The sequence below is a fragment of the Populus nigra genome, chromosome 16 (genome assembly GCF_951802175.1).
Source record: "Populus nigra chromosome 16, ddPopNigr1.1, whole genome shotgun sequence".
Classification (NCBI taxonomy): Eukaryota; Viridiplantae; Streptophyta; class Magnoliopsida; order Malpighiales; family Salicaceae; genus Populus; species Populus nigra.
The window spans coordinates 8,245,346-8,317,434 of NC_084867.1; the positions used below are offsets into that span (position 1 = coordinate 8,245,346).

The window sequence follows — 72,089 nt, forward strand, 5'->3', positions numbered from 1 at the left end:
TCAAATAAATAATGAATTTTCAAAAAGCAAGGACTAGGCTACAACATTCAGAAGAAAGGTTAAAATTGCATGTAATTAAAGGCAATTGAATTATCTCCTATCCAAGGTTGATAAGTAAATTAGAGAAAAAAGTTGAAATTTGTCACAGCTAAAATAATTGAATGATCAAGAATCAAAATGAAAAAGATAACAGGGTTTAGAAGTTCAATTCATTCAATTAGAGATTTAATTAAAGTTGCAATTTAAGGAAAAATTGCATAAATTGGGTGGCTAAGGATAAAAATCAGAGAGGATTAGGGATGGAATTAAAAGAAATTCAAAGTTAAAAGAGAAATTGGAAGCCAATTCGAGAATTTTTAAAACCAAGGATTATAACTAAAAACGCACCGAGAATCAAGGACCCAGATGAAAATTACCTTGGAACAATATCATTCCAATTAAAATAAAAGATCCATAATTTATCTAAAGGGTTGAATGACGTGTAGTTTGGTTTGTTCTTCAAGACCATTTTTCTACAAATGGAATACAAGCCTACATGATGAGGAACTTTAGTGCCTTCTTCCCCCTCTTGTTTGATCTGGTTCAAACAAAAAAAATACTCCTCCTTCATCTTTGATTTTATAATTCTCATTCAACCCATTCCCTACTCATCTTTAGCTTAGAAACTCTCTGTCAAACCATGCCAAAAACCTCAACCTAGCCAATCTCCTTTATCAACTTTATCCTAGTACATTTTAAGTTATCTATGGTGGTTTTTGGAGAATTTAATGGTTCTGAAAAGAGGTTTTAGAATGTTCCAAGGAGCTTATATAAACATCCAACCAAGAAGAAAGATGACAATAACAATTATAAGAACAATCATAAATTAAAAAAAAAAACAAGAAAGGAGAGGTGAAAAGAGAGAACGAGATAGAGTAGAGAAGAAAATAAATGGAATAAAATAGAGAGAAGAAAAAAAAAGGTAAAAGGAGAGAGCAGAGATTTTGAGAAGACGATTAATGAGGAGAGTATATAGAAGAGTCTTTTTTATTTAAAAAAGAGAGAGAGAGAGAGAGACAAAAACTAAAAATAAGGATATAATGGATATATCTTAACAATAATAATAATAATAATAAATAAAAAGAAAATTTTTATGACATGATATGAAAATTCTTAGATTAAATAGTACAAAAACTTAAATGAAAAAAAAATAAATTGTTATAGAAAAAATACCTATGATCAAATATTTAACAAAAATAACTAGTGGGACTTAAACGAGTGGTACATTTGTGAATAAAAAAAAATCCCCCTTTTCCTCTTAAATCCAGACAACGGTAAAGGGAGAGTGAAGTAGGAAATTTTGGTTCTTTCTCTCCTAAAATCCTTCCATTTCCTCTTAATTATGGGAAGGGTGTGGTTAAATGGAATCTTATAAAGAAAATACAAACAAGTAAAGAATTAGAGAGAGAGAGAGAGAGAGAGAGATAGATTTGGGAGTTACGGGATAGAGAGAGAAATTAATTAAATTGGAAGAAAAGGAAGGCATGTTTGGAATTAATTTCAAAAATGTTCCTAGATTGGATTAACTAGTTATGGTAAGGGGTTTTTCTTCATTAAATATAATTTTTCTCTTGATTATTTTGGTCGATTGAAAATCCCTAAATTGTAAAAATTAGATTGTGTTAATTATTAGTTGATTTTAGGTTAAATGACATGAATAACGAACTAATTGAAGAAATTGAAACTATATTGGGGAAAATTTAAGACTTTAGGGATGAACATGATTGGGAATGTTGGAGGTTTTAGAAATTTAATTTAAATTGAGTTTATTGATGATGTTTTAATGATGTTGCGATTGCCATCGCCGTAATAAGATAAAAATAGTTTAGTTTGAAGTGAAAAAGTGGGTGTGTGTCCACATTTCTACTTAAAGGGATTGAATTGATCACCAACCATTAGATTACAGGAAAAAAAGGGATGGTTAACTTTATACCTTATCATGGGATCCAAGCTCATAGTATATGCAAAACTAAAGGGAGAAAATCAATATCTTGCCCCAAAATAGCATAATCAATGGTTGTAAGTTAACACTTTTTGGCCTATCTATTTGGAAAAAAAAACATGCGACTTACTTATAAGATGCATATTGCAAAACATGCTTTCTGTGAAAGATTTAAGACTTGTTAAAAATACCGTAATGTGTACTGCTAAAGGGTAGTTATTGATTTACATATGGAAATAAAGAAAATGAGAAATTGGATTGAATTGCATTGATTGTTGATGTTGTGAATGTTTGAGATGTATTAGAACATTACAATGTGAAATGTTTTGCTTGACTGGTGGTAAAATAGAAATTGTGAAAAATATCTAGGCTAGACACATAATGATAATTAGAAATGTGAAGTTTTATTCTGAACACAAAGTGGACATATGGGAAAAGGTGAAATTGTAATTGAAATACAATAAGTGGTATGAAAAGAATAATGTTACATTTTATTAAGTGTGATAAATAGCTTAAAATGATTTGGGGTACTAATAGGGATGTTTTCCTTAAAAATCAAGAGGGGCATCCGAGGTTAGACTCGCAATTGACGGAGCACAAACGACTGAAGTGTTAGATAGGTGTTTGTCACCTCACTTGTTTATTTAAAAATACATTTTTTAGGATTTTATATCCTTGTGAAATGTTTTTGTAGAGGATTACAAAAATAAAGAATTTGATAAAAGAAAGTCGGTCATTTGGACAGAGACTAATTATTTATGAGCTAAAGTCGGTTGTTTGGATGAAGATTAAATTATTATGTATTAAAGTCAGCTGTTTAGAAGAAAACTAATTATTCATATATATATATATAAATTAGATGTTTGGACAGATACTAATCATTTAGATATATAAAATTCAATTGTATGGATGGATCCTAGATATAAATGTGTATCTAAGGAGCTCGCACCAGTGAAGACTAATGGTGAAATTGGTCAAAATGATAAAGTTTATAGTAAAGAGAAACAAAAGAAAAGCAATTTGTATAAATTGAACTATTATAGTTGTGTTTGTAACTGAGGTTTAATATACGACATTGTGTTTAAGGTATATTACATGCTTATATTTATTATTTAAATTATTATGTATTCCAGGTCCATCATATCTACCACCATAGTAGTGATTTCATTGTTGAGACTCTATCAATTTTGTATTAGGTAGAATTTAGTAGATTATTATCTTATAATATGTATATAAACTAATATGTATGTAAATCTTTTATTTTGAGATTGTAAACAATCAATAAGATAGGTTATTAATCATTTTGGATTCATTGCATATACATATATTTGTAAGATTGCATACTTTTCACAAAATAAAACAAACTTTATTTGTGTATTCAAGTGGTGAATAATTATAATTGATAAATTGTTGGGTGGCTTGCTTAAGGATGCCTATAAGCATTGATTGTGTGACCAAATATGGTTTTGATTGCATTCATGTTCGAGCATGTATAAATTGCAAAATAAAATTTTATATGGGGCTCTTTATAGAGGAGACTTTGCTGTGATTTTGTCAAATTATATAAAATCCTTGATTTAAAGGGAAAACCCTTAGCATGTTTAATATTTATATATATAATAAAACACATGTTCTGATATGTCAATTGGGATGGCCTTTATATAGGAAGACTTCATCTTTATAAAAAGAAAAAAAAATGACTCCATTTTTCATGTACATGATTATCTTAAAAAACTAATTTATATTAAAAAGGCTTAGTATTAGAGCTTATGGTTATGATTCAATAGACTTTATAAACTTGAATGGTATTACTAATGAACAATGTGTATTAGATGATGGTTTAAATAAGAAAAGGAACTAAAAAAAATCCAACTATAAATTTGAGGAGGGATAAGTTCATTGATGATAGAGAGCACTAAACAGAAGACCTCTTAAAAGACATTATCTATTATTCACCAGTTTCGAATGATAAAACGAACTCAGATAAATCCACCTCCTAATTTGAGGAGGGGATAAGTTTGTTGATATTAGAGAGGAACATATAAAAACCCTTTAAAGAACATTTCTTCTCATTAACCAACTATGCCATCATAGTCAGCCTAGAAGAAGGTATCACAATTTAAAGGTGTTTCCTCATTAATTTTTGTGGCAATGCCTTCATCAATTTTATTTTATATGGTAAGACAATCTAGTAGACCCTGTCTATGGTGCCACCAATAGCATCGATTCCATAACAGAATCCAACATTCCTAGCACAAATTTTAAAGGTGGTGGTGTCCTATTTAATAAGGATAGAGTGGTGTAGACAGAGATAACACCCTCACTTTAGTGCATTGGGCGAATAATGTGAGGGAGATGAGGTGCTCTCCATCTCTAGGGGAAGAATATGTTGAAGTAGTCAAACATTGGCTCTGGAAGGTGGAAGAGTCATTCATTCAGGTTCCTATGCCAAAATTGTACAAGTAAATTATATGGCACAATTACTTTCATATAGCGCACACTCTTGGTGGGTGACTATTAGGCAGAGAAAAGCTATAAAAATACTATCCTAGATTAGTTTCTGAATAGAATTTGAGAATAAATATCACTCCTGATAGTAGATGAGGAGTAAGGAGTAGGAATTCCTTACTTTTAAGTTAAAAAATTTGATGGTACTAGAGTACGAGTACTACCTTTAGGATCTTTTTATCTTTCCCTTTATTTTAATACCTACAAAACAACATTTGATAAAAAGGATAAGGGATGGTTTTAGATCAGAAATGGATTGGACACTTTCATACCAGTAACAGTTATAAAGCTACTACAGGTTGCTTAGTATGTAGAAGCAGTGTTGGAAAAGGAATAACAAGAAGTAGTGGACCACGAACAATAAATGGTGTGGAAAAAAAAGAGAGTTAGCATTACATGTGGGTAAATTGGTTCAATCTAGGGGTAAGTCAAATAGTGAGTTCAGCAGGGACTGTATCCCAAATCACAAGAAAAAATGATAGCCAAAATAAACTGAATATGCCCTAGCCAAAATAATAAAAAAAGGCAAATCAAAGAATAGTGGCAAAAAAAGAAACATGAAAAACACAAAGAAACAAACTACTGATAGTGATCTTTAGTCTTTAAAACCTTGAAACAATTTTTTAGCCTTATGAATCCTTTTCTTTCATAGCTAAAAACCATAGTCAACATTACATACTTGTAGAAGAGTACTTTTTCATAAGAGTCATGACATTGAGAACAAACTACTCCTTATTATTCATATTGATAAAATGAGTGTTTAAAAAGAGACAAATTCTTATCAAACAAAACTCAAGCTTTTTCTCAAGCCCTTCACTTTGAAACCCATAAAAATAGAAGGTCACCTCATTATGTATTTTCACCAATGACAATATTGTTAAATACAAGAGCAAACAATCTCTTTTCCAATAAAAAAATAACCAGGGAGTTACAAGATTTCGAAAGCAAATTATTTTTAACTCACATCGAAACAATTTTTGTTTTCAAAATACAAGATCAAGATTTCAAGATTCATTTTAGACACATATTCCTTTACCAAACTAAAAATGAGAGAAATGAGAGAATGATTACTCGAACTATTATTTGTCTGAGTCACTAACAAATCACACTTAGAGTGATTGACCAGTACAATAGGGCAATATTATGTTTAGAAGGAGAATTGATCCCTTCTAGATAACCATAAAAAATGGAACATTTCCTACAATGAGACAAGAGAGCATTTTGGTTTACAAAAGGTAGCCTGGTCCTTTCAACAAGTGACATCAAATGTTTTTAGCAGTAAGACAAGGGAGTAATGAATGATATTCAATGAGACAGAAAATCTCTAGCAAGCAAATAGATCACAATAGGCACCATGAAGGCTGAGTTGTGTAAACAAATATGGGAAAAGACTTACATTGGCCAACTTAAGTGGGCTAAAAGCCAAACAATGAAGATGACCCAAATCAAAGATAATAAGTTCTCATCAATCAAGCAACAAGAAGATTAAGAAGAAATGAGGGCCTATATTTCAAACCAGGTAAAAGATGCATGTATATCATCTAAATTTTGAGACATTGAATAATGAGTTTTGCAAATTTCACAAGAGAAATCTCTAATGGAATCCATCAAAGGAAAGCCACCTCGAAATGGCCAAAAAATGAAAATGCTTTTGAAAATTTCTCACTTTTGAGAATTTTGTGACCTGGGCAGGCCGCCCATGAGAATTAGGTCACCCGAAAAAAATCCTTGTATTTTTCTACATGAGTATGTCACCCATTATAATGAGACATTTTTAAAAAAAAATCTCTATATTTTTTCCACTTAATGAGACCCTTTCTGAAAAATCTCTGCATTTTTCCCCTTACGCGGGTCACCCATTAGTATTTTTTACTTGGATAAGTCACCCATTACAATGAGACTCTTTCTTTGTATTTTTCACCCGTGAGCAGGTCACCCATTACAATGAGACTCCTTCTTTATATTTTTCCCCCGTGAGTAGGTCACCTATTAAATTAAGACCTTTTTCTAAAAAATCTCTGTATTTTTTCCGCTGGTTAGGTCACCCATTACAATGAGACTCCTCCTAAAAAATCTTCGTATTTTTCCACTTGAGTAGGTCACCCATTACAATGAGACCCTTTCTTTGTATTTTTTCTTCTTGGGCAGGTCACCTATTACAATGAGATCCCTTCTGAAAAATCACTTGAAACAATTTGACTATTTTTTTCAAAAAAAAATCAAAAGAAAAGAAAAGGAAGGACTTTTACGCTTATTTATTTACAAACTGACTATGCAAAGCCAAAAGAAAATAAATTTTTCAATATCTTTGCACCGTAAGTATTATAAAGAAGGGACAACTGTTATAACCCAATTTTGACCCACTTGTTTTTAATTTAATTTTAAGGGGGTTAAGTCTTGAAATTAAAAGATCAAGGGCTTGAATTCAAAGTTTTGAAACTTCAAGGACCAAATTGAAAATGGGCATTTCAAGGACCAAAACGACGTCATTTTCACAACACGCTGTTTCTTCTTCTTCTTCTTCTTCCTCTTCCTCTGAAGCTGGAAGCACCATCTGCAACAAAAAGGAAAAAGGGGGAAATGAGGGAGTCCCCATCCTACCCAACAACACAGTCAAGCTACTTCACGTTTTTAGTTTTCTTTCGTCCCACAAAACTCCATTAAAGCCCTAAGGATACCGCCACCAACAGTCCGGCATGGACGAGACTGTTGTTGTCCCGATCCAACACGCACACAAAGACCCAAAGTCCTTATCTCCACACAAGGATCAGTATCCTGGGGAGATAAGGATAAAATCCACAGCAGAAACACCTATAAAAGGCTAAAAAGGATTAAAAAGGGGGGGTGAAAAACAGAAAACAAAAGAGAAGAAAAGGAGGAAAACAGAGGAAAAACCAGAGAGGGTGACAGAGACAGAGAGACATAAAAGAACAACAACAAACAGAGAAGCGAGATAGAAGGAGAGAAAGGTCATCGCAGGGGCGCCACCCGCCAGCCTCCATCGCCATCCGCTTTGTTCCCAGCAGCAGCTCGCCAGGTAAGTTTATTTTCCCACTCCCTACATTTTAATTACCATGTTCTTGTAGTAGGCGTGCATGAACAGTTCACGCACGCCTGCTGGTAAAAAAATAAGAAATAAAAAGAAAAGGAGGGAAATCGGGTTACTAGCTGAGGCCAGTAACCGCGTTTGAGCCTGCGGAGTCTAGCCCTACTTGTATGACTGGGCTGGACTGAGCCTAGTAAACAGAAAAAGAGTAAATTGGATCTGAACCTCAAGCCCAACCAACCCAAGCTACTTTTGGTTAAGGATATTTTTTTAGCAAAACACCTCCTTATATTTTTCTCATGTATTTTATTCTTGTTTTGTTTTGATATTTAGCAAAACGAGCTCTTTTTTTATATCAAAAAAATTCAAAAATATTCGGAGATCTTTGTTGGTTTATTTATGGTCTTCTCGCGTGTTGTTTTATTTTATTTTTCTTTGCGTATTGTTTTTCTGTGTTGCATGTTCAATCTACATACCATTACTGTTAAATGTAAATCTTTTATGCAATGTATTTTTTTCCTTCTTGTCTAAAAAAAGTAAATAAAAGAAGGTAAAGAAAAAGAAAAAGCCATAAAAAAATTGTTTCTTCTTAATTAAAAATCCAAATCTTGCAAACTTATTCATTAACGTCAGAGTCAGAAACATCGCACTTTTTGAGTTTGTACAATATTTATCAACAGCGGAGTTGAAAATATTCATAAGTAAATGTTCATTAATGCTATAGTGAGGAATATTATAGGAATAACAAAAAAAAAAGAAAAACAAACTTTTAGTAATTTAAGATAAGACCAGCAATGCAGTCTGTCTTAGGTAAAACGCTTAAGGGATGATATTACTTTTCCTTTCACGTAACCAATCTCGTACCATAGAATTTTTGTTGACTAGTTAGGGTTACTAGTGACTATAACATTAGGTAGCGACTCCTTGAATATAAATTTTTTTTTTCAAAGAACAAAATGTCAAATATTCATTCTTTGTCCAATAATTTAAAAGATTATATCGATCACTGTGGTATTCACCTGTGACATGTCTTTACATTTTTAATTGTATATATGATGTCATTGTATAGTATTTAATTCTCAAATTACCCCTTAATTATGTTTTCCACCAAATTGATAAAATTATATTTTTTATTCCAAAAAGTTTCTTGATATACATAAGTATATAATATAAAATCATTGTTTTTAATAAATGACACAATCTATACTTATATAATTGATAATATTTTCAATATATCTCATATGTTTTTAATTATGTATGTTATGTTAGTATATAATATTAAATTCTCTATTATTATCATTTAATCAAGTTTTTATATTCAAAATGACACAATGATAATTTTTATTTTGAAAATACCCCTAAGTTATACATGTATATAATTTTATTTTATTTCTTATCAAAAAAACTTATTTCAGGTTAACATGCCATTGGATATAATTGACAATTTGTAAATTTTTTCATTCAAATTAAAGTAATACATTACTTAATATTATATAAAGAATGACAATATCAATAAAGAAGTAGATCACAGACAGAAAAGGAAAGAAGAGAAGAGGAGATTCTATGAGAGAAACGTCTTGTCTTGTATGCATTCTTTTATTTGTCATAATGACATATCTATGGAGTTGATAATTATTTTTAATATAATATTAAAAATATGATTGGAAGTCTAATAGTATTTTTTAAAAAAATATTTTTTGTATTTAGAAATATATTAAAATAATATTTTTATTATTTTTAACATTATCATAAAAAAATATATTTTAAAATAAAAATAAATAATTTTTTAGAAACAGTGTTCAAACAATTTTAAATCATGTACATGATTCATTCAATTCATTTGGAAAAAAATAAGGATAAAATTAGTTTAATTAATAATATAATAGCATATTGAAAACTAATGTACAAACTGAGCTATATTTTCGCAAAGATATTAGTAGCACTTGATGCGAGGGTGATTAATTGGAATATATTCAGCCAACTGTTTCTTGAAGCCATGTTTAACCCAACTGAACTTCAAAAAATCAACTTCACACACACAGAGAGATTTGAATAACGCTAAAAGTAATATTGTTGGGAAATCTTTAAACCTCCATTTCTTATCTTCACCATAGACAGAGATATGAATGGCAGCTGGTTAATTTTTGAAACGTGTCTGTTGGCCATCTTTTGAAAGGATTCTTGTTGGATATCTTGAAAACACGATGAGATCTACCTAGTTGGCCATGTATATACTGACAAGATTGCAAAGAATAAGCTGGCTGATACGTGTTGATGATGCAAAAGGGGGGAAAAAGAAAGATTCATGACGATCGTTCAGGTAATTAATTAACAAAAGAAATGACAGTGAGATCAGTACTGATATATATAGATATCTGGGCATGAGGATTCAAATAAAGAACACAAGGAGTGCTCGGCGTGCATCTCGCAGCATATGAGCTTGATCGAACAGACAGCCAGGACTGTGTTCGATGTCACGAGGTTCTCCCATTTCTTTAAATTCTTTCACATCCAGAGGGCTGTTTTTCTTCCTCTTTTTAAAGGCAAGTCCAAGTTGACAGTGTCCAATAAAGATATATATCTCGAGATCTAATTGTATCAGATATATTTCCCTCTCAAGCTGTAAGTTGAGAGATTCTTGGCTTTGTTATTGAGATATTTTAATCACCTGTGATGAAATTTAACACCGACCATGTTTGATCTTATGCTTTGTTAAATCAAAGGTACGTGCGAAGTAGTAATGCAGACAGACTCGCTCAACTTGATATATGATTTTGGTCAATGGACACCACCAACTCTCTGCTATATGTCGTCACTTGAGAATTTTGTAACGCAGGAATATGCATCCGCGAAGCTCTGACTTTCTGTCCAGGAGCCGATATAAATTTTTAACTAGTTTATATGACTTTTGGGACCAAAATTGTTTTGAATATATAAAAAAAATCACCATCTGGGAGAATTCTTTGTCTTTATTGTTATTAAATCATTGAAGAATAAGATTAATTCAACAAAATAAATCAAGATTTATATGTGTTAATAAATTATAATAAATCTATTGATTTAAACAAAAAATTAAATCAGAAAGCTGAAATAAAAATACATATTAAGATATCTAATATCATGTCGAATGTAGCTTTAAAAAAAAATTATCTAATTATAAAACAATTAGTAGTTGTTTTAAAAAAATATAAATCATTTTAAATAATCACAAAATGTATATTTTTCAAGTATAAAATCAATTTTCTTATTAACATCTTTCTTGTTTATAACGTAAGGCTTTAAACAAAAATCATTGTTTCTTTTAAACAAATATAATTATTAAAACAAGTTAAAAGAATATTATATTAATATTTCATATGTGATTGAAAGCTACAAGAAATCATAAATATTCGTGTTCAAAATCAATTTAAATTTGCTTTTAAAAAAGATTTGAATCAATTTTTCCTAAACAATTTATTATTGGTATTATTATTTTCATACTAGATACATAATAATTGAAAAAAAAATTAATAAAATTCAAATAAGAATTTATAATACTATTTAAGAACCAAGTTAAAATAAAAAGTAAGTGACTAAGTATGATAATTTTATTTTTTTTAAGTGTCCAAAAAAACACAAAAAAAACGAAATAGAAGAGTCAAGCCCATTTCCTAGCCCTTAGTAGCAGGTTAGGTGCATGCAAGCCTAGAGGTTAGGCCCACGCATTTGGCCTTGCTTTTTATTTTTTTTAATTAAAAGAATAGATGACATGTCATCTACCTATTATTTTAAAAAGATAAATAACTAAATTGAACGACTTGTTGTCCTCTTACCTAGTTTCCAGCAGTCTAACTTAGAACATGTTTGGGAACGCGGTGCACCGCGTTCCTAAAAAATTTAATTTTTTTTGCTAAAATTTAATATAGTTTGTACGTTTTGGATTGTTTTGATGTGCTGATGTCAAAAGTAATTTTTAAAAAATAAAAAAACATCATTGGCATGCATTTTGGCACAAAAAGTTATTTGAAAAGCAACCGCTACCACACTGCCAAACACCCTCTTAATAGAATATGGGTAGAAATTGTTGTGTCATTTTAAGGACTAGATAACATGCTTTTCCACCAGTTTTTGACATGAAAAAAAACATAATAACTCAATAAACCCAATTGTTCTTGTAAAGTTTTCAAAAATCGATCAAAAAATGAAAAATCAACTCGAGATTCAAAATCTTCTCAAGCTCTGATCTACTTTTTCGGTCAATTTGAATGTCACCTAAATTGGTCGATGACAATTGTTAATTTAATCCAAGGATATTTAAATTACATTTCAAAATAGAGTGTCTAAAATTATAATCCACAAGTTTGATAATACAACTTAATAATCCATAATTTCCTAAATCAATATAAAAATAACAATTAGTGATCACTCCTGGCGAACCTATGAGTTACCTGTAACAAAATCAATAATATTTATTAAGTCACGAGTTAATATTTCATGTAACACTTAAAGAAATTATCAATTTTTCATATAGATAATATTTAATTCATTCTTTATAATCATCCAATTTCTCTGTACATAATTTCATTCAAACCTAAACAAATCTCATAATATTTATAACTTGAATAATCATTCCAACATTCCTATAACTAAGCCAGCATTTCAATACTTTATCTTAAATACTTATTATCTCAGCATACTCATCTTATTTACCAATCAATTCAGCATTCACATTTAAAAAATCAATAATCTGGTATTCTTTCACGAATATCAATTAACCTGATCAACCATCTTGGTTGCCAATCAATCTGGCATTCCCATTTAGAAGCCAATATTATAGTATTCCTTAATGAATACCAATCAATTTGGCCAACTCATCTCAGTTGTCAATCAATCTGGCATTTCCATTCAGAAGTCCTTAACAAAATATCCATCATCAATCTAGTCAACCCATTTTAATTGCCAATCAATATGGCATTCCCTATTCAAAAGCCAATATTCTAGTATTTTTTAATGAATACTCATCAATTTGATCAACCCATCTTGGTTGTTAATCAATCCTCTTAACTTACATATCTTTCTTTCCATATAAACTATTAATATCACTATTCGTATTTTCATGGATTAACTAATTCACAAGTAAAATTTGTGGAAAATTATAAAAAACATTACAATAAGGTACAAAGTACCTACCTACTTTATGATTATGAGCGGCTTCACTAGCTCGCGGAATCACCCTAACGATCTCCCCTGTATCAATAGGTTTTTAAATCAATTATTATTGTATCAAAAAATATTCCTTATTCATCGTAACATATATTATAACTCCACTCAGTTACTCGTCCACAACTAAATTCCTTTTTTTTCAACTTATTTGATACAATTCTGATTTTCATATAATTATTCAATATCTAACTCTTTCTTATAAAGTTAATTATATCATTCTTTGAAAAATGGTATATGTCCCTTTCTAATCATCATCAATACATCCTAAATCATTAATTAAATCAATTTAATTACAAGCTAATTCACATTTTATTCAATTCTCCATTCACTTTCTACAATATCCTCATTTAATTCACATAAAAGTTTTTATTACATCTAATAAACATGAACTCCATTTCATCTTGCCTTAATCTCAAACACAACCAAAACTAATTATTAATTCAACAATTCCTTAAAGGCATTAAATTCATAAAACATCAAAAATTCATATTTGTCATGTAGAATTAGAATCATTCATCAAAATTGTTATCCATATATTCAATTATCAAAATTATAATAAAACTTATAAGAATAACACCATTGCATTAAATCCTCCTTTTTGCCTTTTAATGGTCAGCCCCTAGGGCTTCCCTACCAACCCAAATTTTTTTGTTATTTTAACATGAATTCACTCCTACAACAACCTACAAAGGTCTTAGAAACTTAATTTCTAAGAAATTTACTTTTTCTCCAATTTTGTCTCTAGAACCCTAATTTAATTTGGGTAAATTTTGCTCAAAATCAACTAACTATTATTCAAATTGATATAGAAGGGCTCCAAACATCTTACCTAGTTACAAGATGTATTTTGAAAATCAACCAGTTGAAATTTTCCAAGGCTTCCTCTTTTTTTCTTTTTATTTCTTTATTTTCTCTCTCTAACTCAATTTTTTTCCTCTCTTTGATCTTTCTTGATTTTTAGTGTAAATGTGTTTTTCTCTTTCAAAATCCTCTATTTTCACTCCTAACTCTTACTCTCTAGCCCTTCAATGTGAAAGGAAGGAAGAAGAAATGAAAATGCTTTTTTTTTTCTTACTGCACTATCGAGTTATAATAAGGATAGTAGCCAAAACGGTCTATCCATTTAGAGAAATGGTTCATCTATTTTATTAAATCAGTCTAGTAATTTCTCAAAACAGCTAAACCGTTTTTTTATTTTGAAAAAATGGATATTTTCAGCCATAAACCTTTCTTCTTTTACCGTTTTAACTCATTTTCTTTTCTTTTTCTTATTTCATTTCATTACACCCTAATTTCTATTATATTATTATTTTTAATTTATCTTGGGGTTTACATTCTTTCCTCCTAAAAAAACTTCATCCTCAAAATTTAATTCATACTTGTATGTGGGAATAACTCTGGATACTTTTTCTTCATTTCTAACTCTTGTTCCCATGTTATCTTTTTTATTTAGGAACTTTTCCGAAGTATCTTTTCCATAGGGATTCTTCTATTTTTTTAGTTACTTCTCACCTCTATCTAATAAATGGATTAGATGTACTTCTAAAGTCAAATCTAAAGTCAAATCCTCATTTATTTCCAGTGGAACTTGTGGCAACACTTGAATGGGATCCATCTCAGCCTTTCGAAGTAACATACATGAAATACATCATGTATCTTTGACAAGTGCGATGGTAAGGCCAATCTATATGCAACTGGGCTTATCCTTTGGACTATCTCAAAAGGACCAATGTATCTCAGGGCCAATTTTCCTTTCATCTTAAACCGCATAATATGCTTCCATGATGCAACTTTTTAGAACACTTGATCCCGTACCTCAAACTCAAAGGACCTTCTTCTTTTATGTGCATAGTTTTTCTGTTTATCCTAAGTTTCTTTCATTTTATCTTTTATGATTTTCACCTTCTCCATGGTAATTTATACCAATTTCGAGTCAATTAACTTCATATCATCTACTTCTTCCTAATAGACTGGAGTTTAACACCTTCTTCCTAACATACTGGAGTTCAACATCTTTTTCCATACAAAACTTCATAGGGAGTCATTCACATGGCAGATTGATAGCTATTATTATAAGCCATTCAACACTTCTCATTATATCCATAACATGCAAATCATTTACCTTAACATACTTATAACATAGATTATAAGATTAAGACTAATATTTAATTCAAAATATATTTTTCACATATTTATTTCAAATTAACACACAATTTCACCACCTTTCCATTAAATTATCATTTTCCCTTACACATTCAACATAGTTGGCTATAAGATTTATTTTCATCCCTTTATTTTTATTCAATTTTAACTCTAGCTAACATGTATTCCATGTCACTATAACAATTCTATAGTCAAACACACTTTTCTCCAAATTTTGTTTAATAACCCTAACTTTTATAAAGTTAGGGTTTTCACCCAAAATTACCCCAAATTCAAAACAACAAGAAATAATTGGTTAAGAACACATTACCAAGTTGTTTTGTACTTAATTTATGGTTTTCCTTACAAGTTTATCCCTCTCTACATATTCTCTCTTCCAATTCCTTCGCTTCTCTCTCAAGCTTCCAACCTTTTTTCTCTCAAACTCTCCCCTAAATTCTTATATTAATGGTGTTTCTTCTTTAGAATCCACCCTTCACGCCCTAAACATACTAATTTTAGAAAAAAAGAAATCCCTCAAAGTTGGAAAAAAGATAAAATCTCAAGCTCTCTTTAGGGGCAAAGCTGTATATTAGCAAATGATGGAAGGTCAAGTCTTTTAAGCCTAAAAAGCCTCCTAATAAGGAATGGCATAAACATCAACCACAACAAAAATCATCCAAACTCATTAATGAGAATGGAAAATTAGCTAACATCATCAATATCTCTTAAACCTGAAAAACAAGGTGACCAACCATAACTTAAAGAAGTATATGTATTAGCTAAAACACCTAAGTAATCCAAATATCGGCAATATAGTGACCACAAACCAAAGAGATGAGCAAATGAGTGTAGGATCTATGATTGACAACCCACAAAACAAAGAAAATAAAATTGTTATTGAGATCTGATACGACCAAAGAGTTGATGTATTCTCCTAAGTGTAGTAGTGTCGAAGTAATAAATAACCCGGCAAGACCAGGGTCGAACCATAGGGAGGTTAACTGTATAAACTACAAATAAAAAAATAGATAATAACAGAAAAGGAGTTGAAGAGAGCTTTAACATGTGATATTGATATAAGGATTAAACAATGATAAAATAATTGTCAAGGTTAGAGGATCCACTAATGCTATTTCAAACAAGTATAGTATAAATTTTTTTTACTACTCAACTAGAAACCACACACAAAGGAGGTTCCAATTGGATTATAAATTGTTAACATGATTACATTAGTTATCTTATTCGAACAATGCTAATACTTGTAAATATTGTCAGGTATTCATGATTATAACTTATGTTAACAACAAATCAAGTTCCTTTTATAGCACAGGTGTCGGTTATACAATACGGTTGGGCTATGAAATTGTCAAGTATTTGTTATACCAAGGGTTATACAACATAAATTTAGATTAACCATTTAACAAGCAAAGTATTAAAAGTGAACAAGATAACAAATACAAAACATGTTACTATCAAACATTGAAGTCCATGTTGATTTTATACTATACTTATTCTTACACCTTTAGTGTAACCTTTTCACCTTGACATAATAAATTTAGCTAAACATAATGAAAGAGAGAAACATAAATAAACAAGAAAAAAAAATAAATAATATTGTAATGTTTTGAATTAAAAGAGATATAAAAAAGGCTATAAAGCCCTTGGAGGCTTAAAGAGTGGGTATAAATGAATGAGGGGTAGTGTGGTAATTAGATAAACATAATAAATATAATAGAAGAAAAAAAGAAGAAGAGGGATCTGAAAATTTAAGAGATAATCGGCAGGAGAGAAAGGGGAAAGAAGAAGAAAAAGAAGAGAAAAGAGGGAAATTAGAAGGGAAATAGAAAGGAGTTGAAGAAAATAAGTTTAAAGGTAAGATTTAGGTTTATAAATGTATAAATGTTTTATATAAGCTTTAAATTTCGGTTTTGATGAATGTTAGGGTTTTGAAAATTTATGTTTTGGGTTTAATTGATGAATTAAATTGAATTTTACAGGGTTGATTGTTGTGAGTAATTGATTATTTAGTTGATTATGGAAGATTGTGATGATTTTGAGTTATGAATTGTGTAAATGGTGAATATTGAGTTAGAAATCTAGAAAAAACAGTAGGTTTTCTGTTGAAATTCTAGGTTGGAGGTTGAAGATGACAAAATTTTGGTTTGGTCCCTTAATTTGTGAAAATTACAATTTAGTCCCCAAATTTTGGAAAATTACAGAATGGTCCCTGGAGCATATTCCGAGATTCTGAACAGAATAAAAGATGAATTATTGGCAGAATTCCTGTATAGTTATGAAATTTTAACACTTTCAATTTGGTCCTCCAATTTGACCCTAAAAATTGGTAAAATTCCAGAATGGTCCCTAAAGTATAATGAGATATTCTGGACAGAATTGAGGATTAATTATGGTCAGAATTTTAGTATAGTAATGGATTTATGACAATTTTAGTTTGGTCCTTCAATTTGACAAAGTTACATTTTGACCCTTAAAAATATGATAAATATTCAGATTAGTCCCTAGCTGTAATATTAGCTTTTGTAGATTGGTTTGATGAATAATTGAGGGTTATTTAGTGAATTATTACCAATTTTATTATTTGTTTTATTATGGATTAGATTTCGGGAAAACCGTTAGATTTTGAGTTCTTAGGAAAAATAACTAGTTTAGTCTAAAAACATATAGGGTTATGGAATACACTCTTAGATAAGTGTATTAAATAGGTTATATATTCTTTTGAGTCATTCTTGAATATGTCTCATTTGTATTCAGATAATCCTGATATTCTACCGGCGGGACGCCGTTAGGATTTCCTTCGGTATCTGCTTTTGATTTCTGTTTGCTTTCCAGTCAGGTGAGTGGATAGTTTTCCATATGCATGAGAAATATTATAAATATTTGATTTGTTAATATGAATTGGATCATGCTTCTTGATAATATATATGTTGATTATTATCCTTGTTATAATAAAGCATGATCAATTGTTGAATCTAAATTCTTGATATGAACCAGTATATATTTTGAATTGACTTCTGAATTGATAGCTCCTCATTTGATTGATGTCATGAGTTGAGCCTTGAGATATGAACATTTATGTTTGATTATCATTATGAACCTATGGTATGCCAGTCAGAAAACCCATGCTAACAGGGTAGTGTTAGTCTTTGTGCACATCGTATCTGAACCCTAGTTGGTCGGGGAGTCATCGACCTGTGTGGACTGATCATCCCACAGTACGGAGCCTCATGCTCATTGCATTTTGATTTTCTGACGAGTTTTACCATATGATATTTTTGTTATGGCCTATTTGAGAAACCTTCCTATAAGAACCTTGAGCCATACTTGTATATATATTTCTCATTGTAGTTTTACCTCGTGTGTGTGTGTGTATTGAACATTATCTACTCACTGAGTTGTTGAACTCACTCTCTCATTATTTATCATTTTCAGGCTTATAGCTTGATAGCAGGTCACTTTTGTTGGACCTTCAGAACCTGCTCTTTTGATTGTAATTTGTACCTTTTCCTTTATGTCTAGTTAGTGCTCCAAAACTATGAATTTATATGAACTCTTGTATTAAGACAATTCAATTATATTATGAAGTTGATTTTGTTATTAATGTTGCGTTGAAATCTGATTGAGTTAGGATAAGTTTGTATGCAAGTTTGGGTTCGCATAGGTATGGAATCTTGGAGGGGAACCTTGCCTATGTGCTAGTCATGGATCCGGGATTCGGGTCATGACAAATATATAAGTTAACTAAGTAATGGAAAAGAAATGACAAGCATAAACAAGAGATTAATATAAACAAAACTTACACATTACAAAAATATAAAGAAAGAAAGCAAGAACAAGAACATGATCTTGATCTGAAAGCCAAGATGCCTTAATGCATGGCAAATGCCTCCTTTTATATGCCAAAATTCAGAACTATTGATTTGATGACTAATTGTTGAATGGGTGGCCACATCTTGACTTGGTGACAATCCTTATCTTCTTTTCTGAACAAAACATCATTGCTAACGTCAGAATTTGAACAGATTGTCTCATGAAAGTTCTAGGAAATTGTCTCATCTTTCCAACAAAAAAAGAATTGGTGCATTTGGACTTCTAGAACTCGAGATATAGGCTGAACACTGAACAATGTCTGGGTTGCAGGACAGATTCAGACTTCTTTTTTATGCTAAGATTTGGACTTCCAAACAACAGAATTGAGTCTTGGACTCCATGAATGTTTTAGGCCTATGTCTTAGCTTTCTAGCCATATAAACCAAATTGAAATCCAAGATCTACAGCTCTAGATATGACCCAATGACTAAACAGTGTTCCAGTTTGGACTGAACTAGCATATTTTTTCTAAGCTTAACCCTCTTTTTGTCTTCTCAATTTCAGTAGTTAAACTCATCAGTCAATCCCTTCATTTATGTGATAGGCCTGCATTTAAGATGAACATTTACCATAAATTAAAGGTATCTTATAATATCAGACTTGTTATTATAAAACATGTTTTAGTTAAGGAGTTATTGATACTTCAAGTGCAAAATAATGATATAAAACCTTGATAAAAATACACTTTTAAATACTAATTAAGATCCTTTGCTCAAGCAGAGGATTTCAATAGAACATGTGTTATTTATCCAAAAAAACATTGGAGAGAAGAGATCAAAACGTATTTGCAGAACTCTTCACATATAGTTTTAAGATGTTTGAAGTCATTCTCTATTTTTTTTAAGTAATTAAAGGATTAACATGGAGATCATAAGTGTAAAACTAATTGTTTGTATTTAAGGTATGATATTTAGGCTATTATTGATTTGTGACTTAAGTTTGTTGTTTTTGTTGATTCTCAATAATAGTAAATAAAAATTGATTTTTTATTAATCACAATTAGTTAATAAAGTTGTTCAAGAAAAAACAAAGCACATTTTGATTGAAATTGTATAATTGGTTGACATGTTAGATACATATAAAAGTATAATCGGTATTTTTTTTGGATAAACAATGTTATTTATCATATCATATTTAGACAATTCAATTTATTGATTTTAGTGTAAATATGATGGGAGAAATATTCCTTCATTTGAAAAATAAGAAAAATATGGAGACGTTGCTTACACCAAAAATAAATATTCATTGTCAAGCACATGAAAACAATAATTATTCACTATTGTACATGAAAACATAAGCTTAAATCAATCAATAATAATATAAATGGCCAAGAATTTCATAATCAAGGGCAACGAAGACAAGAGAGAGATCAACCAAGAGGAAATGATTGACCACGGGAATAGAGTACACATAATCGATCAAAATGAAGAGATCAATCATAAAGAAAAGGTTCCTTATTTGTTATGCACAATCTATACAAGATTAGGTTTAAAAGGTTAGGAATGACTCTAATAACTTATAACAACACAAATGGAGCCATCCTACTTCCTTTAAATGATAGTCATGTGATTTCAATGCAATTTATCTTTCTTCTATTTTATTTTACAAGGCTTCAATAAAGTAATAGATTAGGTTTAAGGTCTATTTAACTTGATCAAATCAATAATCACAGTGTCATATTTTTCTTGTTTCTTCGAAAACAATGGCGTCGCGTGGACCAGCTTTATAATAGACTTCATGAAACAGGGGCGGCTTGTGATATATATGCACGGCTCATCCTCATCAAAAGGGGTTAGCTCTCATTAATGTGGAAATGGACCAGTATGGCAACAAGGTCGTGGGTGAACACGAGCAGCACCACACCCTTTGATTTTTCTAAATTGCGATTAGCTCTCATTAATTCTAGTGATTGTATATTTAATGATTTCCTCCACTAAAGCAAGGTCTGAGTCTCAATGATTACAATTTCTCGGAGAGCACTTCCCCACACTCGAAAATATTGAAACTGGGAAACAAAACCATATATTATTTATGCTCAAAACTTATGTCATATCTACTCACAAATACAGTAGGGCATTAGATCTAGAAATAAATCAAATGTATGGAAATAGCATGACATGACCATCTAATCATGTAAGCGTGTGGAAATGCTGGGCTGAGTTTGCGACCTTGATGAAGACATCTTCTAAGGTGGTGTCCGACAGACCCCAGGCATAAACTGGGAACCTGCTTTTGGCGACCTCGACTGCTTGGAACACATCTGCAATGCTGATCTCCTCTTTTGGCATCTCAAACTTCTGGGTTCCGGCCATCTGGTACGTTCTTTCAGCGCTGGGGGAGAGGCGCAGAACCATTTGCTCCACCTCATGCTCATCGTTTACGGATGTGGTCATTGTGAACACGTAAGATCCCCCGTACCTTCCCCTCAGCTGTTAAAGCCGGTTTTTAGGAATTTATCAAAAGAAATAAAAAGGAAAATCAGAAATAAGCACAGCTAATCTATCGAAGAAAAAAAAAAAGAGGGAAAGATGATATATTCTACAGTAAACCTAATGAATATCTGGGTCTGTGTTCTGTACTGCATCTCTGTGCAAAAGAATCATGCGAGATCTCTAAGAAAATACAAATGATTGTCTCGGAGTTACCTCTTTTGGGTTTCCTACGCACTGCAAGCTTCCATCAACAAAAATTCCTAATCTATCACACAGGTACTCTGCCTCTTCCATTGAATGAGCTGAAAACAAGAAGTCAAGCATCGTGAGATAAACTGCAAGGTGTAAAATCTCCTTTTTTTAATATTATTAGAGAGAGAGTAGTACTGGTCAGGATAATTGCTCGGTCTTGCTTCGCACGCTTCACAACATTCCATAAATTGCTTCTTGAAGCTGGATCTAATCCAGTACTGGGTTCATCCATATAAACAACCTGCAAGATTTCCAAGAATTACGATAAGCGAGAGCATTGAAGGAATACAGCCAATCCAAAGAATTCATGCATAAAGGTTTTTGAGAGAGATGGTGACGTACTTTGGGATCTCCAATCAATGATATGGCAACACTAAGCCTTCTCTTCATACCTCCACTGTATTTACCAGCTTTTTTGTCAGCAACCCCTCCGTTAAAAAGGTTGACGCTCCTAAGAGATTCCTCCACTGCCTAGAGAAACAGAATAGTAAAAAAAAAAACAGAGACTTAAAACTTTTCCAAATAAGAAGAGCCAGTAAACTAAACCATTGATTCCACTATCCACTGAAAATTCCCCAGCAATAAGATTATAAATTCCACTTCTTAAATTATAGTAGTTAAATTTGTTTCCATTCGAATTTCCTGAGGCAATTTTATGCATTGTAAAGAACAAGGAATAGGGGTACAACAATTTCCATCTGAAAACTCCCCAGCAATTAACTACTTCTTGAAGAAAGTAAATGATCTTTGGCAAGCTAAAAGATGAGATGATAATGGCTTACTCTTTTCAAAGCAGCGCCTCTTAGATTCTTAAGTCTTCCATAAAATAATAAGTGCTCTCTTCCCGTCAGAGTTTCCCATAGGAGGCTAAGAATTGTCCAGGAAAAAATAACAGAACAAAAGGTCAGGTTTCCAGCTGAAGATGAAAATGTATTTCTTGAAGAAAACAGAGCCAAGAATTAGCTTACTCATGCTGCGGGCACACGCCCATGCTGGTATAAACCCAATCCATTTCAGTCCGAATGTCTAAGCCCTCAACATATGCTGTCCCCGTGGTTGGCGTTGTGAGCCCAATCATCTAATCAACAAAATAAAGTCAGAGATATAAGTATTTATTTGATTATACTTTCTCAGGAAGACTAGTTAAACCGAAGGTTTTTCCCCGTTAAGAACTCTCAAGAAACTCAATAAATGGCGAAGGAATGACAATGGCCACATAAACCTTGCTCGGGATGGTTATTCGGTCAAGACCTTTCGTGAACATATTTACTATTATAGAACGAGAATAATGTAAGTGCTTGAAAGCTAGTTCTAATCTTTTTTCTTCTTCTTCTTGTTTAGCGTCAATGACAGAACTATGGTAAACCACACGTAACAAAAAAGGTCGGGTCTCTACAATGGAATTACAGTAGCAAGAGCTGTACACTGACCATGCTAATGAAAGAGGTTTTCCCTGCACCATTTGGACCAAGCATGCCGAAGCACTCCCCTCGAGGTATAGCAAGAGATAATCCTCTCACTGCCAATTTTTCTGCATTTCCATCCCTTCCTGGATACACCTTTCTCAGGTTGTCACAGACGATGGAATGACTGGTGGTTGGTTCCAGCAGTAACTGCTCAACCTTCTCCCTCTGCATTCAAAAGGGTGTGCACAAAATTAACATCTACACATGACTGACTATGAGTAATTGACGCAGAAGTATTTGAAGATCAGACGATAGAGTTTAGTATTTGACAAACACATGAATTGGAGTTCATAAAACACCATCAAGTATTAACACTAGGTCTGCCATGATTAGAGGCATAAGCTATTCCATCTAAAAACTTACTGTTTGATAAATACTCTGATTCTTCTGAAAGAAGAGAAAATCTACTATGGGGGAAAAACTGCAATTGAAACTGAGACTGCAATTTTTTACAGCCAAAACAAAAGTATGACGTTTTACATTTCATCCTACAGAATCTACAGAGAGACTTGGGCACTAGCTTGAAATGATTACTCGTGATTAAAACTAGATAAAAGGAAATGTTACCTCCTGAATGACATCAGGTTTATCCATATCAACAAAAACTTTAGATCCCTGCCTGCCCATACTAGGCCTCCGAAAAGATGATGGACGCTTCTTCCGAAACTTTTGCAATAAATACTTGGGATTTTTTCCACTTCCAGATGAAAAAACTTGATCCACATAATATGCTATAAAAAGCAGCGCAAGCCACTCAAGAAGCATGATAATCATCACATCTCTCATCCCATTTTCACTTGCACTCAAATTTCCCCACTTCATGCCATCAGTCCCCATAGAGGTGCCACTGGAAGAATACTCCGCAAACTCATACAAACCACGATATAGAGCAAAACCAGGATATAACTCCATAAAAATGACCCATCCCCCTGTAACAAGAGAAACAATATCCGTAAGAGTAAAGCTGGCGAAGAGTAGAAGCAGACAATATGTAAAACCTAGACAACTATTGCGCATTGACAACCAACAGCAGCAACTGGTGGACAATAAGACTTATAGACCTACATAATAGGTTGCACAGCAAACAATTGATTACTACCAGTATCTTACATTCACAAAAAGATCACAAATTAAATTATAAACAATCATTAGCCTCCTCACATCTGTTAAATCTCAGATAATGAAACAACTGCATCAGCACATGCAGTAGCATAAAATCCGAACATTGGGTTTCTTTCCCATCAACACCATTAGTAAACTTAGAAGGCCAGTGGTTTCACAGATTCTTCTACTTACTTGGGAATGAAGTATCTTCAACGAAGTTCTGGAAAAGAAAGCCACCTAAAAGCCCAGTTCCAAAGACACATATATAGCCTACAACTGTAATCATCAAGTTCAACTGTCAGGAACAAGAAAACCAGGTGATATTAAAGTAAATGTCGTTTAACAAACAAATCAAACAGCTAGCATCAAACCTGTAGCAGTCTTGACGTTCGAAAAGAATGCGGAGGCTAGAAACGCCAAGGAAATTTGCAGGTTTATATAGAGAAAAAAAAACACAAATTGGATGGAGTAGTCGTTCAGTGTGAAGAATTTCAAACCTGCAAATTTAGCCATGTTAGTAACTTGAAGCAAAGGCAAAAATTAGAAAGCATTGAGGATTGGAGTAATGCCTACCTACTAGTGAGCCGAATGCCACAAAAACGAACATGTATAGTGCAGATATAACAAGAAAATACATGTAAGAAATCATCCAATAAGGCCCGTCTCCAAGCCCATGCATTTTCATCATGATTCGTAGTTTTTCTTGTTTCTCGTAAACCAGCGCTGTCAACACCACCTATAGCAAAATAAATTAAGATCAGATTACTTCAGGAAAATGTACATACAAGTAAACGCTATTTTCATAATCCATCCATGATATTAGGTAACAAATGCATGTCCATATTTGATCATTCTATCATTGAACAAAACCAGGGTAAGGTGGTATTGTATTTGCAAAGATCCACGATTTAAAATGTATTGTAGACAACAGAATCACGAATCTGGGATATATTTCCAAGCCATTAACCTCTAAATGAAACTTTCAAAATGAAATTCTAAGTTAAAGCTCACATTAAGGATGTGGCATTTGTTGGAAGAAAAGCCATGCAAACAAAAGAATCTATGTATCATTTCATCACTACGAGTTCATGACTTCTACATGTCCCACCATGGGACAATTTTAACCTGATAGATCAAATGTTTTTGCTCATATGAAGTCTTTCAACTTTACATGGATTAAAATGCTTCCTGTCAGAAATTGGTTATCATTTTCAAAGGAGGAAACTGATCTGGACAAAGTTATGTTAATTCAAATATCAGACTTGTCATGATCAAATACAATAATCCTCAGCTATTTCTAACCCATTTTGCCAACAAAGTTAGTTGTGTCGGACTGGTATGGTTTGAGCAAAAATTGCAAGAAAAATGTAGCCCTCAAAATAAATAAATGCTGACATGCATTGGATCATATGCTTACAGGAAATAGCTGTATGACAACCCATGTAAAGAAGAGAGTGCCAAGAAGAGATGCGATATCCAGCTTCTGCTTCGTTCCAGGTTTAGGCATTTCTTTGATAAACTCTAATTCCATTCTTCCTTGAAACAACTGAAGGTAGGCATTTGATACCTGTGAAGATAGAAACATCAGCTTGTATCATTGTTTGATGAGAATGATATAAAGCTCGGAAACGATGGAAAATAAATATAAAAACCAGGGCATGGAAAAAATGAAATCCCATAACAGTTGCTGTGAATGGTTCCAAGTCCAGAAAGAAGATGCATAATTTAGATTAAACAAAAATCCTATAAAGGGTGCAAACTCTTGGACACATTATAAACACAAATAAAGCCTTGTTCTTTTGAGGGAAAACAGATTTAATAGAGTAAGCAGTACAGGTACTCTGCATACCAGATTTACTGCACGTGGTAACCGCACCAAGTAGTATTGTCCATCAACAGTATCCCTATTTGTGGCATTGTACCACACGCTCACATTAAAAGTATTGGCGTTGGAGTTCAAGAAATCATAGGCTGCAGAAAGAACGAAGTAGTTAGATTTCTCCAAGCATAGGACTGCTGTAATGACACGCTAGGTGTATATATATATATATATAGAAATCAGAAAGACCAACCTCCAAGTATCTCGTTGTACTGCCTCTCTGCATTTCCTTTTTTATAGCCCCTGAATATCTGGTCGTTTATCTCTGAAGTACTATTGCGCCACAAGCTTAGACTTGGAACACATACTGTCTCTGTATTTTAAGTCAATAAGGGAATAAACAAGAATCAGAATCTCACATGAAAACAATCTTTTGTACTTGTAAGAGAACGAGGCATTGCTCCATAATCTTGTGTTTTTTCGTGCATTACTACAAAATAATTTGGTGTTTCGTTGTACTGGATTGCTAAAACTCATTCCCAACAAAGAAATTAAAAAAAAAAAAGTTGATTGGGTGAACCTAAAAGTTATAATTAATGATCTCCATGTATCTCCTTCAGTGACAATTAGAATCTCCATGTTCCAGCAATACTCTCAAAATAACTTGCAGGATTTTCAGCTAAGCGATAGTAAATTTATAGTACCCTTTACGAAGTTGAAGGATGGCGACTGAGAAACAGTAAGAGAAACAGAAACATTGACTGTAGAATTCGATGTGCACTGGCTTTGAATGTTATAGAGAGAATCCTCGAAGAAAGCAGGATCAAGAAAACTATCCTGTCTAGTTTCCGAATCTGAACCCTGAAACATTTTGGAGAAAGTCAGGAGCATTTATTAAAATAGTCAAAGGGAGCAAGATGAAGAATTTATATCAAAATGAAGCAGCAGGAATTAAAAACAACTAACCAGCACACTGTTAGTGGAATTAAGAGGGGAAGGAGGTGAGAACATACTCGCAGCCAGACCTATAAAAATAAAAATTACAATACAAAAATAAGATTAAGATGAAATATTATTCGATTATTCATTTCCATGGCACGAAAAACAATAAAGAAGAAAACAAACTTTGTCCAAGTGTCTGATTAGTTCCAGTGATAAAAACAGTAACAGGGCAGTTCCCAGTTTGTCTGCAAGACTCGTCAGGCAAATCTGTAAAAGGATCAGAAGCACTTCTGACGGCACGATATTGAGGAGCTGGAACCTGTAACAAGGGAGGCCACTTGAGTGGACTAGGAATAGGACAGTTAGGCGATTGATCCAAATCTGAGAATTGTAAACCACAGACTGTCTCGCATGTCCCATCTCCATTAGTATCAATACACTGACAACCACACTTGCTACTTTTTTTGTTTAGTTGATTGTCAACCAGTGTTTGAGTGATAACAAGGAGTACACACAGCACAAATGGAAAGGAAATTAGCCTGCAATTCGCACTAATGTTTCGTTTCTGCAAAACAAACAAGCAAGCACTGCGTAAAAACCATTGCCTTTTGGTTTAGAAAGGAAAGGAGAGGAAGGAAATATGTTATGAACAAATTAAAGTAGATTTGTATATATACTAATTCACCTGATAAGTTAAGTTCTTTCTAAGCAGAGCATCAGCTTGAGTCCAGAATGCTGCTGTGTGAGGTGATGAATCCAAATCCGCCATTAGAAATAACCAAAACCAAGCTTTTATCTTATTTCCCGCCAAGAAAGAAACCCTCCCTTGTTTTCTTTAACCTTGTTTGGCTTGGCTATGAACCGATCACCAGAAGATAACAGCAGAATGAAAATGGCAACGGTTATGTCACGGCTAAGCTTTATATAAAAATGGAGCTGCTGAGCTCTTCCATTTAACAGTGTTGCGTTTTTGGCAATATAATATTTTGGATTACCGGAAGGTTAAGGTGGTGGTTTTTTAAAATATTTTTTTTGTTTAAAAATATTAATTTCTGATTTTTATTTTTTTTATATTAACGTGTTAAAACAATGAAAGAAATTAATTTAATATAAAACAAAATATTAAAAACAATTTTCAAAGGAAAAAAACAAACAAACTCGACGGGATTGGCAATGGAATTGGGCTCCTTTGACTTTCACTACCACTAATAATTAAAAACTTTGGATGGATTTGGGTTTGAGGGCGGCCCCCCATCTTTGCTCGCCACCGAAACTGCCCTTCGTCGGAATTGTCCGTAATGCCCCTCACGCGTTTTAACTGTTCAGGGTTGTTGACGTGAAATGTCGAAAGTGCCCCCGTAGCTTGCTCTCAGGAGCACTGAACTGCATGGAGCTGATGACATTGGAAGTTGGGTCAAATGCGTTGTGTCGGGATTTTAATATAATAATTGAGAGACGGTTATCCATGGGGAATGGGTCCCTATATTCTTCGCAGGGGTGACCGATGGGCATTCGAAATAATTATTTTTAATCTCATACTTTATCAAACTCATATCCTAATTTATATATTAATTAAAACTAAATTATCTGTTAGATGATTCAAAGATCCACCCCTGCATTAGAGTAGTCAATTTAAAAGGAATATATTTCTCTAAAATTCAAGAAATCTATATATATATATAAACACCTTCTTGACCATCAACTTAAATCCTTAAAGTTATTTATAATGATTTAAGATAAATAGCTCTAATAGATATTAAATGATTGAGGTTTTTTAATTTCACAGCAGTTTTTGAATTGGAGGTGTGAATTATAGAGGCTACATGCCCGGATGCAAGTGTGTTTTATAAAAATTTTAAAAAATATTATTTAAAATTAATTTTTTATATTTTTAAATCGTTTTAATATGTTAATATCAAAATAAATTAAAAAAATATTATTTTAATATAATATTACTATATTTTTAAATACAGAAAAATAATAATAATGCATAACAAACGAGGGGCAAAAGGCAGTACTATGGAAGGAAACGCATTGGAAGAATATTTCTAATACAGACAATCAAGTATCTTTGAAAAAGTCAACCTATCTCCATTGAAGTACACTTGTTAGAAGCTTAATGATATGAGTCATGGAAAATGTCTGAACCGTTGGAAAAATATTAAGGTAGAGACAAGGCCAAGATAACCGCAATTTGTCTCATAAATTTAATAAATAAAAGATATTTTCCAAGTCAAGGATCAAAGCTAGAGAAAGATATTTATACTACTATATATTATGTCGTGATGACTTTTCAATTACAAAAGAAATAAAATTAAGTTGAAAAACATCTGGCTAGTAATGCTGTGTTAATTAATTTCTGAGAAAGCCTTATATTATTATTAAATCTTCAAGTACTTGGTTGCCAACGTGAATGAAATGTTCCTGAAACGAAGCAGCAATTCACAAATCATTGACCATTCAAAAGATTAAGCACAAATTAATTATTACATGGTTTGAATTTGAAATATTCTTACACAATAACTCGGTTGCTTCATTAATTCCTCCACATTTTTTTAATCGTTACTTACTCTAGGAGACAACGAACGATCAGTATATATATATATATAAAGATTGAAAGACTGAATCCGTATAGTTCAAACAACATTTTATAATAATATTAATATTGTAGTATATTACATCTTAAAGACTTGTATATATTTAGGAAAGATTTATTGTTGTAATTTTTACATTAACTATTGTGAATTACCCTACATGTAGGAAATATTAGTTAACTAATAGGTTAAATCTCTTATTATTCTCAACTTGATATCAGAGCTATTACACTTTAAAACTCTATATACTTCTCTCCAATAGACTCTTCATCTCAACTTACGGTGCAGACTTTTTCTTCTCTCTCTACTTTAAGAGCTTTCTCCGCTGCTGTCGTGAATCTAGGTGATGATTTGGTCACTGTATTTATTCAAAAAGCAAATACATTGTTTGACAAATTAGCCACTACTAGCCGACTAGTTTCACTAGAGGTCTTCAATTTGTATTTGTTTTGTGGTCTTCGGGATGAGTTCAAGAACCTGGTAAGAAGCTTTTTTGCCAAGGCAGAAACTTTTTTGTATGTTGAGCTTCATTGTCATTTTCTTACTCATGAGTTCCTTCACAAGACCTCTCTTCACTCTATAGATGTTGTTGACACTGCTCCTTTACTACTTATGTCAACTCAGCCACCATCAGCTCATGATGCTCAACATCAACCCTCTAGTTCATATAACAGCAATTATAATTTTAGTTATGGTAGGGGACGATCTCGTAGAGGCTGGCGTAATAATTATAACAGTAACTATAACAACACTAATGTTAGGTCTGATTTTCAGGGTTTCTATGTCTCTTCAAACAACAACTGGAGGCAGGGTAATTGGCAACAAAACCAACAAAATAATGGCTCTTCATAGTGGTCTAATGTCAAGTGCTAGCTATGTCAAATCTTCAGTCATTCAGCCCCTCATTGTTCTCAACTTCAAAGTCATGGACAACAGCCTAATGTCAATCTTACGCTCAATAATGTTGTCTCAACAAATTATGTGGATTGGTTTCCTGACACTAGTGCAAATCAACACTTCACATCTGATCTTGTAAATCTGACAAGGTCCAAACCATATCTCTATAATGATTATTTGCATGTTAGTTATGGTAAATGCCTTTTCATATTTAATATTAGACATACTAAGTTATATACACCGAAACAGACCTTCATTTTACCTAACGTTCTCCATGTACCATATATTCAAAATTCATTACTTTTTGTTCACAATTTTTGCCTTGATAATAATATTTATTTTTAATTTCACTCATTTGTGTTTTATATTAAGGATGTCAACACCAAAGCACTGCTCCTTTTCAGCTAGAGTAAAGATGGTCTCTATATTTTTTCTAAGTCTTTTGCCACGTCAATTTTTCAAGTTTATTGGTCTCTTTGCATCTTTGCTTCTGCTGACCTATGACATTGTCGATTAATTCATCCTACTTCCTATATTTTCATTTTTCTAGTATCAAAAAATAAAATTGCTTATACCTTTAGACATTTTTTATTTTAGAGTAAAGCTTGTATGTTAGGAAAGTCATCCCATTTGGTGTTGGGATCTACGGGCCATAAAATTTTTACTTCATTTGACTTAATATTTAGGGATGTTTAGGGCCCTGCTCTTTTTTTTCTTCTAATGTTTTTCTTATTTTGTTATTTTTGTTGATGCTCATACAAAATATATATGGTATTATTCTCTTGTTGTGAAGTCTCATGTCTTCTCTATTTTTCATCAGTTTCAAACTTTGGTTGAGCCCTAATTTTTGCTAAAAAATAAATCTATTCAGACTGATTGAGGTGGTGAATACCACAAGTTACGTATTTTCTTCCAAATAATTGGTATTCATCATTGTTTAATTTGTCTTCATACTCATGAACAAAATGGTATAGTTGAATGTCGTCATAGGCATATTGTAGAAATTGATCATGCTCTTCTCGGCCAATGTAAAGCACCATTATAGTTTTGGAATTATGCTTTTGAAACCTTGGTTTATCTTATCAATCACATACCTACTATTGTCCTCGATAATAGGTCCTTTTTTTACTGTCTTTTTAAACGTTTTTCTAATTATGATTTTTTGCATATATTTGGGTGTCTTTGTTTTATGTTTTTACATCCATACCATAATCAAAAATTATATTATTGTTCCTCTCCATGTGTGTTTTAGGTTATACCTTCTCTTATCTAGGTTATGGTCGTCCTGACCTCGCATCTCAATGAATTTATATTTCTTATCATATCTGTTTTCATGAATAGGTGTTTTCTTTTGATAAATATGAAAGGATTGCACAACCAGCCCCTACTCCCTCTCCTAAAAACTCTATCAATTTGCCCAATTTCCTCACCTTATAAATTTTTGACAATCCTACACTTGCAGCCTTTCAACCTCCTGTTTCTTCCACCTCATAAAAGCCCATCATCCTGCTTTAACATCACCACATACATGTTTCTCTAATAATCATACTACAGGTATAAGTTCACCCCTTTCTAAATTACAACATGATAGGTCTGCTGTTGTTGGTTATCCCAGGTCTCTCGTTACTGGTTCTCTAATGTTTGACAGTGGTGCCTCTATTGCAAGCTCTACCTCTCGGATTGCTTCTACTACTGGATTAAATTTGATTGTTGACCTCTCTTCTTATTCATTACAGCATCATCAGAGTTCGGCTCTCCTTACCTCGTCATCATCATATGGTTCTTTGTCTACGGTTGTTAAAAACAACCAATCTGAAAACTTCTTTAGCCTTTTTCAACAATCATAAATCTCAGAAAGTCTCTAGTCTTACCTATAAACCACTTACTTTTTCCAGTGCTGACAGGTATGAGGCTTGGTGAGATGCTATAAAGGCTGAAATTCAGGTGTTGCGTTCCAACAACACTTGGTTCTTAGTTCCTTTTTATCATTCGATGAATGTTGTTAGTTGTCACTAGGTATATAAGATCAAGTGTAGTGTCGACGATCACATTGACCGCTATAAAGCTCGGTTAGTTGCTAGAGGTTTTAGCCAGCATGAAGGTATTGATTACTTTGAGACTTTTAGTTCTATTGTTAAGCAAGTCATTGTTCGGTTAATTTTCACAATTGTGGTGTCACATGGTTGGAAAATTAATCAATTTGATATTTATAATGTCTTTCTCAATAGGACACTTAATAAAGAGGTTTATATGCAACAACCTTTAGGTTTTGTTAATTATAATCTCTCTTTTCATGTGTGTCGATTGCATAAATCCTTATATGGCTTGAAACAAAATCCTTGGGCATGGTACACTCAACTTAGTGATTATCTTTTCTCTATTGGCTTTCATACTTCTAAAGTTGACATATCATTATTCATTTTATTTGTGGGTGATGATATTTTGTTAACTGGTAGCAATTCAGTCTTGGTTCACCGATTGATTTAGTTGTTGAGCTTAGAGTTTAAGCTTCGAAATTTAGGAGTTGTTCATTATTTTTTAGACATTAAGGTTCATCCTACTACTATGGGTATCATGCTATAGTGAGATAAGTATATTCTTGACATTCTTTACCGGGTAGGTATGTCTTCTTGCAGGCCTGTTGATACTCTTATTTCTACATCAAAGGTTGATGAAGTGTCTGATTGTTTGTTTTCTGATCCTACATGTTTTTAACAAATTGTTAGTTCTCTTCAATATCTCACTTTTACAGGACCATGCATTTGTTTTACTATTAACATAGTTTGTTAGTGTATGCATGCTCTTGTAGATACATATTGGGTTGTCGTTAAACATATTATATGTTATCTTAAGGGTACGGTTTCCTTTGGTCTTCATATTACTCGTAGCTCTTCCTTTTCCTTGCATGGTTTTACAATGTTGATTGGGCTGATAGTGTTGATGATCGTAAATCTACGAGTTACTATTTTGTTTTCTTTAGACATACATCGATATCTTAGAAGTCAGAGAAACAACGCACAATAGCTCATTATTCTACCAAGGCTAAGTATAAAACCTTAGTCTATGGCACTTTTAAGGTCATATGGATTCAATATTTATTGTCAGATCTGCATATTACTCCTTCTTATATTCTTAAGATTTGGTGTGATAATCTGGGTGCTATTTATTTGTGTGTCAAACCTATCTTCCATCCTCGTACTAAGCATAATGAGGTTGATTAATATTATATACGTGACAAAGTTACTAAAAAGGTCATTCAAGTTCTCTTTATTTCTTCCAAGGATTAACTTACATATGTTCTTACAAAACCCCTCCCAACTGTTTCTTTTAGCTTGAGAGGGTGTATTATAGTATATTATGTATTAAAGGCTTGTATATATTTAGAAAAGATTTATTATTCTTGTATTGTAATGTTTACATTAACTATTGTATATTACCCTATGTATATAAGTAGAAAAAATGGGCTAACTAAGATGTTAAACCTCCTATTATTCTCAACTATCAAGCATAAGAATGTTGCTGCTTAGAAACTCCCTTTAACATGCATGAGTAACTTATTGATTAAATAAACTGTATAAGACAAAGTAAATTATTATTTCTTTTGATTTTGAGCTGCAGGTGGAAGGGAAATTTCGTTGATTCAGGAGTTTGAATTTTTAAATTTAAAGGCAAACAACAGGGAGGAAAATAAAGTTTTGTTGGTGTGTCTACCTAAGGAACTTATGGATTATTCAACAGCTTGATATCCATTGACTGTGAGAGAAACTTCATGGATAAACCTGGTTCTAACGCTAGAAACTCACAGTTTGTTCTGGTGGAGGACTCAAGATTTTATTTTTATTTTTATTTTTTTCTTAATTAATTGTCACCGTCAACGAAACACCGTTTTCTGCTAAACTAGTAGAAAAAAAAATAAATTTGAATAAAGTTCTGTAGTCTTGATTTCCAGCTGAAAACAAACATAGAATACATTGTCCGTAGTACGTCCGCAGAGGTCACAAATATCTGAGGCCACCTCTGGACTTTCTGCGTAACTGCCATCCGCTTTCCAACTTCGGCTGACCCTAAGCGCACACAAGCAGCAAAAGCAGTAACATGACGTTAGTTTCGGAATTCATTTGTTTTTTTGTTTTAAAAAATATTTTATTTTAGTTTTTTAAAATTTATTTACAATATTAATACAATAAAATAATATTAAAATATTAAAAAAATTATCTAAACAATAAAAATATATAATTCTACTCCAACCGGTCCACTAACTTAGTTTGTCGATTAATCTAAGGGACCATTTAATTAAATGAATAGTTAAAATCACTACTATCTCAATTTGATAAATAAAACTGGTTGATTGATTAACACTAGTTCCTAGACATTTTTTTTTCGAGGTGGGAAACTCCTCATCTATTTTTAATTATTCAACAACATATAATAATTAACCACAAGAAATTTTTGAACTATAATATCAACTAACATAGATAGAAGCAAAAATAATTCTTAATTAAATTAAAGACCAGTACTATCTAAAGTCTTATTCTTGTCCATCTATTTTTTTGTCTTAAAAGGACAATTATATATCATGTAGCCAATGATAATATAATTTGTTACAAATCAAAATATTTAAATATTAAGAGTATTGTATAATTAATGTAAGATATCTAAAATATTTAATTTTTATTTATTTATATCTCACTCATTAAAACTATTACAACCTGTGCTATTTATAAAAATTATACTAGAAATCTTATTAATATTGAATAAAAAAATAAAATAAAAAAACTATACAAGAACGAGAAAGGTTATATCATAAAAGAAAATCAATTATATATCCACAATAATGGTTTCATCACCACAAATGTCGACATACAGACCTATCAACAAGATTTAAAATTTAAAAGATTATAAAATAGCAATAGGAAAAAAACAAACTGAACGACAACGTATATTATTCTTTTTAGCTATCTATTTTGACTGGCGGGCGTGACTTTGAAAATCCCCGATTCTACAGGCTAAAATACAATTTAATTATTTCGAGTGGTAATTGAAAGCAATGTAGATAAGCTCTCTTAAGCTATTAATTAATAAATGGAAACACGTCTTCCATACAATACTTGTTAACTCGGTTGCTTCATTAACTCTATTACTTCCTCGTGAATGAGTCAACAAACTATCCTTTTATAATAATATCAATAAGATACAGTTTAACTAATTAAATTTTAAATTTATTTTTTAGATATTATTAGTTCGAATCTTACAAATCTCAGAATTATTAGCGATTTATATGATCATTAATTTCAGGACTCGTGAAATTAATCAAATTACATGCAAGTTGACCCGAACATCTCTATATATATATATATATATATATATATATATATATATATATATATATATATATATATATATATATAAAGACTGAATCCATATAGTACAAACAACGTTTTGTAATAATATCAAGCATCAGAATGTTTTACTGTCCAGATACTCCCTTTTCCATATCTATGACTTACATCTTTATTAAATAAATAGGAGATCTTGGTTTTGAAGTGTTTAGAATTATAATAATGGTTGTTTTTAAGAATAATTTTTGTTTTAAATTATTTTAAAATAATATTTTTTTTATTTTTTAAAAATTATTTTTATTATCAACATATTAAAACCATCTAAAAATATAAAAAAAAATATTAAATTTTCACGAAATATATTCAGAGTTATCGCTAGTACTTGAGTTGCAAGGGAAACTTGGTCGATTAATGAGTTACAGATTTTAAATTAAGTAAACGAGTTGGGTGTGATTGCTTGGGATTGAAGGTAACGAATTACCAAACATTTATGCATCATTCAATTCTGCTTCAGATCCGTTGATCGTGAGGGAAACTTCTATATACCTCACGGTTTGTTCTGGTGAAGGGCTGAAGATTTTTCTATAATTAATTAGCTGTCAACATCAACGAATCGCCGCCTTTCTACGAGACCAATAATAGAAAATAAAATTAACTAGTAAGATTTTAATTTTTAATTCCAGTAATCCAAATTAATTTTGAAAAAACAAATCCAAACCCAAGATAATTGCAAAAAAACAATATTGCAAATATACCAAAACACATTAAAATTAATTCTAAACTTATAATTAACAAAATAACACAATATAAAACTCATGATTAACAAAACAAAATCTGATTTCAAACTAAATCCTAAACAATAATCTAATCACAGCTAAATTAATTTTAAATTAATTATAAAATTAATAGTAATGTAGAATGTTTGGGTTGATTTTTCAACTGGGAGTGGGAAGTGATAGCAACGTGGTGGCTGTGATTGGTGAGTGGTGGCGGTGTTGGGGGCAGCACAGCAATTAGAGAGAAGCCTTCTTCAATACCCACTACTACACGGTGGATTGATTTTGACAATCCCCACTACACCTAGCAGTGTTACAATTGATTTCAACATTTATTTATTTACTTGTAGTACTTTGATTTCTTTTTTTCTCAATGCAACACAAGGATGCAGGCGTTGTTATCCATTGTTTTTACCATTAAAAAAAATATTAACCACGAACTAAAAAGTTTATATATATATTTAATAAAATAACTTAAAAATTATATGGGTTAATAAATAATAGTAAATTTATTAATTCCAATCAAAGATTGAGTTGAGAAGCTAAGATAAGTATTTTATTTTAAAAAAAAATATTTGTTTTAGTTTAAAATTTAATCCCTAAAGTTTTTATTGATTTGAATCATTAAAATTAAATTTTATTTTGTCAAATTAAGCATCAACTCAACAAAAAAATAAACTTAATATGAAAATATTAAATTGGAAATAAAAAAAAGTCAAGTGCAAAAAAATAAAAAAAATAAAAATATTATGAATAACTATTGCAATTTATAATAGATTATGTATTTTTTTTCTATTTTATACTTACATCATTTTATCTTTAAATATCTTTTTCATCTTATATTATTTTATATGTTAATAATTTTAATTATCATTTTATGGTCTGTTGAGCATTAATTTTATAAAACTGAACTGTAATTGTTAAATAAAAAACAAAATAATCAAATAAAAAAATATGCGAATAAAAAAATTTAAGTTAATTTTACAAAATAAAACTAGAATTATTAAATAAAAAATAAAAAAAATCAAGATAAAAATAAATTTAAAAAAAATCCTGAGGGATTCATGGTTTCACCTCCAAGATTTTTAATTGTATTGGGGGCCTCTCTCCAACATCTAACAGCCAGTATTTGTGGCTATTACGATATTGGCCCAAAAAGTCAACTCTGTTTAGATTTGTGGTCTTATCAAGTGAGAGTCTCATGTTGGTTCCTTTTCTTCTAGAAGGTTGAAAAAGATATTTTTGGATCCATCCTCCACAAAAGTCATCGGCCATAAGTACTCCACGCCACTTGAAATAACAACAACAACGACACATTCTTTGAAATTATTGTCCATTTTTGGCAAATATGCCGAGCCCTTTACACCACAATCATTCATTTATTAGTAATTAACTAGATTTTTTTTTTTTACTTTGGGGTTAGATATTATTTTGAAATAAAAAAAATTATATATACAGGTTTTTTTAATATATTTTTAAAGCTAACAAAATTTCAAGTAAAAATTAAAAACATTATACATACATATAATTAAATAATCAAGAACTGTGTATGAATAAATAAAAAAATAAACAATAATTAAAAAAATTAAAAAATAGATATAGATTAAAATATTTAATCTTGCAAGACGAAATATTTATCCATTTGTGTTTGCTAAACTTGTTTCTTAAAATATATTTTTTTATTCTAGCAAGCAATAATAGAATTAGACACACAAATTAAATTAATTAAATAAAATAAAAGGCAAAAAAATATTATACAAGGCTGCACATATTATAAATATTATCTTAAAATAATTTTTTTATTTTCAAAAATAAAATTCATGTATAAAAAAGATTTAAAAAATTATATATGAATAAGAAACTCTTCAAAATTTAAATGCAAAAAAAATCATCATTTAAAATAGGCTCTTTAAATAAAATAAAAGAGAGAAAGGGTATTAATCTAAATATAAAAAAAAATAAAGAAGAAAACCATAAAAAAATCATTAATTTAAAAAAGAATTAGAAAAAAATAATTTAGAAAAAAAGAGCAAATATCAACCATTGTTGGGCCTAGCCCATTTCATTCGGGGTTGTGCGACAATTTAAAAAAAAAAATCAGATGACGCATCACCTACTGAGACAGATGATGCGTTATCTGATATGCCAATAATCTGACCACTATGATGATCGAAGAATTAGAACTTAAGTTTTTTAACAAAAAAAACTTGTTATTCAACGCATTTGTTTATCCAAAATACCTTAAAAACCATGATAAATCTATCCATGCCTTAAAAAAAAAAAACCCATCTCAAATACCGAAATCAACCTGAAATCAAAAATCAACCCAAGTTCAGATTTATTTTTTCATGAACTTTAAATGTAAAAAACAAAACATCTAATATGAACTTCCATCGTCAAATGGAACTATTTGATACAAATATCAACCTTTTTGGTGGTCTAAATCATTATCAATGATATTTGTTTTTCTTTACCGTCGGAATTTGATGACCTCTATTGACCAAGGACTAAAATTTTTTTAAAAAAATAAACTTTTGTACCTAAATTTAATTTGAAAAAAAATTAAGGCATTGAAATTATATAATTTATGTTATTTTTAAAGTTATAAGACCAAAGTGTATATTTTCTAAAACTTTTAACATGTCACCCATATTTGACATCTTTTTTTATTTTAATCCATTTTCTTTTATTTCCACTATTAACTAAGAAATCAGAAACAATTAGCCTTAAATTAGGATTAATTCATCTAAAAAAAAACTTTAAGGATCAAAATAAACTATCAAAAAATAAATAATGTTGTCCACGATGTTATATATGAAAATAAACAATACCAGCAGTATAATATGCACCCCATACTTTTTAGTTTTTAAGTTAATCGTGTATAAAGTTTAGCATTAAAATTATCTATTTAAATTTAATTAATTAGACAATTTTAATAGTTTCCCATTCCCAAAACTTTTAAATACGATTATAAATTAACTAACTTTATAAAAATGATTTTTTTATTTTAATTGTTGTCATTATAAAAATAAATGGCACGTTAGCTATTTTAAAAGTGTTTTTTATTTAAAAATATTTAAAAATATTTTTTTATTTTTTATAACATTTCATCTAAAAAAGTAATTTAAAAATAAAAATAAAAATTCTTAAAAACAGACATTGTCAAACAACCCGTTTAGATAAATCTCTAACCCAGTTGCAGTCACCTTTTTCATTTTCCCACCTTACCCTCAACCTGTTTTTGAAAAGTCCGGTCAGAGTGGCCCATTCTGTAATTCCAGGAAAATGCAAGCCTGATTATTATCAAACATCTGGACAGAAATAGCCCTGGACACCACCTTCGAACCGCGCTTTTTTAAGCCCCGGCTCTGTCTCACTTGAGAAAATTAAAGAGAAGAGAAGAGAAGAAGAACATGGAACTGATACACGGATTTCCATTACTGTACCAGCAATTTACGGCTTTGTTCAAGAAAAACCTGTTGCTTTCATGGAGAAACAAGAGTGCAACGTTCCTGCAGCTCTTCTCTTCTTTCTTCTTCATGTTCTTGTTGTTCGGTATCGAGAAGGCATCAGATTCTCGCTCAAAAGCAACGACAGGGTACAAAACCGTGACGAATCCACAGCCTATGTGGGAATCTCCCATCCCTCCTTGTGAGGAAAAGTTCTACGTTAAAATGCCTTGTTTTGATTTCGTTTGGAGTGGAAATGATAGTTCTAGAATTGGCAATATCGTGACAGCCATCATGAATAATAATCCTAATAGGCAAATTCCCCCTGGAAAGGTATCGAGTTCTAGCTCATTACAAAAACCAAATCTCTCTCTCTCTCTCTCTCTCACTTACTTTTTGATTGTCACAATAAATAAATACTATGGTAATCTGAACTGGGTTTCTGGAAAAATGAAAGAAGAGGATGTTGTTATATATGGGAATTTCTTTTGTTATAATTGTTTTTATTCTTCTGGTATTAGATTTATGATGGTTCGATTTTCTGTGTTATAGGACTATCAGTTACTAGACATAATCGGGAATACTATGAAGGAAAAAGAATTCAAAGTAATCCAATCTGTTTTTTTTTTTTTTTTTGTTCGTATGCAGGTTAAATCATTCAAGACACCAGAGGAAGTAGATGATTGGCTTCTTAGAAATCCTATGCAAGTCCCAGGAGCTTTGCATTTTGTGGATGTAAGCCCCAGTTTAATCACCTATGGTCTACAGACTAACTCTACTCCAATTGTTCGGCGAGGCCATTATGAAGATCCCACCTTCAAATATCAAATTCCACTTCAGATTGCAGCAGAGCGTGAGATTGCTCGGTCTATTATTGGAGGTCTGAAATCTTTAATCTGCCAGATTTTTTATGTAGAAATTGTTTTAGATACACAAATTTCCTTCTTTTCTTTAATAAAATCATGTGAAACAAGCAGTTTTTTTTTCTTTTTGACTGAAACTCTGGATATTGTCCAGTTTCAACCTTTACATGGAGTGTCGGACTTACGGAATTTGCACACCCTGCAAAAGCTACCTTTTCTGCGGTGGCTACAGTAGGACCTGCCTTTTTCCTGGCATTCACCATGTTCGGATTTGTGTTGCAAATCAGTAATTTGGTGGCCGAGAAAGAGCTCAAACTTCGCCAGGTATTTGCGATCTGCTGTCTAGAGTTAAACAAGCTTATAGATTGTTGATGTATTCTTTATATTCTAATTATAGTTTATTTATTGGTTCATTTTCATCTTCTTCACAGGCAATGAATATGACTGGTCTCTATGAATCTGCATATTGGACCTCATGGATCATATGGGAGGGGATTATCACGTTTATTTCATCACTCTTACTGGTTCTTTTTGGAATGATGTTCCAGTTTGATTTTTTCAAGAAAAACAGTTTCGGAGTTCTGTTCTTTGTGTTCTTCCTTTTCCAGGTCAACATGGTAAGATAACTTCTTCTTCATCTGTAGGCTGGTGTCAGTATTTTTAGTATATAAGCTTATTCATATTAACCCTTTTACTGTCTTTTCTCACTTGTGATGCTAGATTGGTTTTGCCTTCATGCTGTCGACCTTCATCAGCAAGGCCTCTTCAGGCACAACAATGGGTTTCTCCATATTTATAGTTGGTTTTATGACGCAGGCAGGTTTCTCAAATAAAAATTAAGGAATAGGAAATGTTTTATAAATGAGATTTACTCCTAACCTAAGACCGTCTCTAAGACGTCCTTTGAGATTTTGATGCTGGAATACTGTGAGTTTCGTTGTGGTAATTGATCTCATTTGTCACTGCAGATTATTACAATAGCTGGATTTCCATACAAAAAAAGCATTAGTGCTTTCTTGCGCCTCATCTGGTCATTCTTCCCACCAAATCTTCTTGCGAAAGCAGTAAATGTGCTATCTGATGCAAGTAGCACTCCTGAAGCTCTCGGAATTAGCTGGAAAGGACGATCAAAGTGTCCACCTGACGTTGATGATTGTGTGATGACAATAGTATGTAATCGCTTTGCTCACCCTGAGTAGAACACGAACGACGCACACACAAACACCAAATATTAATGTGGACTAATAGGCCACAATATCATGCATTCTACTGAGAACTCGTGCCTTTGCATCAGTTCTCTCGTAATTAAACTTCATCTCCTTTTGTTTTTATATTCTTACTCTTAATTTCTTCCATTGTCGATTTCTGTTTGTAACTCATATTTCCTTGGCAGAATGATGTTTACACATGGCTCATATGTCTGTTCATTCTCTGGTTTGCTTTGGCAATCTACTTCGATAATATATTCCCAAATGTATCTGGCGTGAGAAAATCTGTATTTTACTTCTTCAAGCCCGGGTATTGGACTGGGAAAGGTGGAGACAAGGTCGAAGGTAATGGTCTCTTTCTTTATATATATATAGCAAGGATACGTAATTAAGGAAAAGTGAACTCTACTTCAGTCCATGTCTCATAGCTCTAGCTAGGTCTTATTGTTGGCTGTCTAAAATTCTGACTGTGTTCTTCCTCTATTGTCCCAGAGGGTGGCATGTGTAGTTGCATAACTGATATCCCGCAGCAAGAGCATATTGTTCCAGATGATGAAGATGTGCTTGAAGAGGAGAACATCGTCAAAAATGATGCAAAAGACGGCACAGTCAACCCAGATATTGCAGTTCAGATACGTGGACTTGGAAAGACGTATCCTGGGGCTACACATATTGGTTGTTTCAAATGCAAGAAGACTTCACCTTACCATGCTGTTAGGGTAAGCAATTCCTTGCCAGCTTATGGGTACCATGCTGGTTTCAGAGGGCGGAAGAAATCTCCCTCGTTTTCTTCTTTCCTGTTCCGATACTAGCTATTTTACCTGCAGGACTTGTGGGTCAACTTCACAAAGGATCAGTTGTTTTGTCTTCTTGGACCCAATGGTGCTGGAAAAACTACAACAATCAATTGCCTGACCGGCATTACACCTGTGACCGGCGGAGATGGTAATATACTCTCATTTCACAATCACAATTACATTGAAACTGCCTTAGAAGTTCACTTCAATAGCTACTTTGCATAAACAGCCTTGGTTTATGGACATTCCGTTCGAAGCACGGTTGGCATGTCAGGCATTCGGAAAATTATAGGAGTTTGTCCACAGGTGAGCTCTCTGCATATTCTCAACAGTTTGTAAGCATGCCCCCATGAGCTATTTGCTAATTGGTCTATCGAGACTAAAATCTTAACGTCTTTTTATAGTTCGACATCCTCTGGGATGCATTGTCTGGTGAAGAACACCTCGAACTCTTTGCGAGCATTAAAGGTCTCCCCCCGGCTTCAATCAAATCGGTATGTGATATATGAACCTGAAAACTCAACCAGTCATCCTGATCTTTGTAGTCATAATTTGTTGACCAACAACTGTGACAGAATTATTCACTTTCATACCGGTTCTTCTCACTTAAACATTCTAAATAACCATCGTCTGTCCTTTTCACGGACTGCAGGTTGCTCGAGAATCGTTGGCGCAGGTGAAACTAACCGAATCAGCCAAAGTAAGAGCCAGGAGTTACAGTGGAGGAATGAGGCGCCGTCTGAGTGTTGCAATATCCCTTCTTGGTGACCCGAAGTTAATCATTTTGGATGAACCGGTATGGAGATTCAGATACTTCGAGTCATAAAGACATTCATTTGATCTATTCGTTAAAGTATCAATTTATTTAACTTACTGATCTGCAGACTACTGGTATGGACCCAATATCAAGAAGGCATGTCTGGGATATCATACAGAACACAAAGAAAGGTCGCGCCATTGTTCTAACAACTCATTCGATGGAAGAGGCTGACATTCTAAGTGACCGTATAGGAATTATGGCCAAGGGTAGGCTCCGATGCATTGGAAACTCGATCAGGTTGAAGTCAAAGTTCGGCACTGGTTTTATTGCTAATGTGAGATTTGGCGATACCAATGGTGGACATACTCCTGCCCGCACGCCAGTAGATACTTCGTCAGTTCATCATGAGGCTGTGAAGAAGTTCTTTAAATCTGTATGTTGAACGCTTGACCGAATTCAACAGATTCATTTAAATTCCAGAATCATTTTTTATTTTTTCTGATTTTGTTTTTCACAGCATTTGGATGTAACACCAACAGATGAGACCAGAACCTTCTTGACTTTTGTCATTCCTCATGATAAAGAGAGCGTTTTAAAGGCAAGCAATTCTGAGAATCCTAATTTGTCTCCTTATTCCCACCATTGTTCTTCCTTCAGCATTTCAGATTTCTCAATTTACTAACCATTTTCATCAGCACAAGTTTACATCTCTATGAAGATACTCTGAAGCTTATGCAACTTCTTTTTACCTTCTCCAGCGTTAAAGCATTTTCCAACTCTAACTATATTTTTTTCATTTCCTCTTTACATTCAAATTCCTCAACAGAATTTCTTTGCGGAGCTTCAAGCTAGACAGAGAGAATTCAACGTGTCAGACATCCAGCTTGGCCTTGCAACTCTTGAAGAGGTCTTCTTGAACATTGCCAAGCAAGCAGAATTAGAAAGTGCTGCAGCTGAGGGGAAGATGGTTACTCTGGACTTAACTTCTGGAAAGTCTGTTCAGGTAGGCACAGCTCGTGTCATTTTTTCATTTATGTAGCAAGCAAAAATCAATTGTAATTTTTGTGCTTGAATGAAAATGCAGATTCCCGTGGGAGCTAGATTTGTAGGGGTCCCAGAAACAAACTCGCAGGAGAATCCAAGTGGCACTATGGTTGAAGTATACTGGGAGCAGGATGATTCAGGGTCACTCTGCATCTCTCGCCACTCTGCTGAAATGCCTGTGCCTTATAATGTTCAGCCACTGCGTTCAGAACCGCAACTGTTGGCCAGAACAAACATACTAGGAGGCCAGAGGAGAGGGCCAGTTTATGGATTGGTCTATGATTCCGATCAGATTATTACTGCTCAATCTTGTTAATGCAAATCCTTTGTGGACGACTCCTATACTAATATATATATTTGAATCCTGCGTTATTTATTTGTAACACACTAGTGGGTAGGCAGCATACTCGTTTTTGTTCATCTTTTTTGTATTTAATCCTTCGTGAATATTTTGGATTTATTCCACGGGTATTGATTTTATTTTTGAGCAACTTGAGATTGTTTTCATCTTCACATAGTAAATAATATCATTTCAGCGGTCCTTGAAATGAACTGATGAGGAAAAGAAGATAGAGGCATCGACCAGAGATTTTCCAACAGAGGCCTTTAGCAGGGAAAATCAACAGAAAAATTACACTATGAACCACCCAAAATCATGTCCAAAGCAAGCTCAAATTAGAAAATAATGCAAGATTTTTTGCAGGGTGAAAATTAAAAACCTATGATGTACATTCATTCACTCACAAACAGCCACGGCAGAAGACTAGAGAATTCAGAGCCAACACACTGTTACAACATCTTGCACCAAAGATGTAATAAGATAAACCACAGATGAAAACAAGAGACCTTATGCTATCTCCTTAAAAGGTGGCGATGTTCCACAATCACCTCCTCCACTCTGGTTGGGTTCCCTTCACTGCATAACCAAAAAAAAAAGAGGAAGAACAGCTTAGTCAAGTTCATATTGTACAACAAAATTCAGCTCTTAAAGTTTACAAGAAGGTGAATTGCTCATGTCAAATAGAAGACAGTTCTAATTAGTGATTCTGATAACAAATTGAACATTTACTCAATTGAAATATCTTATAAAAGTGACAACATAAACTTTCATGTTTAGCTGAAGTTCCCCAAGACAATAGGCAATTTCACACGGTATTAGATTTTAAAGAGACTTGGAGCATTGAAACATGACAAATACAGGCTGATTGATCCCTTATAAGTAACTATAATGCTTGGCGGCTAAAACTTGCACAACAATTGCTCAATTATTTTCACTACTAAATCAAGTATGCATCCATTAAAAAACAAGACTCGTTGATTTTAGGGGCAAGCAATTTTACCATTTCCATCTCTCGAAGATAATAAAGACCTATCGCTCTTGTTCCCTCCTTTGCCACTACCATGAACTGCTCTTTGCGTCCTCGGAGACTCGGAGCTGATTTTGCTATTAGTTGAAGATGGCAGAGAATGACGCCGGGTGACATTATTTTTCTCAACCCCATCTTGGCTAAATCTAGGGGAACCTTGTGCTCTCAGTTTTGCCTTTGCAGATTCAGTTGCTGCCATATAGCTAGGGAGGGAAGGACTGCTCTGTATCCCATTCTCAGCACGTTCTGGTTTCACTGCAACTGAAGTTTTCTTTGCAGTTTTGTGATTTTCATTGATTGTTGGATCATCCTTGTGTTTGGACTGCCCATTTAGTTGAGGAGTATTCTCACCTTTACCACCAGTATCAACTGAAGCTTTAGATTCTACTACAGCTTGATCTTCATGTGATGATTCCAATGCCTTGATCGTTTCTAAAGGCTCTTCAGCAGTCTCTGCATCAGGCAACGTGGACATCAAGTTTGGTTCATTCTTCGCCACATCAAGCACATTGGGTGTTGTCATAGTAGTTTCTTTCATCTTCTCAGCAGAATTACTCGAACTCCATCCCAAAACATTATCACCTGAAGTGCCAGATACCTTTTCCAGAGTTTGCTTTGGCTTTTCAATTTCAACCTCTGAATGAGCAGAGTTTTCTACCACAAGGTTATTAACCTTTCGTAAGTTGCGTTTTACCTTTTCAAGCTCAATTTGCGGACTTTCCTGCACTGAATCAGCTGGATGGCTTGAAACTTTCCTCTGATTGCGCTTGGGTTTCTCAAATTCAGAGGTTGCTTGTACCGAGGTACTATCAAGATTTGCTGCGGGGACCCTCCGAACGCTGCGCTTCGGCCTACCAGTTTCAGCTTCCACTATTTGACCATTACTATGCTTTCTCTGAGTTTTTGAATAAGGAATTTTCTTTGCTTGGGGAATTGGTTTCCAGAAATGGGATGCTGTCCAGCATTCTAACCAGTTTGCAACCGAGTTTGGCTCCACAGAATCATAGGGGAGTTGCAAAGGCATCACAGTAGGTGATGAAGCAAGAAGCTGGAGAAACAGATCAAATGGAAAGGGTGGTTATAAAAAATCATGCATGTTTTCTAATTGATAACTGCTAAATATCCTTGATCCCAGTGCAGGCACCACAAATGGAAAGGGTTGTTTAAATCCATGCATGTTTTCTAACTGATAACGGCTAAATTTCCCCAATCCCTGTGCAAGCACCACAAATACTCTTGCAGAACCTTTCATGTTTATTTCATTTTTATAAGCTCTGCACGCACATAGAACCAAGTTACATGGAAGATGCAACACCTGTCCCTTTATCATATACAAAAGACTGGTGTGAACTGTTCCTTCAGGATCTCATAAAACAGGCCAAAATGATGATATTCATGGCATTTCTTATCACTAAAGAATATGTCTGAATTACCAAATTTTGCAAACATCCTTGAAAACAATTTAATTTTGAGGATAGGTATCCCTCTTATTAAGATTTCATGCCTAAAAACTTCCTTTATGAGAGAACACGGATTAACAGAAATAGATATGAAATCTAATTATGTGATTGTCAATCATGACTACGAATAACTCATGAAAATATTGAAAACTATTTCTTCAATATCTTTATAAGATCACAAAAAGATGTGGTTCAGTAAATCAAGATCATAATGCAAGGCCAAGAAGAGATTGTGGCTTTTTTTATTACAGGAAAATAAGAAATATGGGATTTTATAACTATAGTAATATTTTGGATTTTGTGGAGAGCAAAAGGAAAGATCAGTTGAAGGGGGAGAATAAACTCCCAGCCCTCTAAAGGATTATTGACTTAGAAGTTAGAACTATATACCAAGGCCTACTGGATAGTTTTTCACTATTGATGAGTTCTTAGTTTTATGCATTAATTGTGGAAGTAGTTCATATGATATATAGGAAAAAGAATTTGGAATTTTCTGTTGCATTTGATCAATGGCTGGTAACCCCTTGGTGCTTATATACGCAGATTTTTATGCTTTACATATCAGAAGTAAAAAGATAAATAAAATCAAATCACAGTTCCTTGCGTTAAACTTGCCATGGTGGTTGTTCTTTTTTCTCCTAGAGAATAGTCGGGGTTTTTATCATGAAGCCAGATAAGCACTCACATTAGTCCTAACAATATCTGGTTTCATTAAGGTTTTTGTTGATTCTATTTATAACCAAAAGGAGCTTTTTATCATTGGAATGATAAACAAATAAATAAAATCATAAACACATAGAATGCACATCCTGGGGCTTTTCTTAATTTTTCCTTCTAGAGAGGCTTCTTCTGTACAAAATTAAGCCACTATGTAATGTAATACAACCAAATCATTGTTCTATCCATACCTTGCGAACAAAAGCATTCGATGAAAGCTTGGCTGTTTGGATAACAACTCCATTAGAATCTGCAAGGGTGCCCTTCTGATACACGAGTGAAAGCAGAATTAATGATGAAAATCAAACAAGCAAAACAATCAACAATATAATTTGACTAGTTACAAGACAGACAAGTAAATAAAAAGAATTGGAGACTCACAGACAATTGTTATTCAGAACTACAGTAAGCACTATGATTCAGAAAGACATTGAATGACAATATGTTTACTTAACCTTGTGTATTTTCTTTAAAACTAGTTAAATTTACTACTCTTGGAAGAACTGCAACAAAAATGAATCATACTCGTATTCACTTTTCAGGGAATGCATGGGTCCAAAAATCTCATCTAAGATTTCCACAGGATAGCGCTTGACAATAAACAAAATTGAAACCCTGAAATTTTGGTAGCCTTGATAATGGATGAAACCTGACAATAATAAACTGTTTAATGGTCTAAATTCTTAAACAATAAGGCTGATAATTTGTTATTGCTATTCGTAGACATTCTTTAAGAAAGAAGTTTTAATTCTGAGTTTACACTACAGTCCCACGCCACTTGGAAGTGCCACAAGTCCACCAAAAGTGCAAAAAGAAGGAAAACTAAATTCATATACTTGACTCAAATATCAGATTATTCTAAAAGAGGTACTCGAATAAGCCACGAGGAAAGACATTTTCCCAATAATTGCACAAGGAAAGATGAGTGATTGTTGGTTTGGTTTTTCAAGAATTTACCAGTGGCTTCACTAGGCTACATATTTTATGAGCCTCATTGCCAATCTCTGAATTCCTAACCATTCTTCCTCGCACAAGTGCCTGTAACTTGACAACTCCCAGCACACAGCAGAGAGTAGCAACAGCTTGCCTTCTAACCAAGTGTCCACGGATAAGAGCTTGAAGCCTTATTATGCCTTTAAGAGCCCGATATGCCCGACGAGCCTTCACAAAATAAACTTATATCAGTGATTGTATAACCTCTACAAAACATGATTTGACATGCTGTGTCAGGAAATAGCAAAAGACATATTGCAACAGCTACAACAAGTAGATCAACTAAGATTCATTTCAGCAATTAGAGATTTAGTTAATGCCACCCTCATGCTAGCTACACCACATCAGGGGCATGAGAACACTGCATACAGACCCGAACTAGCTCCCTAAAGACCACAATTAGCCATCAACCTTTGGGCTTGGACTAGGACAACCGCAGGCAGTTGAGCCAACCCTGCATACCTGGTACCTAGTCAGTCTGACCCTAAAGGTACATGAAGATGGCCACCATTCATGCACCTATCTGCCTGACCCTAAAGTCCATGAAGGTGGCCACAAGTTACGCGCCTATCTGCACACTGCAATGTAATGCTTCACCACCAGGCTAACTTTACAAGATTCAATAACTTTTTTTTAAGCAAAATGAAGACCCATGAGAACAAAATGATAAGCCAAAGAAAATGATCCATATAAAACTCTATCTAATTTTAAGGCAATTGTGTTTGTGCAGTAGGTGAAACAAAAGCATGAAAACAGATGCCACACAACCATTACCAAAAGCAAGAGAAGTAATTTTAATAATGTTACGACAAATTAGTTAAATATCCACAACAGTAATAATAAAAAACAGAAAAATTACCAAGTAACCCTTAAATGCAGCTTGTGCCACTGTTGCAGCTTCATCAAGCCTTATTTTTTCAGCACTCGATGGTGCATCATCAAGAGTGTATACTTGAGAATAATTTGCATCTTGATTTCCAGTTGACATTATACCCCCATCATGTGATAATTCTGTAGTTTCCCTGCTCTCTGGTTCTAACATCCTTTCAATGATATTAGTGCTAGTGGGGGTTGTTGTCTGCATGACCACCGGAGGAACTGAGGTCACATCCGCTTCCACGGCCCTGACAGCAACCAATGTCTCTTTCTCATTCGCGGGTCTCTGCACATGGCGACCAAAGTTCAGAAGCAGAATTAGTAGGTACAATTTTGTCCGGATATAAGAGCTTGTCTTTTGGAGTACAATATTGTTACCAAGAATGTTCGCCTTAATGGGAACAAGTGAACAACACAGCGAGGATCAAGAGTCAGTTTATAGCAATGATCAAGAGTTGAGACCAAAAAATAATAATAATAATTACATGAAACTATGTAAAGCTGAAGTTGTACCAACATTATCTTCTCTCTTTTTTCTTCCAAACTAATTGCATGATAGATGATTGAATCAAAGGTTGCGAAACTTAAGGCAGGCAATATGATATTAACAAGGAGTAACTGGGTACTAATTATTACCTCCCTTCCTTTCACAGTGAAAGATTTGGAAGACTTCTTTCCAAACAAAACAGTCTTGATCCATTTTGCAGGTGATTTTCTTCCCATAGCAGCTGGATAAACAGGAGCAGAAACCCCTGCACCCGCCACGTGTCAAGCATTTACAAACTGCAAACTCGGAGAAAACATAATCCTTTCCTTTTCTTCTTAATTTATTTTTTTCTAACAAGAAAACACACTCGCAAAAACACTCGAACCAGACTAGTTGTCTTCTAAGGAAAATAAAAATTAGAAAAGCAAAAGGAGTTGGATATGAACCAGATCTGTAAGTTACCTGACAAATGTGCTTCTTTTAAGACCACAAATCTATCATTCCCTTTCCTTAATGCATCAAAAAATTACCATTTACGAACAACAACAATCTCAGCTTCAATTACAAAATCAAAAATCAAAATAATAAAAAAAACAGTGAGAGAGTTAGTACCGTCCGTCAGTGAGTATAGAGAGCTTGAGAATAATGGAAATACAGATGCCTCTGTGATCTATCGAAAGCTGCTGCTGCTGCTTATTCTTTTTTCTTTTGCTTTGTTTTCCTTTGCTTTGCTTTGCTCTCTCCCTCTCTCTCTCTCTCGTCTTTACTCTCTGTACTGTGACTCTGTACTGAACTATTTTTTTAAAAAAACAAAAACAGAAACCTAGGATTAAACTTCAATTTTGCCCTTATAGATTCTTCAACATTCTACTTTCACCCCTGTATTTCAAATATTATCAATGTGAATCTTCTAGTTGCATAAGATTCCAATATTACCCCTAACCATTAAGACACCGTTTGGCATTGCGTTTGTGACTGCGTTTCATCAAAATTTTTAAAAAAAAAAATTGTTAAAATTGAGTGTGGTTTGTACTTTTTGAATCGTTTTGATGTGCTGATGTCAAAAATAATTTTTAAAAAATAAAAAAACATCATTGGCATGCATTTCAGCACGAAAAGCTATTTGAAAAGCACTCGTAATCACACTGCCAAACACGCTCTAAATGGCTTAAGAAACTTTAAAGGCTTTTTTTAGATATTACAATATTTATAGGGTATTTTAAGAAATAGTTGATATAAAAATAGAAAAAACAAAATAAAAACATTATTAAAATTAAAAATATATTATTTCTAATCATTTACTACGTGGTTGTGGTGTTTGATATTGTAACTATAATTAATGTTACGACTATAGTTGTAATTAGATAATAAAATTATATTAAAATTAATTAAACATTATATATATATATATATATATATATATATATTATTACTTTTAAACATTAATATTTTATAATTATATTATAATAAATGTACTAGAACTTCTCCTATTTAAGCCTAATAGGACTAATATTAGCAAGCTTCAAACTATGAGGGTAGAAGTTGACTGTTAATGAATCTATAATTACCAAAAGTAGTTTACCAAAAACCAGGCGCACCAAATTTGTGAAATAAATATGGAAAAAACAACAGTTTATTATCCTCTGCAATAGTGCTCATCTTAATATTCCTAACATCCTCGTGACTACCGATAGATTGGAATCTCTGACGGTAAAAGTGAGGGCTTACCGTTGTCGCGCATACACTGAATAAATCCTTAAAATAAAAGGCCAATGGCATCGTGCTTTTACTTCGGGAACAAGTGTTCACTGTGCAGGGTCACGGCTTCCTTATTTTTGAAGGATGGTATGGGCTTACATCTCAACCCCTCCTTCAAATGACATAATAAGTTCACGCGCTGTTTAGAGGCGTGTGCCATAGGAGCCGTTGATGAGTAGCGATACATTTAGGGTGCTAGGTGATGGGTGACTCGTGAGAGAGCAAAGGGTGCCGCGTTGATGAAAGAGGGAGGCTGGTGGTGCATGCGCGCCACGCTGTACTCGTCACATGTTAAAAAATGCGGTAAAAGTTTTTTAAAAAAACAAATATATATATATATATATATATATATATATATATATATTAAAATAATTTTATAAAATATATTTTTTTATAATTTTTTTATTTTTAACATAAAATATTTTTAAAAATATTAATTAAAAAATTTTATAAAAACATTCAAAAATCAAATATTATTTTAAGTAGTGTTTAGTATTGTAGTAGTAATTATTTTTCAAAATATTTTTCACTCGAAAATATATTAAAATAATTTTTATATATTTTAAAATTTATTTTTGATATTAATATATTAAAATAATTTAAAAAAAATAAAAACAACTACGAAAATAAACATGCTTTTAAAAGCAATGTGATTATATTATATTGTGATGCATCCGACTCTGCTTGTTGTCAATTGCTTACTCTTTCTCTTTGGATCATGGATAAGAATTTGATTTTAATCATGATGGAATCATATATTTAAAATGGACATCCTTTCATTCGTGACACCAACCATATAGACTTTTAAAGTGTTATTAGTATGAAATTTTTTGTCTTAAACAATCATTTGTTTTTATTACTTTTCTTTTTCAATTTCATTATCTTATGGTATGTTCAAACAATTTTAAGCCTATAATTTATTTTAATTTATATGCTACATCATATCATATTTGTGATGTTAGAAAATATCATTACATTAAATTCATACTTAATTTTGTAAAATAGGATTTTGTCCCATGAAAAAAAATAGTTTTTTTTTTTTACTAATCATTGGATGAAAAAACTTCACTTTGGTCCTTGAAATTTAAATTTTTTCACTTTTGGTCATTGTTTTTTATGATTTCAAAATGCAATTCTAAACTTTATCTTATTATATGTTAACCGCTAGAATTTAAGAGGAGAGAGAAAGTGATCGATCAACCACTTTTTGACCACCAAAAAGTCGATCATAGTGTCTATGAGTTCGTTTTTGAGATAGAGATTCAGGGTTTATTTGGAAGTGTGGTAGAGATTGTTTTTTAAAGTATTTTTCATTTAGAAATAATATTTTTTTATTTTTTAAATTTTATTTTTAATATTAGCACATTAAAACGATCCAAAAACATTAAAAAAAACTAATTTGAAGCTAAAAAATTCAAAATTTCTCAAAAGTATGATTGGACCACAATGTCAAACAGAACCTCAATAGTGGTGTGGTGTTTCCCTTTAACATATTGTAAAAAATAGACTAGACCTGTGATGTTTTTTTACCTGGTTATTATGGTTTCTTAGAGTGATATATAGGATTTGTTTTTGTTTGGAATAGTTTGTTAAGATGTATTAGTGTTTTTAGATGAACAAGTTGAAAATTGGGATTTTTGCATTTCAAGACTCTAACCCTAACTTTTTTGGTGGTCAAAAAGTCAATTGGAAGGCAACACATCATCTATTATATATATAAAAAATTAGGGGCACACCTTGGATTTGTCGTTGTATTTAAGAGTTAGGATATCACATCTCAATACTTTAGTTATGACATAATCTTTGTATGTGTGACATGTAACGACTTGTTATGTCTAGTGCCTTTTAGACTTAGTTCATCTTCAAAGAAATTTAGATAGTTGGTAACATGGATCCTCTCTATCAAATACTCTATGGAATCGAACGTGATATCCTAAGGAATAGATACTTTGTTATCTCCTATTATTTTCCCAACTTAGCCGTCAACCATACACCTAACGAGTCAATCCATTCATCTTCCTTAAAAACTGAGACGTTTCATCTCCTTCACCACGGGTCATCAGCCTCATATAACCAGCACCATCACACCAAACTATCGTTGCTTAAGCCTTTTTATTTTATTGTTCCTCCTTCATACTCAGCAACTAATGCCTCTTCTCAACAAAGTCAAAACATACCTCATTATACCTCTTTAGTAGCTTCATTAACCTCAACCTTCATCTCTCTCATCAATGCTAGCTAATAGCTCAGTCAAAGTAGCCTCCCACAGCTCATGACTACCATGAATTTACTCATCACCATCTCTAATGATGACATCAATGATCATAACCTAGACTTCCATCTTTTTCATTAAAAACAACCAAACCCACATTATCTCTCCATTTCACTATTAGTGTGCACACATACAAACTCATATTACCAGTGACCTCATTCACGACAACCATACCACTAACGCCCAACACCTCAACCCTAATTTTTTATATAATTGACGCCAATAACTAACCGAGGAGAAGAGGAAACAGAAACAAATAAGAGAGGAAAATAGAAACAGTAAAGAGAGAGAAAAACCAACAGTTTGAGGGCCTTGATCTCTCTCCATCGATGATGGTGGGCAACACCACAGGTATAGGGAGGAAGAAAAAGATGTGGTGCATCTTATAGGAGCATGCATATGTCATTCATCCTCGTCGATACATGTAAGGATGTGCACAAAATTGATTTCTACCGTGCACCACCTCTGCTCCACCATTTCCAACTTATTCTAGTTTTTTCCTATATTATTAAAGGTTGAAATTTTAAGCACCAAAAGTGTAGCATCCCTAAATTTTTAAAACATAAATCAACATATTTATCATTATAAATCTATTGAAAAATTAGGGATTTTTTCTCTACCAAAAATCTGGTAAAGTTTCCCCTAAAAATATTAGTAGCAAGTTTTATCACATCAACAAGTCCAACTATCTTTGACGTAATCCACTTCACTAATCAAGATTTGAATACCTTTAATCCATTCAAACAATTCACCAATTATTCAACAATCTCAATAACAAAGCTCTTATGATAAAGAATATACACAAGTTATATAATTTATTTGATGTAAATTCATATATTCACAATATAATGAGTTTCTAATACTTTATAAAATTTATAAGAAAATACAAATCACAAAAATACTTTATTTATTCTAATTTTTATTTACATGTTAATGTTAATCCTAAAATTATATTACAAAAATAAGTTAACACTTTATGATTACATCATTGACATTCCCTTAATAAAAGATATATTAAACTAATTATTACTCCGTATGAGGTTGTGATGAACCTGAAATTAGTATAACATGTAACATAAATGAAACTATAAAATTTAACCATGCAATTCACACAAATAAATTACTTTGATTCAATAATCCACTTTAAGTAATTGAACACATTTTTATATTTTTCCTTTCAAACCAATTTTTCCTTTTTGAACTATATATAAAGGTTTAACAATAGCTTATCAAATTAACTTCATTCATGCCACAAAGGCCCCTTAAAGTAATTGATCAAATTAGATATCCCAGTCATTAGTTCCTTTGAAGCTATTAGCACCGTCTAGGGTAACTAGTTAATTAAAAACCCAATCATCAAAAAAACTAATGCTATTAGCCCTACCCAGTAACTAGTCAAATACTTTCCTAGTCGTCAGAAAAATTAATGCCACTAGCCCACTCATGATAACTAGTCAAATACATTTCCTAGTCATCAGACAAACTGACGCCACTAACTCATTTAGGTTAACTAGTCAAATAAGTTTCCTAGACATCAGATAAACCAATGCCACTAACACCGTCCATTGTAACTAGTCAATAAAATTTCTCAGTCGTTAGATAAAATGATGTCACTAGCACCTTTCGGTTAGCTAATCAATTTCACCACTTTTACAATGCTTATGTCACGATTAATATTTACATGAAAAAACATTTTAAAGAAATTACAGTTATATCTCATTATAAATTTATACATAACAAATAGTAGAGGTGCAAAGCACCTACCCGATGTCTGTACTCGAGCAGTAGCCCCTTATTGTTGAATGGATCCTGATTAGTACTTAAAAGTGCATTCTCATTAAGGCTTTATATTATCATATTGCACCTAAAGTATCATTAAATTCCCTAACTAAAATATGTTTTATAATAACAAGTCTGATAATATAAAATATTTTAATTTATGGTAAATGCTTATTGTTAATACAGGTATATCTAACAATTCAAAGGATTGATTAATGTGATTAACTATTGAAAGTGAAGAGATAAAAAGAGGACTAAACTTAGAGAAGAGATGCTGGTTCAATTCAAACTGGAACACCATTCGATTATTGGGTTATAACTAGAGCTGTAGACCTTGAATTTAGGTCTGCTTTATATGTATGGAAAGCTAAGACATAGACCTAAAACTTTCATGAGGAGTCCAAGACTCAATTCTGCCATTTTTAAGTTCAAATCTTAGCATCAACGGAGAAGTCGGAATCTATCCTGTAACTCAGACACTGTTTAGTTTTCAGCTCATATCTCGAGTTCTCGAAGTCCAAATGAGCTCTGGTTTGTTTTTGTTGAAAAGCTGAGACAATTGCCCACAACTTTCATGAGTACAATGGGCTCTAATTCTGATGTTAGCAATAACATTTTGGCCAGCCAACAATATCAATAACTAGCAGCCAACAATGTCAAAAACCAGCCATCAAGTCAATGGTTAGCTACCAACTATTTTCTTAGTCAACCAATCAATAGTTCCGAATTTTAGCCTATAAAAAGAGGCATTTTTCATGTATTTAGTCATCTTGGTTTTCAGATCAAGATCATGTTCTTGCTTTATATTTTTGTAATGCTTAAGTTTTGCTTTCATTAATCTCTTGTTTATGCTTTTCATCATAATTATGTTCTTATCTAATTTATTTATGTTCTTCTTCTTTATTATGTTTAGCTAAGTTAATTATATCAAGGTGAAAAGGTTTCTCTAATGGTGTTAGAATATGTATATTATAAATTCAACATGGACTTTAATGTTTATATCCAAGAAAGTTTTCTATTAACATGTTTTATCTTTTTATCTTACTAATTATTAATACATTGCTTGTTAAATGATTATCTAGATTTATGTTGTATAACACTTGGTACATCAAATGCTTGATTCTTCATAGTTTTCGACCGACATCGTTGTTGTGATAGGAACTTGATTTGTTGTTAACATAAGTTAGCATCATGAATACTTGACAATATTTACAAGTATGGTGTTACTTAGATAAGATGATTAATATGATCATGTTAATACTTTATAATGAGCCGCTAATGATAAATCATCTGATTGGAACCTCCTTTGTGTGTGGTTTCCAGTTGAGTAATAAAAAGAGTTTATATTATATTTATTTGAAATACCATAAGTGGATCCTCTAACCTTGACAACTGTTTTAATCATTGTTTAGTCTTCACACCTCAAAGTCTTCTTTAACTCATTATTATTATTATTATTATTATTATTATTATTATTATTATTGATAATTTATATAGTTCACCTCCCTGTGGTTTGACCCCGGTCTTGTCGGGTTATTTATTACCTTGACACTCCTGCACTTGGGATAAGACATTAACTCTTTGATCATGTCAGATCCCACGACCCTTGTTGTATCAACAAGAGCATCTCATTATATACAATTCAATCTATAAGGGAATCGAATTCAAATTCTCATTTCAAGTTCAAGTCTCAATTCAATGGTAAGGAAAACTTTAAGTTTTCCATGCATAAATATTTTTCTTTTCATTAACATACCCATCAATCTATTATTTCACTTCATGCATGTAGCATTAAATACTTTTTACACCATTTAAGTCTCCTATTCTCCATTTATAAAATTAGCCAAACGTTCCTTATTAAAGAAACATGTATTTTTTTTGTAATAACATCTCTTACCCCTAACTAAACTCATCCAAGGAAACACATTTCCATTTATTAATTCCATTTTAATTCATCAATCCATAAATTTCACGTCTCACAAATCAATTACATAATCACAATCATTTATCTCATCATCTCACCAAATTCAAATTCAAAGTTTGTTGGAAATTTAATCACAATTAGGTAGAATAATTAAATCCATTTTAAATCATCAATACATACTATGTAAGATCAGAAGATAGAGAGACTTGGTGGATAATTTTGTTAAATAGTACAAATCCAATATGGATGTGCCACCAAATTGTTCTAGCTTGCAGAACATGAAAAAAGGTTGTAAAGAGTTGATTCAAGAATACACCCTAAAGTGGCGTGAAGTGAAAGCCCAAGTACATCCCTTATTGATAGAAAAACAAATGATTAGCTTGTCTCAAATACATTCAAAACACCTTACTTTGAGTACTTAGTAGGAAGTGCAGCTCATTATTTCACTAACATGAAAATTATGGCTGAAAGGATTAAATAAGCCATCAAGGCAAGAAAGATCTCATATACTTAAAAAATAAAGCAAGAAAAAGGAGGTTATAAATGAGACAATAAGGTTCATCATCTGGGATCTGACCAGAATCAGCCAAGAAAATAGTGGAATAATAAGTGGAAGTTAAAGAAGAGAGAAAAGACCTCTAATGTCAAGTTCAATACATCCATTTTATCCATATTTAGCACTCCATCATTTGCTAAATTAACATCTCTAACCAATTCCCTGAAAATCACTAATGTTTTTTCCAAAGTAATGACTAAACTCGAACCGGTAAATAACCATACATACACTCATAAACAAATAAGAAAACCTTACTACCCCTCCATTTACTTTTGAAAGAGATGTTTGAGAGGTTAGTCATTAATGGGCGATCACTCTTGTTTTTTAAAAGTAATTCCAACCACCATACTCGAAGTGGTACAATCTTTTTTTTATTTATCAAATGTAAGAAATTGTATAGATCAAAAATAAAACATAGCTAAAGATTAGCGAGTCAAAAGTATAGGCATATACAAACCAGGGAAAAGGAACAAGCTCTCTTGAATAGCGAAGGGAACATACTCCTTGAAAACAAAGCTGGAGAACCAGCAATACAGATAAACATGCATATACAAGTATAGGGAATAGACTCCCTAGAAAAAAAAGGGAACAGGCTCCTTAGAACAAAAGTAAGACTTCCTTGTAGAACAAAAAGCCCTAAGACATCAGAGCAGCAGTAGCATCAGACAGCCCTAAACGAACCAGGCATTCCCAAACGCAAACACTATAAACACTACCATCAAACCCATAACATGATTAAACAAACAGATCAAACTGCAACTAATAAGACCAAGCACAATCACCAGCAGACTACAACAAGACAAAGCGCAGACCAATAACCTCATGCCTCTGCACATGCAATACCTGTCTAGAAGCGACACAACACCACAAACAAGATAAAAGCACCACAAACAACAACTCCAGAACAATAAGCCAAACAACCAGAACCAAAACCAACCTTACCAAAATCAACAAACCAAAAGCCACATCACTGGATCCTCGAGAACCATTTACAGAACCAAAGAAAACAAACAAACAATAAACGAGAAGCAGCAACATATATCAGTTGCGAAGGCAAACTGACAGATCAACTACAACAATCTAGGGTAGATGGTTGACCAGCTGGCTTTAAACAATATTTGCTTGGTCGCTTACCCGTAGATATACCAAGTCCAGTATTATGCAAAGCTAGAGGGAGCAAGCCTTTGCTCCAAGTCATATAACCCTGACTGCTCTTGGTAGAGTGAGGTTCAGTAAGTACATTCCTAAATTTCCCATTTCCAGATAAATCAGACCCAGAAGAATCATCAAGAATTATTATAGTAGTACTGGGCAGTTCGTGCTGGGAAGATGTGTCATGCTGAGGAAGAAGCTTTGCCTTTTTCCCCTTGCGAACAACTTCTTGACTCCCAGTTACCGCCCTTTCAGCATTGGGATATGGATCTCTTGAGGACTAGCTAATAACTGCAACTGCTTTGTTAAAAGAATTAGAGGGAGATACATGTGCTCTCTTAACCATCCCAGAAGTGGGAGAATCCTCAGCTCCAATGTTAAGCTTCAGACAGGCAGTGTTAGTATGCCCAGACATACAACAATATGAGTAGAATTTTAGCAGGAATTCATAAATGACCCTTTGCTTGATAGTTGTTCCATCTGGCATGGAGAGGTTGACAGAACGAAGCAGGTCTGCTGACAGATCCACCTCTATCATGACTCTAGCAAAGGACACCCGAGACATGGAGAGAGTGAGGTCATCACATCGAATAGGTTTGTCAATAACACTACTAATTTTTGACAAACATGCTTGTGACCAACATTCTAACAAGAGATTTGGAAAACATACCCAAAGTGGTACACACGACATATCTAGTTTACCAAAATCAAAATAAAAAGGATAGACTTTATCACCAACGGCTTACATTGAACAAAGTAAAGGCCTCTGCGCAGAACTTTTAGCATATCAGCTTCTGAAGAGAAGTGGAAGACCAACCAGCCTGAATCATGAAGATTCAGGGTGACATTGCATTTCCATACATGGGTCATAAATTTCCCAATAACAATATACCCAGGAGTTTTACCAATTGAATATCCAACAAGACATAATTTCCAAATGTCTCTAAGCTCACCAAAAATTGGTGGGGGGGAATGAGGAGGAGTCAGAGCCAAAAGCGAACCTCCTTCAGAACTGCCAGGGGAGGCAATGCTAGGAAGGTGGGCATTTGCGGTGCCAGCCTGTGATGACTCAGAACACGATGAGGCTGGCTAATTTCTAGCAACCACAAGGGCCTGTTGGGCAAGACCATTGTTGTGTTCTGAGGGTAACCCACAACAACCATCCAAAGCATTCCTTTCTAACCCAACTACAGAAGAGGTCACAGGTGCGACACTATTCATCGCTGCAAAATCTAGGGTTTTAATCAATAGAGCCTCGCCAATGACTGGGACTTAGAAATCGAGGAGAGGAGGAGTAGAACCAGTCAGAATCTTTACTTGAACGTCTAGGATTGACAAGGAAGGGTCTCGATGAAGAGATCGAGAACTGTGATTTCCAGTAGAGGGAGCCCGTGGTGAGAAAAGGGGTCCATCAAACTTGGCATCACGAAGAAGCAACGATTTCTTCTTAGATTTCCCCATAAGTTAATCAAGAGATTCTGAAGAACCCATAAAACCATGATAATCGAGAGATTGCGCGCACACCGTGGCCAGACAGAAGCACTGCTCGCACAGGGTTGTGACAATCGACAACTGAGTACACTAGTAGTGTTGACAGAATAAGAGCCCCCGATAGTACAGAGATCAAAAGAAGAAAACATTGTACAGTAAAAAGGAATAGATGCACACAAGCAGAACATTAGGGCCTTTCTCTCATTACAAACCAGAGCTTCTCTCACTGCAAACTTCCTTGTACTAACTGAGAGCTCTTTCTTCCGAAATGGTACAGTCTTGACGAGACATGTGAGTGCTACTCTAGAGCAACTAGGCATATCACTGAAAACTATCATACTTTTAAGGACAAGCTTTTCCAGTTTATTAAGGCCAGATGAATTGCATGTGGCATCAATACAAGTGAGTAAATAAGCTAACTATAAAAGTCTTCAAGGTTAAAAGGAGAAGAAAAGTCAAATACTACAATCAACATGCTATGTTATTTGAGTTGTGCAAATAAGGTCTTTGAGACCATATGTTACTGTATTATGTTAAAACTTAATCTTTTAATTGATTGTGCCTTTTTGTAGTTTGATATCTGCCTTGAAATTAAAGATGTTTCATTATAAAAATGGTATTTGACTTTATATTTTCATCAATGCTTGGATAAATATAATGGCAAAAAATGATCGAACTCCAAGGTGCATTGTACAAAATGCTAGGAAGCAACCCCGCCCTTTTTAAAATTTAGAGAAATTAAGCTTCATAACCATACATGATGTCATGGCTCTGTTTAAAATGTTGTAACTAAATTGGTTTTGTGAAAACTTTTTACCAAAACAAATTTAGAAAGATGAACTTGCTTTTTTATTTTAGAAATAATTTGATGTTCACTTAAAACAAAATTCAACCATTCTTTTTATAGAATGGCAAATGAATTAAATAAGTTATCAAGCAACTCTCTTATTGAGGTGATAAAACAACTTTGAATCAAAATACATGATTTGAAAAACATGTACTAACCCTCATACCATGCCTATTTAGCCATGTTTAAGTTATATGCATAATGACATGTTGTGAATTTACTAGTCATGGACTCGCAAAACGCATTCCTTTAGAAGTCCAAACCATTACATTAGATGAGGTCAAAGTTTATTGATTTTAACCGTTTGCACTTGAAATAAGAAAAAAACCATCTTTGTTATCCCATATACATTAAAATATATACATATATCTTTTGTAGTCCTCTTTATAGTCCCCTTTGAGCTTGGGTGAAATTTTCTTCTTAAAAACCTTGAGTTAGATCACACCTCATATATAAGGTAAGTGAAATATCAAAAATTAAGAAAAGTCATGAGAAATCCAAAAGCAAAAAAGCCCAATAAAATCCAAATACTAGGAGGCATGCCTACTTAAAAAGAAAATGACAAAGTCAAAGTCAAAACCAAATAAGGGTGCCTCACCAAAATAATTTTAAAAAAAAAGAAGCAAATCAAAGAAATACAACAAGGAAAAATTGAAATATACGGCAAGTCAAACAAATGGCAATACGAACCGTAAGTCTTTATAGACCTAAAACATTTTTTGAGTCAATGAATTTATTACTTATATAGTCAAGAGTTATAGCCTGCATTACATGCCTTTAAAAATCATTTCTAATTAAGTAGGCAACCTAAACCAATAAGTTGTGTTCTCAAAATGCAAATTTTTTTGCATAAAAATCATGATATCATGAACAAACTACTCGTTATTATTCATATTGATAAAATAAGAACTTAAAAGGAGATAAAATTTCCTTGATAAATGTCAAGCTTTCACTCAAGCCCCTTGTTTTGAAACCAATAAAAATAGAAGGTCACCTCATCACATACATTCAGTAGTTACAATCTCGTTTACATAAAAGACTTGATCATCCTTTCCCTGAAAAAATTGCTAAAAAGTTGCAAGAAATTGTAAACAAGTTGTTTCAAGCTTACATAAAATAAATCTTTGTTTTCAAAATGCAAGATAGTCAAGATTTTGAGAGATTTATTTGAGCCATGAATAGCCTAATTTTAAGCTAACATTTCCTTATCAATTTATACCTCTTTAATTGTTAACTAAATACCTACAAAAACTACATTTTAGTGTTGAATGACATGTCTTGGGATCTCAATTGAAGAAACACTTTCAAAATTATATCTTTATGATTTTATTGCAACACGTAGACTTGATTGGATATGATCATCAAAATTTATGTGTGATTTAGTTTTAAGAAACCTGTTGTAATAGCCAAGTGATGAATGATGTTTGATGATGATATATAAGTACCTTTTGATAAGCATAATCAAATTAGTTGTGTTTATGGGAGTATTGTTTAAAATAGCCCATGAGGGTAGATGAGTTGATCAACTTTTTTAAATATTGAGAATAATATAGCATTATTTCTTCATCAAAGTAGATAAAAAGATAGCAATGATGTAAGAATACCATAACTGAAAGGTACAGTCTAGCTAAAAAGCAACATTATGGTTGAAAGACAATTTGTCACTTTCAGAAGAATAATCAATAAAAAAAGATAATAATTGCTTGAAGAAGCCTAGATTGCATGATATATATATATATATATAGTCTACACAAACATACTAGAGTGGGCTGGTGGGTCAAGCGACTAAAAGAGACTAGATCAGTAATAACAAACTCTACCATATATCAATAAGATGGGTTACAAGAAGGAAGGGCTATGTTTCTAAACAAACAATTATACATGTATGTCATCTAACCCTATAATATTTAGCATTGTGTAATGTTTTGCAGAAAAGATTATTAGAAACAAGTAAAAGTCTCTTATAGAGCCCAACAAGGTTTTAATAAGAGAGAGTCCAACAAGACTCTAGTTAATGAGAACCCAATAAGATTCTAAGCCTAGTAAGACTCTATTTGATTTCAATTCCAATAAAGTTTTGACAAGAAAAAGTCTAATAAGACTCTAGCGGATGGAAACCTAATAAGGCTCTAATTGATTTCAAGTCCAATAAAACTACAACAAATTTGAGTCTAATAAGACTTTAGCAAAATTATTATGAGTAAGAAAATATCTGATGGCCAAGCAACATCAATCAAAACACCATCATTTCTTTATGGCGAAGTAAGTCATTCTTACAAGAAATTGTTTGTATTTATACCAATTAATCAATAAAGTTTTTTTTTCTACATGTGTTTTATAAGCTCGATTATGATCTGGATGTGATTATTGTGTATAATGACAATTAAAATGTCATTCATTTGGTTGAGGTTTAAATATTCCATGAGAGAATTTAACATATTAATGTCTAATAACTATATTAATGTTTTTGGTGATATTATTATAAAAAAGATTGGTATTACATATAATCTAACCAATATGTTAAAAAAATCAATTCCATTGTCTAAGTAAAAGCATTTTTTAATCTTAATTTATAGTCCATAATAGCATGACTTAGCTTTAAAAGGCTTGATAGAGAAGGTGAAGAGATTTGGATGTTAGAGAATTCAAGCCAAGATGGAGTTTATTAAAGGTGTAGCATGAATTACACCTTAACAAATCCTATTTATATAAATATTTTGTATTTAAGAAAAAATTCGTTTAGAACTGATTTTGTATAGCATAGAAAACCTTATAAGCTTATAATTGATCTATAATGTACTCTATAATTTAATTACTTCATCAACAACATTACCATACAATCTATTTAATTATTAATCAACAATATCAACTCATTTCACACCTAATATTATGGATTGCTAAATCACAATTCCAATCAAATAACACCTTACATCATATGCATATTTTATACCCTTTGGCCGGTCATGGATGCTTAATATAGGTATGTCTTCTTCATTAATTTTTACTAATCTAACACCCTTGTAATTCACATTCTAATAAAGGTAACATCAATTATTGATTCATCATTTTTTTTCCTTCTTCTAGGCTGAAACCCCCTCTCAAGAAAAGGGATTAATAATTTTTCTTCAATTTTTCAAATTGAAACACTACCCACTATTATTTTAATTATTTAAACATTAATTCATTATAATTTCATAGATTAACCAATCAACTTCACAACTCATATCATAATTATATACTTAACACAATTAATAAAATCTTAATACATTAAATACATAAATTTAATTAAGAGGAAAGGGTTTGTTACCTTCTAACTCAAAGAAATAAGAAATGGGAAGCTTGAAATCACTATAAAAATTTATTTTCCTCCTTCCGCTTTATTTTCCTCTCAAGCCGCTCCCTTTAAAGAAAAATTCCTTGTTCTCCTTTGAGATTTTCTTGTTCAAACCCTTCCTAATATACTTTAATCACTAATTCTATCCCTCTTTGTGAATTTTTTGGATGAATCTTGATAAATTTTCACTCAATTTCTTCTCCCTCTCAAGCCCTAGCATGGCTGGCCAAATATGCCTAATTCTTCACTCCCCACTTGTTTAAATACTTACAAGTTTTCCCCCCTTTTCATTTAAGGACTTGTTTGTTTTGTTTTAAAACAATTAGACTCAAAAGTTTGACTTATTCAATTTCATTCTTGCCCAACATTAACCTCATTAGATAATAATTTATACTCCATCAATTTCTATTATTATTAATTATTTATTTTTCAGTACCACAATCTTTAGATTTATCGATGGAAATGCTCTGTCGATGAATCTTGCGTCGGTAATTTTTTGCTCGTCGATTTGCTAATAAAAAAATATTATTACTAACAGACTTCCCAATGGAAAAAGCGAGCAAAAAAAATTACCCGCTTCATTCCGTCAATATTTTTCTTGGCAAAATACCGTATGTAATTCCGTCGGTAATTATTTAAAAATATTCAAAAAAAAATCTATTTTACAAAACTATAAAACAATTAAATTAATATAAATCAACACTCTATAATACTCAAAATTCTTGGAAAAAAGAAGAAGAAGATCAACTCAAACAAATTTGCAACAAATAAATTCAACTAAAAAAATTCATATGAAAAAAATTTAAAAATCTTATAAATAAATCAACTAAAAATTGATCTCATATGAAAAAAAAAATCCTACAACAACATTCATACAATTATTAAGAACAAAAACAATTAAAAATAAAATAAAAAACAAATATAGTGAAAAAAACATGAAAAAAAAGAAAAAATAAATCTTACCTTAATGTAGTTGCAAGTGAAGCTAAAAAGAGAAAAAAAAATTCATAAAGTATACTAATTAAAAAAAATTGAGAAGAAAAAAGAAAAAAAGAGAATAAGACATACTTGAGCATGAGGGATAAAAGAAGGAGTTGAGGAGAGAAGAGAAGAAAAAGAAAAAGAAATGGATATTGATGTTTTTTACATATAGAGGAAAAGAAGAAGAAGAAGAAAGGAGATGGGTATGTTATGAAATTAGGGATTCTAGGCTTTTTATTGGGGCGTTTTACCGACGGATAATTAAATATTAGCATTTTTAATAAAAAAAATTTAGAAATCGTCAAATATCACCGACGACTTTTCAATCCATCGATGATGTCGTCTATGATATTTAATTTAAATTTTTAATTAAATCTAAATTTTTTAAAAAACCGCCAAATAATGCAGACAACTTTTCAATCCGTTAGTGATTTTATCTGTAATGAATAGTAATTAACAGTGCAATTGAGAAGTGAACAGTTCCAGAGCTCTCTGGAAAATACCGATGGAATTTTTCACCGATGATTCCCTTTGCAATTGACATGATGACCAATGTTCACAGTTTACCAACGGTTTTGCCGACGGATTTTACTGATGGAATAAATTTTGTCGGTAATTATGTTGGTAAAATCATCACATCATTATTTTTTTGATTTGTTTTAATTATTTTGTTTCCCACTGTAATTTTCTCGTTATATACCTAGGGAATATTGCCGTCGGTAAAATCCATCGATATATTTCTGACGGAAATATTCCTTCGGTATTTCTGTTTGTATTTATCAATTTTCTGGTAGTGTTTGTCCTCTTTTTTAAAAAATTTAAATTCAAAATATAGAAATTTACCTGACATTTACATAGGGTTTATGTAGTTTTTTTTTTTGGAATGATTGTTTTAATGAATTGTTGATTTATTCGATATGGAAATTGATTAGAATGACAACAAATTGAAGAAATATTTTGGGTTTCTAACCTTAGTAGTTGGCCATGTGTGAAGGTTTTGGGCGGGATTTGGGAATTTATGTTTAATAGTGAAATACTATGTGCAACTAATCTTATGTGAAGTTAAATGAGTTGATTGAGGAGAAATTCGGGTGATTACATGAAATTCATGTTTGTGGGAATGATAGTAAGAATGGGGAATCCTATAAAGTTTTGTGTTAAAATGATAAGTTGACTAAAATTAAGTTAAATGGTGTTGAAAATGTTATGAATTAAAAATTAAATAAAAGGAATTGAGGTGAATGTAGATTATGACAAATTTAAGGGTTGAAATACATTAAGAAACATGGTGAGAAGGATTGAGTTGCAAATTAAATACGTTTAAGGAAAATCTTAATTTTTCATTTTATAAAAGTTTAGCCAAGTTCATGAAAATAAATGAATTGGGTTGTTAAAGTTAGTTGTTAAATTGTGACAAAATCCTTATTTTGTTGTAATATATAATGATTAGAAAAAATGGTAGAATTGAAGTCATAGAATGGATAATAAAACCAATTTATTAGTTGAATAAACCATGACGATAAATGTATTATAAATAAAATATTTTATTATGGGTTTATGAATTGGAAATAGCTTATTAGTAATTTATGAATGTGAAGTTTAAATTTCATTTCACGATGACGAAATAAATTTAAATTATTTCAGAAAGAAATAATTGTATAAGTGATTTAGTAATTCTTGTTGGTACAAGAGAGTGCCTACGTGAGGACAACATCAGGGTCGTGCATTCTGTGACCAGACTACAAGTAGATGCCCGACACCTAATTTATTTAGAAAATATTACGAATGTTAAGATATTGTAATTTTTCTTATAATGCCATTATAAATATGAACACTGATGTGATATTATTATTAAGAGAATTGAAATGTTCTAGTTGCCCAGTAAGGAATTGGTGGCGGTGGAACTAATTGAAGGATTGTAATGATTGATACAAACGGTATCATATATTTTCGGAAAAAAATTGTAGTGTGTTTTGCTTTCAAAGTTGATAATAAAGTAATTTTGTGATATAATTATGTATATTATGGTTATGCTAATTACAAATAAATTTATAAGTTGAATTGGTGCCCGGGAAATTAGGCGAGTGAATTAGTGACCTGGTAAATGGGCCAGTACCCATAGAAATTGGGCAGATGAATTAGTGACCCGATAAAGAGGCAATTGAGCGAATGAATTTGTGACCCGATAAAAAGGTCAATGCCTAGAAAAATGAGCAGATGAATTAGTGACCCGGTAAAGGGGTAATTGCCCAGAGAAATTGGACGGATGAACTAGTTGTCTAGATGTTTAGGGCTAGTGTCTTGATTAAAGAGTTACTAATAGAAGCAATTATCAAGTAGATAATTGACATACGCGGTATAATGTTAACGTGAAATCATAAAAAAATTGGAAAAATATTTTATCAGAAAAAGAAAATATGTGTTGTGATTGAGTACGTGAAAATGATTGGGATGTCATGATAATTCTTACTTTTAGACTATTGCAGCATTATACCTCGTGCTGGGCTATGAGCTTTACTACCTGGTGAGGGTCGAATGCTTGGTGAGGAGGAATGCGAGTGGTTGTCTGATTAAGAAATTATTGCCTGGCTTGGATTGAGAAAAAAAATAATGTTCTTAAATGGTTAAGATGGGTTGAATAGAATTGTTAGGGTGATCCTGGACAAAGAGTTATTACTTGGTATTGATCAGTTAATGCTAGTACATGACACTATTCACTAAAGTGATTCTTGATTAGTGTCCAAGAATTATTGATGACGTTAATGAAAGGGCACTAGGGATTGAGGCTTTAAACACAAAATCTAATTGAAGGTTTAGATTGAAGGGTTGATGCCTTAGTCTATAAAGTTATTATAAGGCATTAGTGACTCGGATAGGGAGAAAGGAACCGTAATTGATGGAATCGAAAGGGAACCTAGTTCCTTTCATAGGAACTAGTGTTTATTCAGTGTTAGAAATGAAATTGTTAGAATGAAAAATGTGATGTGATAGCATAGGGTATCAGTAATGAGGAGTACTCTCGTTAAATATGACGGATAGTAAAACAGGTTTATAATGTTGGTTAGCAGGATGATGTGATCGAATGGATGAATGTGTAGATATCAAGATGAATATTCGAGATGATGCCGAACAGAGTAATTGAGATGGTCATTGGCATAATGATGACTGAACTAAAGTGATTAGTCGATTTCACTACTAGGAAATGTGAAATAAATGGGTGATTCTGCATAAGGATAAGGGATAACTGTTCTAGAAGGGATGGGAGGTATACCCAATTAGCATAAGCAAGAGTGAGTGAAGTTGCGGTGATAAGAAAGTGCAGTATACTTCAATGAACTGAGATCTTGTGGACAAAACATGTCGAGGTCTTGCGGACAAAAAGCATGTTGTGACTTATAACCTAACAATATCATAAAAGTATGGGGAATCAATGGTTCTATTTTTATGTAATTATAGGTGTTCAGATTTACATAAATAATAGTTCTATGCAGGACTCCTACCATGAATGACAAGAAGAAGTTTTCCATTACGAGATAGTTATTTTAGGGGTAGTTCAAATATTATTAAATTTTTGGGAGTTGTAACCAAATGGATAACGTATTTATATTTTTCTCATTTCTTAGTCATTATGTTTCTATTACATCAAATGTTAATTTATTTCTTTAACTATTTATTATTTATTATGGTACATTGTGTGTGGAACTAAAACATTATAGATATTGAAAAAAAAATTCATTATTTTTCTTGAGTTCAAGGCTTATGGAAATTGTTTTTATCATGAGAAAATCTCGAGGTGTTACATAATATGTAATTAGTATTTATTAATTTGCTACTTGTATCGTGGGTCTCTCCCGACCATCTAGGCAACACTAATTCCATCGCTAGTTGTTATATAATTTTATTCAGGTATATATTATATGCATATGAACAAGTTAAATATAATTTTTCCATGTATATAATTCACGGTGTAAAAACTCATATACTATAATAATATGCCATGGATGTAAACACTGAATTAACTGGTGTTAAGCTTGAGACTACCTGTAATGTGATGAATGATTGTGTTTTATTGATGAGCCTAAAAACCACATTGTGTGAAATTGATTTAATACAAGAAATTAAGCGGATAATGTTTTTGAATAGGATTCTATATAGAAAAAACTCTTGCTGAAATGTCACTAAAATGAAATAAACTTACTTCAATTAAATATCACATCAACATATATAAACATAGGCCTGAATATATTTATAGGTATTATGAACCATGATTAAAGGGTTCCTAATGATAAATATATTGAGAATACTTGATGATGAAGTCTTTTATATATATATATATATATATAATGGTTTAATCATCTCCTTTTTACCATAGAATACATGGTAATATAACCTTTTTACGTTATTTTAGAGAGAGGAACTTAGCAGAGAAAATTTCCATATTCAATGATTCTAGAAAAATATATTGAAGCTTAGTTTTTTTTTTTATTTGGTTGGATTTTGAGTTTTTGGCTGATTAATATGTGTTTTTTTTTTGTTGGAAAAAGGGTAATATAGGTTCATGAGATATATTTTTATTTTTTAGGTGAAAATAGTTGAAATCTAGGTTTTTGGATTAAGAATTTGGATTGCGATTTTTCAATCACCGGAATTACCTCTACTGACTTGAAAATATGGCAAACAAATAGCTCATCATTTTTCTTGACTAAGGATGCATCATCTATCTTAGTTAGCGATGTGTTGTTCACAAAATTAAAAAAATAACCTAAAAAAAAGATGTTCTGACTGAGGTTTCTAAGCCCATACACATTTGGGTCTTGAAGTGGGTCAAGATCACATGTCTCGCTAATGCATATGACCCATCAATTGTTTTACTCACTTTCTTTTCACTTTTCACATTTTGTATTTGAATACTTTTCAAATAAATTTATTTAAATGATGTTTACACAATTATTCAAATATGTTATTATTTTTAAATAGTATTAGGGCTTTCTATGGTGATATTTTAATTATTTTTAGATTATTATATATGAATCTAATATGCATGGTTTTCTAAATGTGGATTAAATATATATTTTTTAATTTTTTTACATGGTTCTTATTAAAATTATTATTGTTAGTTTTTTAATATATTTGCATCAAAATTATCAATTAATTATTTTATAATTTTGCTTAATTAAACTTGCTTTTAAGATTTTGATATATTTTTGTTTAAAAATAAAACTTTTGATAAAAAAATTATTTTGTTAAAAAATAACACATTAATAAGGGAAAAGGTAATGAAATTATTTCGTTTAAAAATAATACATTACCTGCTCGCCTGGGTCTGCAGCCAATCATGCGGGCTAGTTCTTATATTTTTCAATCTTTTTTAAAAAATTATGTTTCTCTTCAATGGCAATAATATTTTTTTCAAAAATATTTACTAATGATAACAACAACAATAATAGAAATATTAATTTTACCCTACAAATCAAATCTATATTTGCTTTTCAATATTTATAATATTTTCTAAAAATTTATAAATTATTATATGAATAATATTAATTATAATCAAAATTATAATATTTATAATAAAAATAATGG

The 72,089-nt window shown here is 32.2% G+C and overlaps 3 protein-coding genes across 4 annotated transcripts; 1 reads left to right on the forward strand and 2 right to left on the reverse strand.

Annotated features, from left to right (window-relative positions):
• Nucleotides 1-20,767: 20,767 nt before the first annotated feature.
• Nucleotides 20,768-27,739, reverse strand: LOC133675484 (ABC transporter A family member 7-like). Its single transcript, XM_062096881.1, has 18 exons — nucleotides 27,471-27,739; nucleotides 26,969-27,350; nucleotides 26,810-26,868; nucleotides 26,548-26,704; nucleotides 26,097-26,216; nucleotides 25,874-25,995; nucleotides 25,442-25,591; nucleotides 24,598-24,760; nucleotides 24,396-24,521; nucleotides 24,217-24,300; nucleotides 23,488-23,849; nucleotides 22,885-23,085; nucleotides 22,423-22,532; nucleotides 22,237-22,321; nucleotides 21,797-21,925; nucleotides 21,590-21,695; nucleotides 21,416-21,504; nucleotides 20,768-21,199 (listed from the first exon to the last, which is right to left on the reverse strand). Exons 1-18 carry the CDS (start codon nucleotides 27,552-27,554, stop codon nucleotides 20,900-20,902), a joined length of 2,829 nt encoding a protein of 942 aa, XP_061952865.1. The 5' UTR covers nucleotides 27,555-27,739; the 3' UTR covers nucleotides 20,768-20,899.
• Nucleotides 27,740-39,767: 12,028 nt separating this feature from the next.
• Nucleotides 39,768-45,003, forward strand: LOC133676316 (ABC transporter A family member 2-like). The gene is made up of 16 exons (XM_062097975.1): nucleotides 39,768-40,173; nucleotides 40,489-40,720; nucleotides 40,858-41,027; nucleotides 41,135-41,320; nucleotides 41,424-41,519; nucleotides 41,672-41,872; nucleotides 42,097-42,256; nucleotides 42,404-42,630; nucleotides 42,739-42,856; nucleotides 42,938-43,014; nucleotides 43,113-43,202; nucleotides 43,361-43,504; nucleotides 43,593-43,901; nucleotides 43,986-44,066; nucleotides 44,295-44,471; nucleotides 44,553-45,003. The coding sequence occupies exons 1-16, from the start codon at nucleotides 39,805-39,807 to the stop codon at nucleotides 44,826-44,828; spliced, it is 2,913 nt and encodes a 970-aa protein (XP_061953959.1). The 5' UTR covers nucleotides 39,768-39,804; the 3' UTR covers nucleotides 44,829-45,003.
• A 165-nt stretch (nucleotides 45,004-45,168) lies between these two features.
• Nucleotides 45,169-51,199, reverse strand: LOC133676317 (protein IQ-DOMAIN 31-like). 2 transcript variants are annotated; one of them, XM_062097976.1, is made up of 8 exons: nucleotides 51,025-51,199; nucleotides 50,875-50,921; nucleotides 50,562-50,677; nucleotides 49,909-50,211; nucleotides 49,014-49,217; nucleotides 48,248-48,322; nucleotides 45,853-46,927; nucleotides 45,169-45,428 (listed from the first exon to the last, which is right to left on the reverse strand). In XM_062097976.1, exons 3-8 carry the CDS (start codon nucleotides 50,646-50,648, stop codon nucleotides 45,397-45,399), a joined length of 1,776 nt encoding a protein of 591 aa, XP_061953960.1. In that variant the 5' UTR covers nucleotides 50,649-50,677; nucleotides 50,875-50,921; nucleotides 51,025-51,199; the 3' UTR covers nucleotides 45,169-45,396. The 2 variants fall into 2 exon arrangements, with proteins under 2 accessions (XP_061953960.1, XP_061953961.1); XM_062097977.1 differs by having other exon boundaries at nucleotides 50,562-50,708.
• Between the last annotated feature and the right edge of the window lie 20,890 nt (nucleotides 51,200-72,089).

Excerpts from the sequence above, each read along its gene's own strand:
- LOC133676317 (XM_062097976.1), bottom strand. The coding sequence starts at position 50,648 with ATGGGAAGAAAATCACCTGCAAAATGGATCAAGACTGTTTTGTTTGGA. Across the intron at positions 50,212-50,561 it reads TCACTGTGAAAGGAAGGGAG|AGACCCGCGAATGAGAAAGA; the intron begins GTAATAATTAGT and ends CGCCATGTGCAG. Across the intron at positions 46,928-48,247 it reads CGAATGCTTTTGTTCGCAAG|CTTCTTGCTTCATCACCTAC; the intron begins GTATGGATAGAA and ends CTGTTTCTCCAG.
- LOC133675484 (XM_062096881.1), bottom strand. The coding sequence starts at position 27,554 with ATGGCGGATTTGGATTCATCACCTCACACAGCAGCATTCTGGACTCAA. Across the intron at positions 27,351-27,470 it reads GAAAGAACTTAACTTATCAG|AAACGAAACATTAGTGCGAA; the intron begins GTGAATTAGTAT and ends TTTGTTTTGCAG. Across the intron at positions 26,705-26,809 it reads ATTCCACTAACAGTGTGCTG|GGTTCAGATTCGGAAACTAG; the intron begins GTTAGTTGTTTT and ends AAAATGTTTCAG.
- LOC133676316 (XM_062097975.1), top strand. The coding sequence starts at position 39,805 with ATGGAACTGATACACGGATTTCCATTACTGTACCAGCAATTTACGGCT. Across the intron at positions 41,873-42,096 it reads ATGATTGTGTGATGACAATA|AATGATGTTTACACATGGCT; the intron begins GTATGTAATCGC and ends TTTCCTTGGCAG. Across the intron at positions 42,257-42,403 it reads AGGTGGAGACAAGGTCGAAG|AGGGTGGCATGTGTAGTTGC; the intron begins GTAATGGTCTCT and ends CTATTGTCCCAG.